Source organism: Carcharhinus amblyrhynchos, chromosome 32 (assembly GCF_965287045.1).
Source record: "Carcharhinus amblyrhynchos chromosome 32, sCarAmb.v2.hapA, whole genome shotgun sequence".
NCBI classification, from domain to species: Eukaryota; Metazoa; Chordata; class Chondrichthyes; order Carcharhiniformes; family Carcharhinidae; genus Carcharhinus; species Carcharhinus amblyrhynchos.
The window spans coordinates 20,230,805-20,292,211 of NC_137355.1; the positions used below are offsets into that span (position 1 = coordinate 20,230,805).

General features: G+C 45.5%; 2 protein-coding genes across 6 annotated transcripts in view; both read right to left on the minus strand.

Annotated features, from left to right (window-relative positions):
- The window catches only part of LOC145360792 (protein shisa-like-1a), an 11,486-nt gene extending 10,769 nt beyond the window's left edge, over nt 1-717 (minus strand). For 2 of the 3 annotated variants that reach the window (XM_080216238.1, XM_080216236.1), the window contains exon 1: nt 312-476. The gene's annotated coding sequence lies outside the window, so the exon portion shown is untranslated. Of the gene's footprint in view, nt 1-311; nt 477-696 lie in introns of those variants that run through there. The other variant, XM_080216239.1, reaches the window with a different exon arrangement.
- Nucleotides 718-13,466: 12,749 nt separating this feature from the next.
- man2a2 (mannosidase, alpha, class 2A, member 2) lies at nt 13,467-57,392 on the minus strand. Of its 3 annotated transcripts, none has more exons than XM_080216201.1 (23): nt 56,991-57,392; nt 50,576-50,830; nt 47,101-47,245; nt 46,182-46,353; nt 45,590-45,717; nt 44,284-44,457; nt 43,841-44,027; nt 41,209-41,386; nt 40,376-40,578; nt 39,470-39,652; nt 38,476-38,590; nt 37,677-37,744; nt 37,414-37,579; nt 35,881-36,117; nt 35,356-35,478; nt 31,012-31,126; nt 27,086-27,219; nt 24,354-24,495; nt 22,589-22,722; nt 20,818-20,898; nt 18,605-18,799; nt 17,478-17,588; nt 13,467-15,158 (listed from the first exon to the last, which is right to left on the minus strand). In XM_080216201.1, exons 1-23 carry the CDS (start codon nt 57,186-57,188, stop codon nt 15,009-15,011), a joined length of 3,594 nt encoding a protein of 1,197 aa, XP_080072327.1. In that variant the 5' UTR covers nt 57,189-57,392; the 3' UTR covers nt 13,467-15,008. The 3 variants fall into 3 exon arrangements, with proteins under 3 accessions (XP_080072327.1, XP_080072328.1, XP_080072329.1); XM_080216202.1 differs by lacking the exon at nt 56,991-57,392 and adding an exon at nt 54,958-55,174; XM_080216203.1 differs by lacking the exon at nt 20,818-20,898.
- Between the last annotated feature and the right edge of the window lie 4,015 nt (nt 57,393-61,407).

Here is a 61,407-nt window from a genome sequence, read left to right on the forward strand (position 1 = left end):
GCACACTCGATGGGCCGAATGGCCTCCTGCTGCACGGTAGGGATTCTAACCTTGAATGTTATATTAGTGTGGAGAGGAGGGAGGGGGGGGTGGGTTGCAGTTTTTGGGTTCAGACCCTGACAACGCATCGCAACCTGGAGATATTGTTAATAGACTGTGGTTGCAATGAAACTACTGACTCTCTGAATCTCCAGGTTAGACAGAAGGAAGTTGCTGCTGAGATGGGAACTTGGGCGGATTCGCGGTGTGAGGGGCTGCCGAGGGAATGGAGCAGATTGAGTGGCAGGTACCGGCTTGTTCCTCTGTCTTACCTGCTTCAGGTGCTGGCAGGCAGCTGGCTGCTGCTTCTGGTTTGGGCTGGAGTTTTAACACTGCCCGGAATCACCAGCTCTCCCTACCCTCCAGCTGCTGAACCCAGTGACATCCTCTACCCCCAGCCCCGGCTGCTTTCATCACTTCTCAGTCTGCTCCGGCTGTACACACATCGCTCTCTGGTCGAACCCAGTGCATTTTCCAACCCACACTCAGACTGAGGATTATTTTTATTACCAGGCTGATGTTCAGCGCCTTCCCTCCCGGGAAGGTGTGTTCTAATGATATTTCCATGTTCATTAAGTCAGTCCCTTGGCAGCTCTCACTCTCACCCAGCAACGGGGACCATGCCTGAGTTCCCACTTCTTTATTTAAGAGTTTTACCATTTTGCACTGACTCCAAATATTCTCCAGATTCCTCCCGTGTCCATTACTCACTGGACTGATGTTGAACAAACTAAACATTCAACCTTGGAATTAATAAGTCAACTTTCAACACAGCAGGAACCCTTGTCCTTTCTTTAAGTCTGTTTATCGTTGCTCACAAATAAGGCTTACATTAACACTGCAATGAAGTCACTGTGAAAATCCCCTCCTCACCACACTCGGGTGCCTGTTCGGGTACACTGAGGGAGAATTTAGCACGGCCAATCCACCTAACCTGCACATCTTTGCACTGTGGGAGGAAACTGGAGCACCCAGAGGAAACCCACACAGACACGGGGAGAACATGCAGACTCTGCACAGACAGTGAACCCGGGTCCCTGGTGCTGTGAAGCAGCAGTGCTAACCACTGTGTCACCGTGCTGCCCGCACAGGTCAATGCACCCTAACCCACACATCTTTGGACTGTGGGAGGAAATTGGAGCATACAGAGGAAACCCATGCAGACATGGGGAGAACATGCAGACTCCACACAGACTGTGAACCCGTGTCCCTGGTGCTCCGAAGCATTAGTGCTAACCACTCTGCTACTGTGCTGCCCATTTCTGAAGGGTAGGTGTTATTTGACTGCAGGGGCATCACAGCCCACCCATGTGAATAAGGACTGGCCCCATTCCTGACCTTGGTGCTTGATGCAATTTCTAAAGTTACAGGTATTTAGTTATACTGTTGGTATCTTAAGGTGGCACAGTGGTGGCACAGTGGTTGGCACTGCTGTCTCTCAGTTCCAGGGACTTGGGTTCAACTCCCAGTTTGGGCCACTGTCTGTGTGGAGTTTGCACGTTATCCCCGTGTCTGTGTGGGTTTCCTCCGGGTGCTCCAATTTCCTCCCACAGTCTAAAGGTGTGCGGGTTAGGTGGATTGGCCATGATAAATTGCCCCTTAGTGTCCTCGGATGCATAGGTTAGAGGGATTAGCAGGGTTAAAATGTGGGGTTACAGGGATAGGGTTTGGGTGGGATTGTTGTTGGTGCAGAAACAATGGGCCGAATGGCCTCCTTCTGCACGGTAACGATTCTATTCTATGATTCTTGTCATAGAGAGGTGATTGCAGAGCCTCTGGCTCTGATCTTCAGGTCATCGTTGGTCTCTGGTATAGTACCGGAAGATTGGAGGACAGCGAATGTTGTCCCATTGTTTAAGAAGGGGAACAGAGACTTCCCCGGGAATTATAGACCGGTGAGTCTTACTTCTGTTGTGGGCAAGGTTTTAGAAAGAATTATTAGGGATAGGATTTATAGTTATTTGGAGAGTAATGAATTGATTAGAGACAGTCAGCATGGTTTTGTAGCAGGTAGGTCGTACCTTACTAACCTTATTGAGTTCTTTGAGAAAGTGACCAAAGAGGTGGATAGGGGTAAGGCAGTTGACGTGGTATATATGGATTTTAGTAAGGCGTTTGATAAGGTTCACCATGGTGGGCTTCTGCAGAAAATGCAGATGTATGGGATTGAGGGTAATCTAGGTACTTGGATCAGGAATTGGCTAGCAGATAGGAGACAGAGGGTGGTGGTTGATGGTGAATATTCGTCATGGAGTTCGGTTACGAGTGGTGTGCCTCAGGGATCTGTTTTGGGGCCACTGCTGTTTGTAATTTTTATTAATGATCTGGATGAGGGTATAGTTGGGTGGATTAGTAAGTTTGCTGATGACACCAAAGTCGGTGGTGTGGTAGATTGTGAGGAAGGGTGTCATAGTTTGCAGGGAGACTTAGACAGGTTGCAGAGCTGGGCCGAGAGGTGGCGGATGGAGTTTAATGCGGAGAAGTGTGAGGTAATTCATTTCGGTAGGAGTAACAGATGTGTTCAGTATAGGGCTAACGGGAGGACTTTGAATAGTGTGGAGGAGCAGAGGGATCTAGGTGTATGTGTACATAAATCCCTGAAAGTTGGGAATCAAGTAGATAAGGTTGTTAAGAAGGCATACGGTGTCTTGGCGTTTATTGGTAGGGGGATTGAATTTAGGAGTCACAGCGTCATGTTGCAACTGTACACAACTCTGGTGCGGCCGCACTTGGAGTACTGTGTGCAGTTCTGGTCCCCACATTACAGGAAGGATGTGGAGGCTTTGGAGAGGGTGCAGAGGAGGTTTACCAGGATGTTGCCTGGTATGGAGGGGAGGTCACATGAGGAGAGACTGAGGGATTTGGGGTTGTTTTCGCTGGAAAGAAGGAGGCTAAGAGGGGATCTTATTGAAACATATAAGATGATTAGAGGTTTAGATAGGGTGGATAGTGATAGCCTTTTTCCTCGGATGGAGAATGCTAGCACGAGGGGGCATGGCTTTAAATTAAGGGGTGGTAGTTATAGGACGGATGTCAGGGGTAGGTTCTTTACCCAGAGGGTGGTGAGGGATTGGAATGCCCTGCCTGCTGCAGTTGTAAATGCGCCTAGTTTGGGGGCGTTTAAGAGACCTGTGGATAGGTTTATGGACGAAAAGGGATTGGTTTAGATTAGTGGGTCAGTGTTTTTTTTAAAAAAACTGGTCGGCGCAACATCGTGGGCCGAAGGGCCTGTTCTGCGCTGTAATGTTCTATGATCTATGATCTATGATCTTGTGTACAATTAACACCCTCCCACTTTTCTGGGTTCATTGTGTTCATAAAATGAAACTACTTCAGGATCCGAAGCCACGCTGTCAAGGTTTCGATACAAGCTCACTGTCCCTTACTGTTTGTTCTGTGCCAGTAATTGTTACATTATGAGCACCAAAGAGACATAACAACTGGCATTGCAATGGAAATATTGAGCTATCTCTGAATTAAACCTTTTTTTCTAACTGCCTTTAGAGATAAACCATCTCTCATTCCACCCTCCCGATCTGTTTAACTCCCCAGTTCCAAGGACATCAGTCACCCACCCACCTCAGGTGATCTCTGTCTGGGGCAGCACGGTGGCACAGTGGTCAGCACAGCGCCAGAGACCCGGGTTCAATTCCGGCCTCGGGTAACTGTCTGTGCGGAGTTTGCACATTCTTCAGACTGTGAGAGGAAACCAGAGCACCCGGAGGAAACCCACACAAACATGGGGAGAACATGTAGACTCTACACAGATAGTGACCCCAGCTGGGAATTGAACCTGAGTCCCTGGCGCTGTGAGGCCACTGCGCCACCCACACATTGTTGAGTGGTGTGGCATGAAAAGAAATTCCAAAGTCTTTGTTGGTGACCATTGTGTATTTCTCCCGGTGTCTGTGCAGGTCTCCCCCGGGTGCTCCTGTTTCCTCCCACAGTCCAAAAAACGCATGGGTTAGGTTGATTGTCCGTACTGAATTGCCCCTTAGTGTCAGGGGGAATTAGCAGGGGTAAATAAGTAGGGTTGTGAGGATGGGGCCTGGGTGGGATTGTGGTCAGTGCAGGCTCGATACCGTACTGTACGGATTCAACATCCTCTTCAGTTTGTGGCTATTGAACCATGTGAACCGTCAGCTGATTCTCACTGACCGACAGTTTCCACTCCAGAGGTCGCTGGACAGCAGTCAGGTGTGTGGGGAGGCCCCGGTGCGATACTCCCCATCCCTGGTCCAAAGGTTCCTGGTGGCTAATTTGTTCTGCCTTATCCCTGGCCCAGGTGTTTGTTGGAGCCTGGAGTGTCCCCGTGCACTCAACAACACATACTGGAAAACAAAACACTGATACACGTGAGGCATTTCAGAATGCTAATCTATTGTTTAAATGAAGTATATTTTTAGAATATATAGACTGAGCAGAAATTGTGAGCAGAAATTGGTCAGGAGTGGCTGAGTTTCATCCTGGCCTGACTGCATAGCTTGTGTGCAACACAGGAGGTAAATCTATTAAATGCTTTCGGATTTCAATTTTTCAAAAAAATCTTTACTTATAGAATCCTACAGTGCAGAAAGAAGCCCTTCAAGTCTGCACCAAACACAATCCCACCCAGGCCCTACCCCCATATTATACCCACTAGTCCCTCTAACCTCCACATCCCTGGACACTAAGGGGCAATTTCTTACCATGGCCAATCAACCTAACCCGCACATCTTTGGACTGTGGGAGGAAGCCGGAGCACCCGGAGGAAACCCACGCAGACATGAGGAAAATGTGCAAACTCCACACAGACAGTGACCCAAGCCAGGAATCAAACCCAGGACCCTGGAGCTGTGAAGCAACAGGGCTAACCACTGTGCTACCGTACCGCCTGCTTTTATCTACTTTTTAAAACAAGTTTTTGTAATTTTTACTTCCCAGCTTTTTAAAACAAGATTATTTCCAAATAAGTTACAGGAAACTGCTTGAAACCACCTCTCATCGTGCTATTCACCCCCAGACTTGATCCCAATACAATACCAGAGAACTGATGGTCTGTATCCTATGTGGTAAACACAGAGGTAAAGGTACAGCAGGTGGAGAACGGGCTAACAATGGGACTTTAAAGAGATGTTATTGTCCATAGAATCCCTACACTGCAGAAGGAGGTTATTCAGCCCATCGAGCTATGTTATGAGAAGGACCTCATTCTGTGGGATATTAATAACTTGTACATGAACGCTTGCTGTGAAATTGCTCCACGTACCATTTTTACCAGTTGTCAATGCATTATTGTAACTCTCCCCTTTCCCAAAGACAGAAAACACTGGAAGATCTCAGCAGGTCTGGCAGCATCTGTAAAGAGAGAAAAGAGCTGACGTTTCAAGTCCAGGTGACCCTTTGTCAAAGCTTTTGTGACAGAGAGGTTGGAGTTGAGAGAAAGGGATGGAGCCCTTGCAGGATGTAGGAGAGCTGTAGTCCAGATGGCTGTGGGAATCAGTGGGTTTGTAGTGGATATTGGTAGATAGTCTATTATTGGAAATGGAGACAGAAAGGTCAATGATGGGAAGGAAAGTATCTGAGATGGACCTGGTGATGGAGGGGTAGAAGCTGGAAGTGAAGTTCATTAATTTTTTGAGGTCTGGACGAGAGCGTGAAGCAGCACCAAAATAGTCATCAATGTACATTTCCTTCTCTATGAACGGTATGCTTTGTAAAGCGGTCAAGAAACAATACTTATCACTGTATACTAATACACGTGACAATAATAAATCAGTCAAAATATTAGCCTGTCTTTTCTGTTACAGGGGCCAGACAAACAATTTTTCAATTCTCACACTCTGATGAACTGGGTCTCTGAGCTCGAACTCACTGGTAATTGATGTAGAGTCATGTCGAGGGTGTTGTGATGGAGAACTCTCCACTTGCCTGGATGAATGCAGCTCCAACAACATTCGAGTGAACTTACAGAGGTCTTCAAAATTGTGGAGGATTCAATTGAGCAAATGTGGGGATATTTCCACTGACGGGTGAGCCCAGGACAAGGTGAGTAGGAATACACAATAGTCACCAACAAAGACTTTAAGGAGGAATTTCTTTTCATGTCACACCACTCAACATTGTGTGGGTGGTGTAGTGGCACAGTGGTTAGCACTGCTGCCTCACAGCGCCAGGACCCGGGTTCGATTCCCAGCTTGGGTCACTGTCTATGTGGAGCTTGCACTTTCTCCCCATGTCTGCGTGGGTTTCCTCCAGATGCTCCTGTTTTCTCCCACAATCTGAAAGATGTGCGGTTAGGGTGCATTGAACCAAACAGGTACCGGAGTGTGGCAGCTAGGAGAATTTCACAGTAACTTCCTTTTAGTGTTAACATAGAACATAGAACATTACAGCGCAGAACAGGCCCTTCGGCCCACGATGTTGCGCCGACCAGTAAAAAGCAATGACCCTCTAACCTAAACCAATCCCTTTCCATCCATAAACCTATCCACGGATCTCTTAAACGCCCCCAAACTAGGCGCATTTACAACTGCAGCAGGCAGGGCATTCCAATCCCTCACCACCCTCTGGGTAAAGAACCTACCCCTGACATCTGTCCTATAACTACCCCCCCTTAATTTAAAGCTATGCCCCCTCGTGCTAGCTTTCTCCATCCGAGGAAAAAGGCTATCACTGTCCACCCTATCTAAACCTTTAATCATCTTATATGTTTCAATAAGGTCTCCTCTTAGCCGCCTTCTTTCTAACGAAAACAACCTCAAATCCCTCAGTCTCTCCTCATAGGACCTCCCCTCCATACCAGGCAACATCCTGGTAAACCTACTCTGCACCCTCTCCAAAGCCTCCACATCCTTCCTGTAATGTGGGGACCATAACTGCACACAGTACTCCAAGTGCGGCCGCACCAGAGTTTTGTACAGTTGCAACATGACGCTGCGGCTCCTAAATTCAATCCCCCTACCAATAAACGCCAAGACACCGTACGCCTTCCTAACAACCTTATCTACTTGATTCCCAACTTTCAGGGATCAATGTACACATACACCTAGATCCCTCTGTTCATCCACGCTATTCAGAGTCCTACTGTTAGCCCCATACTCTACACATCTGTTATTCCTGCCAAAGTGAGTTACCTCACACTTTTCCGCATTAAACTCCATCCGCCACCTCTCGGCCCAGCTCTGCAACCTGTCCAAGTCTCTCTGTAAACTATGACACCCTTCCTCACTATCTACCACACCTCTGACTTTGGTGTCATCAGCAAATTTACTAATCCACCCAACTATACCCTCATCCAGATCATTAATAAAAATTACAAACAGCAGTGGCCCCAAAACAGATCCCTGAGGCACACCACTTGTAACTGAACTCCATGACGAATACTTACCATCAACCACCACCCTCTGTCTCCTATCCGCCAGCCAATTCCTGATCCAATTCCCTAGATCACCCCCAATCCCATACATCTGCATTTTCCACAGAAGCCTTCCATGGTGAACCTTATCAAACGTAAGCCTTACTTGTGGCTAATAAGTAAATAAACTTTACTTTGGAATGGTTAAAGCAGGTAATATTTAAAGAAATGCAGGGGACAGTATAACGAGGGACAGTTAGGATACGCAATGAAATGCGGTTGGGGACTGATGATGATGAACACTAGCAAAGATCAATTGGACCAAACCACAAGAAGACAAGAGATAGAAGCAGGATTAGGCCACTCGGCCCTTCAGGCCTGCCCTGCCCCTCAATACGATCATGGTTGATCTATGCCAGCCTGTCCCTTTTCTGTGCCATTTCCTCATGATCCTCTATTCCTCAATCTATCAAATATTTCCCCACCACTACTTTGAATATTCTAACAATCCAGCCTCCTCCACCCTTTGGGGCAGAGAGTTCCAGAGACTCAACCCCTCTGTGCTAAGAAATTTCTCAACCATCAGTTTCTGTACCTAGATTGTATGTAATATCCTCAAGTACTCTTTAGAGGCAATAGCTTTAATCTTTCTTCCAGCTCTCTGTTTCATTTCATGATTAAATATCTAATCCATTGCACTGATCTCATTTACACGCAAAAGAAGTTCAGGGTGATTGATACTGTACTGATTTGAACAAGATTTAAGTTATGCATTTCATTTCCTTTGAGCTAACTGAAGGTTCAAACAAAGTAACACAGGTAATGACCAGTGTGTCTGACATCACACGCTCAGATATTCACAGCAAATAGGTTGCACTATTTGATTTGATTTGATTTATTATTGTCACATGTATTAACATACAATGAAAAGTATTGTTTCTTGCGCACTATACAGAAAAAACATACCGCTCATAGAGAAGGAAAGGAGAGGGTGCAGAATGCAGTGTTACAGTCACAGCAAGGGTGTAGAGAAAGATCAACTTAATGCAAGGTAGGTCCATTCAAAAGTCTAACAGCAGCAGGGAAGAAGCTGTCCTTGAGTTGGTTGGTACATGACCTCAGACTTCTGTATCTTTTTTCTGAAGGAAGAAGGTGGAAGAGAGAATGTCCGGGGTGTGTAGGGTCCTTAAGTTGGCTGCCTTGCCGAGGCAGCAGGAAGCATAGACAGAGGCAATGGATGGGAGGCTGGTTTGTGTGATGGATTGGGCTACATTCACAACCTTTTGTAGTTCCTTGCGGTCTTGGGCAGAACAGGGGCCCAGACCAAGCTGTGATACAACCAGAAAGAATGCTTTCTATGATGCATCTGTAAAAGTTGGTGAGCGTTGTAGCTGACATGCCAAATTTCCTTAGTCTTCTGAGAGATGCATTGCATTTGCTAAAGTCTGATGTTTTTGAAGCAATTTTGTTGCAAGATCTTTATAATTGTACATCACTTTCCCTCACCCGTAACAGTATTCTTCCTCTCCTGTAGCTGCTGACTCTCGTTGGATAGATTTTCCAGGCATTCATTAAAACACAAGACAAAACAGTGTGTGTCAGGAGTTATTCCACCATAGCAACAAAAGCCAATTATACTGCAGAAGTTTATAATGATACAGCACAGGAGACCACTCAGCCCATTGCTCCTGCACCGACTGGTTACAAGAGCTATCCAATTAGTCTCACTTCCGTGCATTTTCCCCTTTCAAGTATTTATCCAAATTCACTTTCAAAAATTTAGAATGTACGGAATAGGAGCAGTCAGCTCTAAGCTGTAACTCAACAACTATGGCTGACTTTCCATATCCATACTTTCCTGCCCTACCTCCATTTCTGATTTACTTGGTGCACAAGAGTCTATTGATTTTGGTTTGAAAATAATGATTGGTAGTGGCACAGCTGTTAGCATTGCTGCCTCACAGAGCCAGGGTTCAATTCCAGCCTCCGATGAAAGTGTGGAGTTTGCACATTCTCCTCGTGCCTGCATGGGTTTCCTCCCACTGTCCAAAATTGGGCAGATTAATGGATTGGTTGAATTGCCTCTTAGCATCCCAAGATATGTAGGTTAGGGGAATCAGCAGGATAAATGCATGGGGTTACAGGGATAACGTGGTGGGTAAACCTGCGCAGATGATCTGTCAGAGGGTTAGTGCAGATGGGCCAAATGGCCTCCTTCTGTATCTTCTATCCTGAAGGGAAGTCCTAAACAGCTGATCCCTTAGTCTGAGAATTTGTTTTATTGTTCACGGGATGTTGGTGGATTTATTGACCATCCCTAATGCTTTTGCTTAGAGGGCATTTAAGAATAATTACAGTGTGCCTGTTGTCACATACAGAGCAGATAATAGTAATGCCAGATTTTTATTGAATTCAAATCTCATTATCTGCCATAGTGGGTGGGATTTGAACCTGGGTCCCCAAGATCATTACCTTGGGTCTCTGGATTACTAGTCAGAGTGTTAGATACCAGAGTGGTATTGTTAGTGGGATTACTAGCCCACTAACAATACCACTGCCTCCCTATTGCATTCAAAACTCTCCAGTGTGCATCGCTGGCATCTGCTGAGTTAGCTGATGTTAGGGAACTGCAGATGGTTAGGGAGAGGAACAAAGCAGCCAGTTCCCAATCTGGATTCCTATCAGAATTCACAGTGCAGGAGGCCGCTATTCAGCAGTCAAATCTGCACCAACTCTCCAAAAGAGCATTCTACTTCAGCCCACTCTCCCGCCCAACTCGAAAAGTTGGCACTATTCTCTCTCTATAGACCAGCATTTTCTGTGTTTTTCAGATTCCAGCATCCACAATAATTCACGTAGATGGCTCACTATTATCTTGGCAAGAACACCTTTTGGCCAAGGTCTATCATCAGTTCAAGTCTAATGTCAGATGGAACACTTGTTCTTGTCCATTTGGATCTGATAGGTCTCTAGTGGAGACCATGAATTGGATTCAATTTGAATTGGTTGTTGGAGCAAGCAAGGAGATGGATTAAGGGTCCATCTGCATATTGTAACTTTAATGGAGGAAACTAAACAAAAAAACAAGGGCAATAGATGCCAACCTGTTAATTAATATTAAAAAAACCTTCAGTGAAGATCAACTCAAATTCCTGTTTCCCATTCAGAAACAAAGCACAGAGGTCATACGACAATTGAAAGAGTTCATCGCGATAAACAGAACAAGAGGGGGGAAGTTCAGGTTTGAAAGCTTTTGCAGTGAGCAGCCTAACATAGTGGCAACAAAGTGCAAGTGTCTCTGCTCTTTTTCTTTAAAAAGGGCTGGATAAATACCCTGGAGCAAATGTTAGTAAGCACAAACACAGACAGGAAACCTGTGGGTGGAAGTTGCAGATGGGGGTGCAGTAAAATTACCCCACAGGTGAGGTAAATATGATTGAATATGGGAGGAATATGCAAGGAGCCACCCAGGAGTGATAAAGCAGAAAGTGCTGGAGGAAACAGTCAGGCTCCAAATGGAGAAAGGAGTCAACATTTTGAGTGGAGGTTCCTCTGGGAATATTTCCAGGTTGGATTGCAAAGCTTAAATTCCACTCCAGTGAAAACAAATTAGCATTCGATCACTTGTGGCAAAACAGCGACAGCTGGATGGCTTTACTGTTTACAGGCAAAACTCTAGATGTGTCACCATAAACTGCCACACACAATAAGCAGCCCAATCCCAGTTCAGGAAGCAGTTTTCAATGCAGTAAGCACTCCACTGGAACCACATATCAGGGTTAGGGTTGCTGCCGCTTATTGTTGTGCAGAGAACAGAGGCAAGCTTGTGTGAGACGGCTGGAAATTTTAGCCAATACAGTGCTGTCAGATAAATTACAAATCGACACAATGCTGATGTTTTGTTTTTAATTTTGTGTGGGATTTGTGTTCTGGCATGGAGTTGATTAAACTACTGTCTATATTGTCCAATAAATCACTGCAGGGCATTATTAAAAACAAGAATCTGACAATCAGCTCAATGCTGAGAAATATTTCAAGCAGGAACCATGAATATTAATCTGGTACCACACTAGCTGTTGGTTTATTTACTGCAAATTGCTAAAAATGGATATTCATGAACAGTTGGCAGGAAAGATCAGTTTATGCCTTTTGAATATTTACCAATAAATACAATATTACTAAACTAGGCCCATCAAATTTTCCACTACTGTCTGTTCATTGTAGGCTGTGACTATCAGGCATAAAACACTGCCCTTGTCCAACACCCAATTAGGCACCACATTATCAACACATTGAAGCTTACAGGATACTGCAAGACCTGGATAGAGCGGACACTGAGAGGATGTTTTCACTAGAAAGAAAAACTAGAAACAGAGGGCACAACCTCAGGCTAAAGGGGCAACCCTTTAAAACAGAGATGAGAAGGAATTTCTTCAGCCAGAGAGTGGTGAATCTATGGAACTCTTTGGCACAGACAGTGGAGGCCAGGTCATTGAGTGTCTTTGAGACAAAGATAGCTGCTTTATTGATAAGGGGATCAGGGGTTATGGGGAAAAGGCAGGAAAATAGAGATGAGAAAAATATCAGCCATGATTGATGGGCCAAATGGCCTAATTCTGCTCCTATGCCCTTATGGTCTTGCATTACAGTAGGTCACTGGGTGGTCGGCACAAGTAGGAACCATGGCTGATTTTTACCTCCTTCTCAATTATGAGGGTAATCGTGATCAAACCTTGGGCTCCACTTGGTTTGAGCTCATGTAGCAGATATTGAGGATGGAGCCCTTCATTTTGTGTGTGGCAAAACACGGAGGGAAAAATACAACAGGTATGAACAACTGTGCAGGGAGTTACTGTGGCTGCAACAAAACAAAATGCTGCAAATACCAAAAGGGTCAGGCTGCAACTATGGAAAAGGCATTAATGTTTCAGGCTGGTATTTATTTATTTATTAGTGTAAGAAGTAAGCTTACAGTACAATGAAGTTACTGTGAAAAGCCCCTCGTTACCACACTCCAGCGTCTGTTCTGAGGGAGAATTTAGCATGGTCAATGTACCTAACCAGCACATCTTTGGAGTGTGGGAGGAAACTGCAGCACTCAGGGAATCCATGTACACACTGGGAGAATGTGCAAACTCCAGTGTCCCAAGCCGGGAATTGAACCCTAGTCCCTGGCACTGTGACGCAGCAGTACTAAACACTGTGCCACAAAGTAACTTTTCATCAAAACTTGGGTCATCAACTATTTTACTCTCCTGCCGAACCTGCTGAGCATTCCCTGCATTTTCTGATTCTGCGAGAGATTTCCGGCATTTATGGTAATTCACTTTTGCTACTCAAGGTGCTGCTTCTCCCAAACCCACGTACACACAGAACAGAAGCTTATCAGCTCACATCACAGGTTGGTTTCTGTAATGTTTTATTTGATGACTTGTTGGGTTTAGAATTTACAGTAGCTGTGTTTTTCCTCCCCCACCTCCAGAACTGATGTTCTGATTTCTGACAACTGATAATTCTTCAAATTCAGGCAACGTTGCAAGTTGTAGACACATATTCAGGTCTGACTGAGTCAGGATCAGTGAGCTGTTACAGATAGAGAGCAGCTGAAGCTGGTGGGTGGGAGGTGAGGATCATATACTATTGAATCTAGTTAAATGCAGTCTTGGATTTCTATAAAATATCCCCCAAAAACTTAAGGATGTCACAATAGGAACAGCTGACAATAGCAAGGTGTCTGCAGTTGTTTATACATTGAGTTCTTGGCACGATGGTAACATACAAGTATGCTACTTTTAATTCACGCTTACACACTGCACTCATCACTAATATCAGCCTTGTAGCCCCTTTGCTCTCCCCCAATCCCACCCTGGTGCTGTACAGCTCAAATGTTTTCCCCAAACATGGTTCGGTTTGGAAGGACAGAGTCTACGGCTGTCTCATTGGTATTTCCCACGTAGTTTAAGTAGGCACATGAAAATTGTACACACCCACTGTTAAACTCAACTGAAATCCTAGCTGAAAGAATAGTTACTGGTACACTCACATGGGTCCTGTTTCACATTATTGAATTAAATTCAACTATACACACAGGTTCGCTTTGACACTGACATTTTACTCAAGAATATGATAAATTTACAATTTAAACTCTGTTACAGAAGTTTCAATTTCAGGCCCAATTATTCAAGGATTTCCCCCCAAAACTTTCACATGGGATTTTACTAACTTTATCCCAGGAATTTCCAAGTTAACCAAAAGTTCCACTGTTGCTGTTGACACTTTTAAAAGATAAACCAAGTGATTAGCTCTAATGTAATTTAACTTCCTTTTATTTCAACAAAAGTTAAACCTTCAGTAAAGCCGCATGATTATGGTTTGTGTCGATTTCAAAATGACCACAGAGGACACATCATGAATCTGATCATGGTACGTTGGAAGAGCAACTCTGAACGGTCGGATGGGACATGGAAATGTTGAAAATGCATAGTGGCTTCTTCAGCAGCACGGAGGAACGTGTCAGATGGAGAACTTTAGATAGTGGTGAGGGCACAAACTCCCGGAACGTGGTCCTGTGTTTCTTCAATCCGACCCACTCTGCATTGACTCCAATCAGATTCCTGCAGATCTCAGCCTTGCGATGTAAATATTGTGGCAGCCCCGCGTCAGAGTGACTTGTCCCATCATTAGGTTTGGAACACGCAGGAAAACTAGATTATTGCACAAATACCCTAAGAGATGTGGATGGACGAAGCTAGGGTTGTTCAAATGTCCTGGTGCAGGTGCGGTTTCAGTCACGGTTAGTGAGACAAGTCCTGAAAGAATTTCAAAACTAAACATCAGCTGCCCACCTGCATTGGCTTCAAGAAATTTACACAAAATGCACCAGTCCCTGGCTAATATCAAGTTTAGATTCAGTCACTGTTACACCCACCTTCAACAGAAAAAAAAATACTTTGACAAGACTACCCCTCCCTAACTTCAAGTGTTTAAAGATTTTTCATTGAGATATCATTGCCAGCCTTGCTGCAATGTTTTAGGAACACACTAACCACATATCAGTCAGATCAGAATACTGTTTCCTTTGCCCACTCAGCTTGGTTTGCAGACTAGGCTGCTGAATGAGTGTGCAGACTGCGTCAATGTCTGTGCACATTTAAGTTACATTCGCACTCGTCTCCATTCTTGCACGCTTGGTTTTCACATCATGTACAAAGCCCACGCCTTCTGTATCCCAAGGAGTCCATGTCCTTGAGCTTTTAAGCTTATGAATTGACAAATGAAATCAGGGCTGCTTAGAAAAAGTGATAAGTTCACATACATTGTAGTGGTATATGCACAAACTTGTACCTGGAGCATCATTTTCCTTTAAAGGTGCGTTGCTTAGGGTGGCACTGCCATGCTTTCACTGTACACACAATCTTAAGTCCATGAATTACAAACTCAGACTTTAGTAGCCTTGTCGTCAGTTCCACATTTTGCAGCGTCAACAGTGTCTGCCCCACCGCCCTGTCCCCACAACCTCCCCCACCCCAACCCCTTGGGGTTTATGGATTGACGAGCCAACGGTTCCTGTTATTAACTGGTTGCTTTCTCACAGCTCCTAGCTCCAAGGTAGGAACGGCTGTCAGGAATTTCCTCAAACCAGCCGGATGCGGAATGTGGAGATCTCCATCGGTCTCATGGAGACGAGGGTGCTGTTGAAGGGTTCGGTGGGATACAGGAGGGACAGAGACATCGGCTGCACACTCCGGATATCCAGACCCTGGAACAGACCCTCCAACGATAACTGGAACAGAAAGAGAAGGGTCACATTAGGTTGCAATCAACATTTTCTTCAAGTCAAGCATCCAGATAGGATTATCGCAATTTACAAACACTTTGCTGAGCTTTGGCAAATTGCAGGTCAGGTTTTGTTAATAGAATAGAACAGAATCCCTAAAGGAGGCCATTCGGCCCATCGAATCTGCATCAACAACAATCCCAGTCAAGTCCTATTCCAGTAACCCCACATATATTGTCCTGCGGAACCCCCTGAAAAAAAAAATCTCACTTTTCTTGTATAGTTCCACGACCATCATCTCTCTCTCCACCCTTATGTACAAGCTTACATGAGTGCTTGGGCAGTGTAGTCCAATCCTGAGGGGCGGGGGGGGGGGGGTGCCGCCCTGACAGAGTTATGACGGTGAAGACATTTTTCCCCTTAGTTCAGCGATCAATAACCTTGGGACGGGAGATTCAGAGGAGAGTTGAGGAAAAACTGTTTCAGCCAGAGGGTGGTGGGAATCTGACTCTCTCTGCTTCAGAAGGGTGATAGATGCAGGAACCCTCACAACATTTAAGAAGCATTTAGATGAGCACTAGCTACAAGGTTACAGATCAAGTGCTAGAAATTGGATAGGTGCTTGATGGCTGACACAGATACAATGGACCGAAGGGCCTCCCTCACTAGGGAAAGCGTTAGAGTTAGACACAACTCTCATTCCTACACAGAGAAGGTAGAAGGTATTACCATTTACGAGAATTCAAAACTAGGAACCATAAATATGAGGCAGACACAAGCAAACCCAATGTGGAACTCAGAGAAACCTCTATAGCCATAGAGTGATCAGACAGGGGAATTCATGGACACTGGGGGTAGTTGAGATGAATAGCATGGATGTGATTATCTCACCCCCCCCTTAAACATGAAGGGGAAAGGAACTGAGCGATGGGTTGATAGGATGAAATTAAGTAGAACAGGAGGGGGCTCATGCGGAATATAAACATTGACTGGAGTCTGCATGTTCTCCCTGTGTCTGTGTGGGTTTCCTCTGGGTGCTCAAGTTTCCTCCCACAGTCTGAAAGATGCGCTGGTTAGGGTGCACTGGCCGTGCTAAATTCTCCCTCAGTGTACTCGAACAGGCGCCAGAGTGTGGTGACTAGGGGAATTTCACAGGAACTTCATTGCAGTGTTAATGTAAGCCTACTTGTGACACTAATAAATAAACTTTAAAGGATGATGGGAACAATTAAGCTAGGGATTCTCCTGGCCTGAGGCTGAGCCACAAGAGGCCAAGTGTCTCGGAGTTAGTTACTGGGAGAATCCCAGTCTCCTGGTGAAGCAAATACAAAAAAAGTTACATAATCTCTGTTCCTTGAGTGGAGGTAGCATGCTCAGACGAACAGGGACTTGCATAATACTGCTTCTTTAAGATCTATTTAGACAACACGAGACATGATGGTATATGGACTAGGAACACGGATAATAAAAGATTTTAGATAAGGTAAAGGGGATGTGAGGAATGTCTTTTCCCTTTAAACGCAGCGTGATGATGATGACCTGGAATTCTCTCAGGAGAGTGGTGGAAGCGATGATCATTGATGATTTCAAAAGAGAATTGGATGGGCACTCGAGGGAAACAAACATGCAGGACAGTGGGTTGAACAAGCGACTGACTGCATTGTTCTACAGAGAGCCAGCACAGACTTGATGGTTTGAATAGCCTCCTGTGCCTTAGGTAACTACGTACGGTCCTTATTCATCTTGACAAGGGGAAGTGGTGGCACAGTGGTATTGTCATTAGACCCAAAATAAGGCACTGGGAACCCGGGTTCGAATCCCACCACCGCAGACAGTGAAATCTGAATATGGAAAAATCTAAGAGTGACCATTGTCGACTGTGGTATAAACTGAGATGAGGAGAAAGTACTTCACGCAGAGGACTTTGAATCTGCGGAACTCACTGTCCCAGGATTCAGTGAAGGCAGAATCAATCAACAGATTCAAGAAAGAAAGGTATGTTTCTGATGAGAAGTGATAAAGTGCGATGGGGAGCAGGCAGGAAAGTGGAGCTGAGACCATGATAAGATCAGCTATGGTCATGTTAAAGGTAGAATGGACTCAAAGGGCTGAGCTGCCTCCTCCTGCTCCTATGGTCCTTTAGGGAAGGAAATCTGCCTCACTGACCCTGTCTGGCCAACATGTGACTCCAGGCCCACAACAATCTGGTTGACATTTAATTGTCTCCAAATAGTTGAGTGAGACACCCAAGGACACCCAGATCCCATGAGCACATTTTTTAAAAAACCCTATCTAGTTTGTTCCAGCTCCCCCTCTGATTCATACCTTTCCTTGGGTTGTAGTGCAGTTGAAGCCCAGTGTCTTGGCTTCTAGCCCGCAGTCAAATCCTTTCCGGTGAAGAATTAAAGCCACCTCTAGCCCAGGGGATGAGACCACCTGTAGTGCAGAATGAGAGGGGGGATCATTTCAATATAGAGCAGTCAGAGATCTGTGCCACAATGAAGACTAGTGAAGGAAACCATTACTACTGAAAGGACTTCTGCGGAGCGGGGTGTGAAAACACACACCCAGATAGCCAGGGTTTGGTACTTAACACAACTATACTGTAGGAGGGTAATATGCTACAGCTAAAGCTCCACACATGCAATTCATAGAACCAACTGGTGTGTGTCAGGGTTGATTTGCAATGGTTCAGAGAATGGTGGCAGGGCGCATGTTCACATTTTACAGTGAACAGTGCTACTTGCCCTGAATATGGATCAATCAGGGAACAGTAGGGATTTGCCTATGCTACTGGACAAGTAATCCAGAGAGCTGGAATCAAATCCCACCATAGCAGTTGGCAATTTCAATTCAATTTGAATAAATCTGGAATAAAATTTAACCATTCAACTACTGCATGGTTACAAAAACCCACCTGTTTCTTGAATGCATTCTGAGAACAGAAATCTGTTGTCTTTACCCGGTCTGGCCTCTATGACTCCAAACTCAACTCTCATATTGTTGGCTTTTAATTACCATCTGAAATCGCCACAACTTAGGGCAATTAGGAATGGGCAATAAATACTTCCCTTCCCAGAGACGCGCAGATCCTCTGAACTATTCTCTAAAGACTGACCTGTCAAGTTGTCTAATGATAAATGACTTAGTTTTCCTGAGGAGGTTTGATAAGGTGCTGTGGGTTTGAGGCAGCTTCCAGGGGACAAAGAACGCTTCAAGGAGCGGGCAATCTTTTGGTGGCAGACTCAGCACTGAACTGTTTTCCTCCTTGAGGGCACCTGTGCCCAGGCTGGGACCACCACAAGGCAGGTGGAACTCTTCCTACTTGGCTCCAGGTAACCCTGCAAACCAATGCCCTGATGGGTAGGAAGGGTGCAAAGACTGTGTGTCATGGTGTAACAGTGAAATCAGCCAAGCACTGGTGGCATCACTCCCCTGCTGTATCCTCTCACCTCAGACTGCAGAGTTCTCATGTTCAGTATGTGGAAGTCACAGGGTATCGGAGTCGAAAGTGGATGCCAGCTTCTGATGGACGGAGCATTCTGTGGCCACACTGTAACTGGCATTGCCAGGACTTCATGGTTTACATGCATTGAGGTCATGTGACTGAGCAGAGAGGGGAAACTCACTGGCCGACTGTCCTGTACCTGCAGGGATAGAAATTAAAACTCAGTCTGCGGCAGGTCACACGGTTCACCTGGTTAGGCGAGAGGGATGCTGTAGAGAAGAACACAGGCAAGTTAACAGTCCACCAAATCCTCCCCCACCCGCTTTGTCTCCTGTGAACCCCACACTGATGAACTACCCGTCCCAGGGTTCATTAATCTACCTGTGCCCTGGTTTCCCCCGGGGACACCGTACACAAACCCAGGGCAACCCTGAGACACCAAAGGTTAAATCCCTGTTCCAATCAATTCCCAGATATGCAAATTCCAGATACTCTGTGATTAAAAGTTTTTATTAGCGTCACAAGTAAGCTGACATTAACACCACAGTGAAGTTATTGTGAAAGTCCCCCAGTTGCCACACAATGGTGCCTGTTCGGGTCAATGCACCCAACCAGCACCTCTTTCCAACTGTGGAAGGAAACAGGAGCACCTGAAGGAAACACACGCAAACACAGGGAGAACGTGCAAACTCCACACAGTCAGTGACCCAAGCCAGGAATGGAACCTGGGTCACTAGCGCTGCGAGGCAGCACTGCTAACCACTGTACCACCGTGTTGCCCTTAATTCTATCTCTTAATAAGAGAACAGCACCAAAAATATTGACTTGCAAATTCCTGGACCCACCATCTACAAACAGGACAAAACAAAGAGAGACAGAAAGAGAGAGACAGAAAGGCAGGGAGAAATAGTCTAGACTTTAACGGCTGGATTTGCACAACTCATGGGCCACAATATGACTTACTGGGTATAGTTTTGGACACGCAAAGTCTTCACAGTTAAGTGCTGAAAGATTATTAGATGTGGCCATCATAGTCAGGTCTGAGCTTGCCTTAATTTTTCTCCCTTTTCTCAGGTGAACAAAAACCATCCCAAGTGGGCCAAACACCATATGAACGGAGATTAGCTCACACAGCAGTACAGCATCATTCTGGTCTTAGTTCCCAGAGCTACACTGGTCATTGGTAGTTGTAGTTACTGACTGAACCATCAGGGGGAGCTAATGTATCAACTTTTCAACAAAATCCCCACAGCTGGCAGCAGCCAGCTCCAACCACAGAGAGTGGACTCGGCTGGAAGTTTCCTGCGAGCAGAGCATACTCAGACAGAAGCCAGATGACGTGGTATGGATTCTGAATAACCAGACTGCCCAGTTTCTAGAAACCCACTCAGCGTACAATAGGAGCAGATGTGTCATCACTGGGCATCATGGAAAGTGACTTTCCTGAGACTGCCGGCTGCACTCCCTTACAAATGGCTCACTAATGACCTTACAGTATCACAGACCTGCCCACAACCAACTCTCTGAAGAAGGCCTTTCACTGCTGAGTCACAAGAAGGCCAAGAGACACATGGGCAACAGTTCTATGGAGCGTCAGGGATGGGCAAGAAGCAGGTTGCACTAGAGCAACACACAAAGTTTGAGAGTTACAAATATTATACTGCAAGGAGCTTGTCAGCGTCCTCCCTGTTGAATATATTATGACTGGGATACAGTTGCAGGGTCAGTAGCAGTCCTCTGGTCAAATGGACAGTCTTGAGGTAGGAATATTGATCTGGACCCAAAGATGTGCAGGTTAGGTTGATTGGCCGTGTGAAATTGACCCTTAGTCTCGGGGGAGTAGCAGCAGGATAAATATGCAGGAATAGAGCCTGCGTGAGATTGTGGTTGGTGCAGACTCGCTGGCCAAATGGCTTCCTTCTGCACTGTAGGGATTCTATTACTTTATGGATCACAGACAACCCTACTGCTGTCCTTACCAATCTTTTGCATGTACGCACACTGGACAGCAATCAGGGACTGGAACTCTGGCTGATTTCCTTCCTGTGCCCAGGTGAACAACTGGTGGGTGGGTGAAACAGTACAGATTACAGAGCTTTCAGACACAGACAGACAGCTACTGGCTACATCTCACTGCAGCTATGACTCATAGCACAGAGGTGGTCAAAGTTAATTTAAAAATTACACTTTGACTCAGCCCCCTCTCTACAAGGTTACCTTGTGTGTGCTGGTCCTGGAAAAGATGGAGGCTGAGAGTGCCTGTAACATGGAGTGCAGCCTTGACAGAAAGCCAATGTGCTGAAGGAGCAAGGGGAGTGAAGAAAATGATGAACATGAAGGAATGCAGTAGCAAATGGGAAAGTACAGCCATTCATATCCCACAGATATGGAATTCACTATGTATGCACACACATATACACACACACCCATCACATCACAGATGATAGACACGATGGAATGGTTGGAATTTGTGTCTGTAATTCCAGAGTTCCCAATTCCCAAAAAGTAGTTCCCACAAACCACAGTACTAAATTCAACAATGCTAGTTATGTTGTCCCCAGCCATAAATTTGTTCCAGTGTTCCAAAAACCATGGAATTTCTGAACTCCCTTAAGGTTTCAGCTGGGCATTACCTAGAACCATTCCTTCCTGATTTCAGTTCTATCCCACACTCAGGGAAAGGTCTCAGTGACAGGGCAATAAAAATGGAAAGTGCGTTGCTTTATCTTGTACACGATTTCAATGGACACATCTACAAATGTACACACAAGCCCAGGCATGCGCGCACACACTGATATACCCGTGTGCACACTTTTCTGGATTATAACAGTGACTATACTTCAAATGCATTTCTGTAGTTGCACAGGGCATGCTGAGGTCACAAATGGCGCTATTTAAAGTTAATTTATTAGTTACAAGTAAGGTTTATATTAACACAGCAATGAAGCTACAGTGAAATTCCCCTAATTGCGCCTGTTCGGTTCAATGCACCTAACCAGCACGTCTTTCAGACTGTGGGAAGAAACCGGAGCACCTGGAGGGAACCCACAAAGACACGGGAGAATGTGCAAACTCCACACAGTGACCTGAGCTGGGAATTGAACCCAGGTCCCTAGCGCTGTGAGGAAGCAGTGCTAACCACTGTGCCACCATACTGCCCCAAAAAACCATGGCATTAAATGCAAGTATTTCCTCCTATGATGTGATGTGCAGCCAGCCGCACATGCCCCCTATTAGAGCATAGAACATTACAGCGCAGAACAGGCCCTTCGGCCCACGATGTTGCGCCGACCAGTTAAAAAAAACAATGACCCTCTAACCTAAACCAATCCCTTTTCATCCATAAACCTATCCACGGATCTCTTAAATGCCCCCAAACTAGGCGCATTTACAACTGCAGCAGGCAGGGCATTCCAATCCCTCACCACCCTCTGGGTAAAGAACCTACCCCTGACATCCATCCTATAACTACCTCCTCTTAATTTAAAGCCATGCCCCCTCGTGCTAGCTTTCTCCATCCGAGGAAAAAGGCTATCACTATCCACCCTATCTAAACCTCTAATCATCTTATATGTTTCAATAAGATCCCCTCTTAGCCGCCTTCTTTCTAGTGAAAACAACCCCAAAGGAGCTGTTGGTCCTTACTGGGGTACAATTCAACGAGCTACTTCAGCCTATTGGAATCACTCAGGTATCACAGCCATTCCCCATCCTGTCCTCACCTGTAATACACACTCCAGTGGGAATCACTGCCACAGCGAGGATGGACAGCTGATATCCAGCCTGGCGGGACAGCGAGGCCCCAGGGTGAGGCAGCTCATTCAGCCCAGACAGGGGTCGGCCTGAGATCTCTGGCTGTAAGGATTACGCAGCACCTCTGAGAACCACAGAGAGAAACCACCAAAATTTCTAACTCTATGCTTCCTAGCACGTGGAAGAGAGAGATCAGGTCATATACAAAGAAGTGGATTTCAAAGCAATTAAATACTTTGTTTGATGTTGGCCTCTTTTCCAGCAGGATTCGGAATCTGTTGCAGGTCACTTTATTGTCCTTCAGCCCCTGTCCCAAGCCCCGGTTATCATCCTGCATTAAACGGCGATCCAGAATAATCTCCAACTGACCTGGCAACGGAAAGAAAAAAATTCAGTCTTCAACAGAAATCAAATAACTGATTTGTGAGGCTTGTGTGGCTTATCTTCTTGCAAGCTTCTGAGGTTGCCAGGATTTCATTCCAACACATGTATGTTTTAAGTTAAAGTTTGTCAGTGTCGCAAGTACGGCTTACATTAACACTGCAATGAAGTTACTGTGAAAATCCCCTAGTTGCCACAATCCGGTGCCTGTTCGGGTACACTGAGAATTTAACCTAACCAGCACGTCTTTGGAGTGTGGGAGAAAATCGGAGCGTTCAGAGGAAGCCCACACAGACACAGACAGAGCATGCAAACTCCACACAGACAGTGACCCAAGCCAGCATCGAACCCAGGTCCCTGGCACCGTGAGGCAGCAGTGCTAATCACTGTGCCACCCCTGTCAATGATTGAACTTCCACAGCACTCTGGGTAGGGAATTTTAAAAATCCACCATCCTCGGAGTGAAAAAAATTTCTCAACTCTGTCTTAAATTACCTGCTGTTTATTCTGAGATTATGTTCCCTGCTTTTAGACTCACCAGCCAAAGGAAACATCCTATCTACATCCAGTTTTGTAAATATTCCATAAGTTTCAATGAGGACATGCCTCATCCTTCAAAACTCTCGGGAATAGAAGCCCAGTTTCTTCAATCTCTCCTCATAGGAGGATCCTGCCATCCTTGGGATTAGTCTGGTGAGCCTATGTTGCACACGCTCTACGGCAAGTACTTCTTTCCTTAGATAAGGAGACTGAAGCTCTACGTAAGAGATGTAATGTCTCACCTGGGTTCTACACAGCTGCAGCAAGACATCTTCACTTCTGTACTCAAATCCACTCGTGCTGAAGCCAACACACCATTTGCCTTCCTAATTGCTTGCTGCATCTGCATGCCAGCTTTTCGTGACTCACAAACAAGGACACCAGGTCCCTGTGGACACCAACACTTCCAACCTCTCTCCACTGAATAAACACTCTGCCTTTCTGTTTTGGCTATCAAGTGAATAACTTCACACTTACACTTTATTCCATTTGCCGTGTTCTAGCCTATTCACTGAGCCTTTCTCAAGCACCCCCCCCCCACCCCACCCCCACTAAAACCTCTTCACAACTCACATTCCCACCTAGTTTTGTGCCATAAGCAAACTGGGAAATATTATGTTTGGTCCCCAAATCCAAATCATGTATGCATATATATGCATATATGTGACACTAGCACTGATCCCTGCAGCACCCCACTAGTAACAGCCTGGGATCCTGTGAATGATCTGTTTATTCCTACTCTCTGCTTTCTGTCTATTAACCAGTTCTCAGTCTATACCAGTATATTATCACCCAATCCCATGTGCTATAATTTAACTTGCTAATCTCCTTATCAAAAGCCTTCTGAAAATCTAAATACACAACATCCACTGGTTCTCTTTCATGAATGCTGCAAGCAATTGGCTCCCAACAAGTTTGTCGAACATGATTTCCCTTTCATAAATCCGCACTGACTTGGCTCAGTGGAAACCACTCTTCTCCAAATGTCACATCCTTTATAACTGTTTCTAAATTTCCCCCAATGCTGACAGGTATGCAGTTCTCCATCCCTTAAGTCAGGGCCCAGCGAGGTTGCTTACCGCTGCGAGTGCTCGACACACCTAGAGACTGGGCAGTGTGTAGTGTCAGACGGGAACGATCGTCCTGAATGTAGGCCATGGCTGACATCGGGTAGAAGTTGGCCTGAAGCGGCAGCTTCTGAAAATATTTTCTAGGTTGAATCTATGGAAGAGTCAAATAGGTACAAAACGCTTGAAGAATGATCCAAACTGCTGCATGAACCTTGCCTCATTTAAAAAATACAGCCCCTTTCCCAAGATCAAATACCCTCCATTCTTATATAAAGGCAAAACACTGCCAACGTGGAATTTAAAACAAACAGAAAATGCTGGACAATCTCAGCAGGTCTGACAGCCTCTGTGGAGAGAGAATTGAGCCAAAGTTTTGAATCTGGATGACCCTTCATCTGTGGACTGACCTCATCGCTGATGTTTTTTTGATCCTAATTCCACCTCGCAAAAATTGAAGTGGTTTCCTTCCCCAGTGTACAGCCAGGGATAATCCATCAGTTCATCCATCAGGTTAGCAGCATGGTCAGTGTCTGGGGTCCATAGGACAGATTCAACATGCATCCATACTCTATTGGATATAAAAATCTTGTATCTGTATGACCGTTCCATTATAAATAACACTGATCATATTCAGAACTGCGGTGTGAACTTTACATTAAATCTGCTCTCTGTCTATAATCAGTGCACTGCAATGCCACCAACCATCAGGAATGTGTAATATACAGAGCAAGGTTACATCACCAAAACCAAACAAACTTAATAAAGGACTAAAAACAGAAAATGTTGGATAAGCTCAGCAGTCTGGCAACACCTGTAGAAAGAGGAACTGATTACATCTGTAGACTCCCTAACAGTTATCTCCCATCCTCAAAGCTTTATTTTCATAGAATCCCTACAGTGCAGAAAGAAGCCATTCAGCCCATCGAGTCTGCACCAACAACAATCCCACTCAGACTGTATCACCATAACCCCACATATTTATCCCGCTAATCCCGACATTAAGGTCAATTTAGCACAGCCAATCAACTTAATGTGCACATCTTTGGACTGTGGGAGGAAACCAGAGCAAGCAAACACACGGACATGGGGAAAATGTGCAAACGCCACACAGACAGGGACCCGAGGCTGGAATTGAAGCCAGGTCCCTGGCGCTGTGAGGCAACAATGCTAACCACTATGCCACCATCCTGTCCTGTCACAAGTAGGCTTACATTAACATTACAATGAAGTGTTACTGTGAAAATAACCCTAATTGCCACACTCCGGCGCCTGTTCGAGTACACTGAGGGAGAATTTAGCATGGCCAATGCACCCAACCAGCACGTCTTTCAAACCGTGGGAGGAAACCGGAGTACCTGGAGGAAACCCATGCAGACATGGGGAGAAAATGCAGACTCTGCACATAGTGACCCAATCTGGGAAAACAAACCCAGGTCCCCGATGCTGTGAGGCAGCCGTGCTAACCACAGTGCCACCACGAACACCAAACTTCATATCTAAGGAAGGATATATTTTCCTTGGAGGCAGTACAGCCAAGGTTCATTAAATTGGTTCCTGAGGTGAGAGGGTTGTCTCACGAGAGGCTAAGTTAGGTCTATCTCTCAAGTTTAAAACAATGGAAGGCAATCGCATTGAATATACAAGGTAACGAAGGGGTTGACAGGGCAGATGGAGAAATTGTTTCCACTGCCTGAGGAATCTAGTCATGATGTGGAGATGCCAGCGTTGGACTGGGGTAAACACAGTAAGAAGTCTAACAATACCAGGTTAAAGTCCAACAGGTTCAGAGCATTGCTCCAAAAGCTGGTGGCTTTTGCTATCAAATAAACCTGCTGGACTTTAACCTGGCGTTGTTAGATTTCTTACTGAGGAATCAAGAACATGGCTGTGCAGCCTCAGGATATGGGGCGAACTACTTAGGACCAAGATGAGGAGAAATTTGTTCATTTATGATTGTGAATCTTAGTAATTGTCCACCCAGAGGAATGCGAATACTCCCATCATTGACTATGTTCAACATCAGGTTAAAGTCCAACAGGTTTATTTGGAATCAGGGGCTTTCGGAGCGCTGCTCCTTCATCAAGTGGAGGTTAGCTCACTTCCAATCACCTGACGAAGGGGCAGCTCTCCGAAAGCTCCTGATTCCAAATAAAGCTGTCAGACTTCAAACTGGTGCTGAAAGACTTCTTACTGTGCCCGCCCCAGTCCAACACTGGCAACTCCACATCACTACGTTCAAGACCGAGATAGACAAATGTTTGAATTCTTAGGAAATCAAAGGAGATGGGGAATGGGCAGGAAAGGGGTTGAAGCAGAAGACCAATCACGATTATTTTAATGGCAGAGCAGACTCAAGGGAGTACACGATATATCCGTTCCTATTTCTTATGCTCCTGATAATACCACATAGCAATGTCCTAGTGAATGAGTGAAGTGCTATGTAAATAAACAGTGACCCCAAACAGCAGCAAGATCAGTGAATAGTTAATCACTTTTTAGTATGACTGGTTAATTACTGGTGAGGGCAGCAGGAGGCCATGTAACAGGAACATTATCAGAAACAAGCCTGTTGGATCTCAGGTTAAAGCACCCTCTGAAAGTCTCTACACTGGAACGTCAGCCTCCTGAAGTCACTTCCAAGGCTGGAAGCTTTTTGTTCCCTCCCACCCACCACACTGAGCATCTCAAGGGAGTGGAGGGAACCCTATGTTCCTCTGGGAAGTGATTGTAGATCACGTTACCTGAAACCCGTTCAAATCACTGAAGAAGGTGTCTCCACTTTCGATATCGGTGGACAGCCGCATCGCCAACTCCCGGTTGATCTGGTCATGAATGTCAACAACAATGGAAACTTCCAACGAAAGTCCCTCGACTCCTGTCAGCACGAGAGCGCACAGGCAGATTATCACCAAGTCATGTTAAACAGAGCACATTAGGAGCTATTCACTGGAATCCTTCTCTTACCTTTGGGTCAACTGCAGCACCAATTAACTCAGCACAGAACCATGGCAGTACCTGCTGGTCTGAATGACTCGACACCCGATCAGGTATGTCTCTAACCAGCCAGGGGAGAGGGATGAAGATTAGTGAGATTACTTTCAAAGCACAGTAAGTAGTCTCACAATACCACATTAAAGTCCAACAGGTTTATTTGGTAGCACAAACTTTTGGAGCACTGCCCCTTCATTAGGTGTGTGTAGGATTTGTTTCACAAGGAGGCCGTATATAAATATAAATTCAATTAGAAGATAACGGAGGGAATACCTTTAATTACCTTGATTAAAGGTAATCAAGTCTTTACAGGTACAGACAATGCGAGTGGAAAGAGGTTTAAACACAGGTTAAGGGGTGTGAATTGTCTCCAGCCAGGACAGTTAAAAGGATTTTGCGAGCCCAGGCAAGTTGTGGGAGTTACAGGAAGTGTGACATGAACCCAAGATCCCGGTTGAGCCTGTGCTCGTGTGTGCAGAACTTGGAACTTTAACCTGGCGTTGTGAGACTTCTTACTGTGCCCACCCCAGTCTAACGCTGGCATCTCCACATCATGATTTTCAAAGCAACAATGCCTTTTCCTTAAAGCAGGCTGCTTGACTCAGTTCTCTGCCAAAGGTCATATTCAGTGGTCAGCATGTCAAAAGAATCAAAACCGCATTACTCACAAAACCACAAATCAAGTGTCCTGTTCTGGGATACAGTGGAAGTGTTTACCTACTGCACTGCACTAAGTGGATTTTCACAGTAGATTGCCATGACAGCCTTACACCCCAAAAAGTAAAGTTAAAAGTTTATTTATTAGTCACAAATAAGGCTTACATTAACACTGCAATAAAGTTACTATGAAATTCCCCTAGTCGCCACACTGCAATGCCTACTCAGGAGAATTTAGGCCAATGCATCAAACCAGCACATCTTTCAGACTGTGGGGGGAAATCGGAGCACCCGGAGGACACCCACACAGACACAGGGAGAATATGCAAACTCCAGACAGACAATGCCCCAAGCCGGGAATCGAACCCAGGTCCCTGCTGTGAGGCAGCAGCGCTAACCATTGTGTTACCATACCACCCAGCCTTCATCTGTATTCTACAATGTTCACTTTTCACAATTCCCAACTCCTGGTGGCAACAAAGGCACTAAAACTGTCTCTCCCTGCTGCACTTTGTCGCTATTCAGTGACACTTGCAGGAAGGGTTGCAGATGGATGTCAAAGTGAGACAGATCAAGTGAAGCCGTGATGGGAATGCAGGTGTGGAAGTTCTGGTGCTGCTCTGACAAATCAGAACTGTGAAACTAAATGTAAGGGATCTGAAATGACCATGAATGATGCCAGGATTAATTTAAAACCCATCAAGCTCATTTTGGTCTTTAAGGAAAGAAATTTTTTGCCCTCAGTGGGAGAGTCTGTACAGGATTTCAGATGCTTCCTCTGTTGTGTCAGACTGCAACTAAGTTGTCAACCTGAAAAAGGATAGACAATAAATGCTAGATTGCTAGCATAATACACATGTTGTGCATACATACGGCATCTTCAAGAAAAAAAGGGGTTGAATTATAGTAGGAAGCAAGAAGGAGAAAAATGAAAGAGATACAATATAAGAATATAACTAGGAGCAGGAGTAGGCCATCTGGCCCCTCGAGCCTTCTCCACTATTCAATAAGATCATGACTGATCTTTTCAGCTCCACTTACCCGCCCACTCACCATAATCCTTAATTCCTTTACTGTTCAAAAATATATCTATCCTTGCCTTAAATACATTCAATGAGGTAGCCTCAACTGCTTCACTGAGCAGGGAATTCCAGATTCACAACAGTTTGTGTGGAGAAGTTCCTCCTCAACTCAGTCCTAAATCTGCTCCTCCTTATTTTGAGGCCATGCCCCCTAGTTCTAGTTTCACTCGCTAGTGGAAACAACTTCCCTGCCTCTATCTAATCTATTCCCTTCATAATCTTAGATATTTCTATAAGATCTCTCCTCATTCTTCTGAATTCCAATGAGTATAGCCCCAGTCTACTCAATCTCTCCTCATAAGCCAACCCTCTCAACTCTGGAATCAACCTAGTGAATCCCCTCTGCACCTCCTCCAGTGGCAGTATATCCTTTCTCAATTAAAGGGACCAAAACTGTACACAGTACTCCAGGTGTGGCCTCACCAGTGCCTTATACAGCTGCAACATATCTTCACTGTTTTTAAACTCCATCCCTCTAGCAATGAAGGACAAAATTCCATTTGCCTTCTTAATTACCTGCTGCACCTGCAAACCAACTCCTTGTGATTCCAGCACAAGGACACCCAGGTCCCTCTGCACAGCAGCATGCTGCAATTTTTTACTATTTAAATAATTGCCCATTTTGCTGTTATTCCTACCAAAAATGAATGACCTCACACTTACCAATATTGCACTCCACACAGACAGTGACCCAAGCCAAGAATTGAACCCGGGACCCTGGTACTGAGTGCTAACCACTTTGCCGCTCCAACTGCTGTCCACGAACACATCTGCTTCAAATAAGGTTTTCAAAACTTGCAGAGGGTTTTGGACCAACTAGAAAAGTGGCCTGAAAAATGGCAAATGGAATTTAACACAGACAAGTGTGAGGTATTGCACTTTGGAAGGACAAACCAAAATAGAACGTACAGGGTAAATGGTAGGACTCTGAAAAGTGAAGTTGAACAGAGGGATCTGGGAATACAGGTACAGAATTCCCTAATAGTGACGTCACAGGTGGACAGGGTCGTAAAGAGTGCTTTTGGTACATCGGCCTTTATAAATCAGAATATCGAGTATAAAAGTTGGAGTGTTATGGTAAGGTTGTATAAGGCATTGGTGAGGCTGTATTTGGAGTATTGTGTACAGTTTTGACTTAGTTACAGGAAGGATGTAAATAAGGTTGAAAGAGTGCAGAGAAGGTGCACAAGGATGTTGCCAGGACTTCAGAAGCTGAGTTACAGAGAGAGATTGAATAGGTTAGGACTTTATTCCCTGGAGTGTAGATGAATGTGGGGAGATTTGATAGAGATGTATAAGATTTTGATGGGTATAGATACAGTGAACGCAAGCAGGCTTTTTCCAATGAGTCTAGGGGAGAAGAAAACCAGAGGGCATGGGTTAAGGGTGAAAGGAGAAAAGTTTAAAGGGAATATTAGGGGGGGGCTTCTTCACACAGTAGTGGGAGTGTGGAATGAGCTGCCGGATAAAGTGGTAAATGCGGGGTCACTTTTAAGAAAAACTTGGATGGGTTGATGGATGAGAGGGGTGTGGAGGGATATGGTCCAAGTGCAGGTCAGCAGGACTAGGCAAAAAAATGGTTCGGCACAGACAAGAAGGGCCAAAAGGCCCGTTTCTGAGCTGTAATTTTCTATGGTTCTAAATCCTGAATCTCAAATTTTTCCACTGTCCACAACCCATCTTTGCACACAGCCACTGTTGCTCCAAGTATAACTTGAGAGTCTCCCCTCTTTGCTCACCTGAGGTTAGATACCAACCCCCGCCGACCCTATGCTTTATAAATTCCCTTCCTGAACCATCTTGTCTCAGTGGGTACTATTCTTTTCTCCAGAGCCTCATGGACAGTGCAGTCAGTCATCTCCTACTTGGTGTCTACTGTTCCCCCTCCAAACTCACCTCAGAAAATTCCTGCCATGGGTAAAGAAAGCTACCGTTACCTGGTAAGTTGTAGAGACGAACAATCTGCTGGAAGTGTTGATAGAAGGTAATAACTTCAGAGAACAATGGTCCTTTGGTAACGCGAGTGATGGCTGCCTGTTTGGCAATGTAGGCCTGAAAACAAATCAACACATGCAGCCACTTAGTGAAACAAATTAAGATGTGAAACACATGATAGTATCTTCTGCATTCTTCTCCATCTTGACAAAAAGAGAGGGGCTATTCAACTGAGGGGGATTTTAGCTATTGCACACTCTTCCTTGGTGCACTTGGCAGCAATAAGATTGCCAGATGTGGCATTGTTTTATTTAGGGATAGTATTATGGTGGCAGAAAGGACATTTGATGAGGACTCTACGGTAGTAGTATGGGCTGAGAGTAGAAACATGAAAGGAGAGGTCACCCTGTTGGGAGTTTTCTACAGGTCTCTGTAAAGTTCAAGAGATGTAGGGGAAAGGATTGCAAAGATGGTTCTGGATAGGAACAAAAGCAACACAGTAGTTATAGGGGATTTTAACTTTACAAATATTGACTGGAAAAACTGTAGTTCGAGTACTTTAGATGGGTCAGTTTTTGTCTATTGTGTGCCGGAGAGTTTCCTGATACAGTATGCAGACAGGCCAACAAGAGACACAGCCACATTGGATTTGGTACTGGGTAATGAACCAGGCCAGGTGTTACGTTTGGAGGTAGGTGAACACTTCGGTGATAGCAACCACAATTTGATTACATTTACATTAGCGATGAAAAGGGATATGTATATACCACTGGGCAAAAGTTATAGCCGGGAGAAAGGAAATTATGATGCTATTAGGTGAGATTTAGGATGCATAAGATGTGGAAGGAAACTGCAGGGGTTGAGCACAATTGAAATGTGGAGCTTGTTTAAGGAACAACTACTGCATGTCCTTGATAAGTACGTAACTGTCAGGCAGAGAGGAAGTGGTCAAGCGAGGGAACTAAAGAAGTTGAATCGCTTTGTGAAGACGAAGAAGGAGACTTACATCAAGATAAAACGTGAAGGCTCATTTGGGTGCTTGAGAGTTACAAGTTAGCCAGGAAGGACCTAAGAGGAGCCAGGAGACATGGGAAGTTTTTGGCAGGCCGGATCAAGGAAAACCCTAAAGTTTTCTATAGGTATGTATGAGCTATGAGGAGAGGCTGAATAAACTGGGCTTGTACTCGTTAGAGTTTAGAAGAATGAGAGGAGATCTCATTGAGACGTATAAGATGATGAATGGGATGGATAGGATAGAGGTGGAAAGGCTCTTCCCGCTCAAAAAAGACAATAGGACTAGGGGGCACAGCCTCAAGATAAAAGGGGGGCGGTTTAGAACGGAGTTGAGGAGGAACTTCTTCACTCAAAGGGTGGTGAATCTCTGGAATTCTCTGCCCGTTGAAGTGGTGGAGGCTGCCTCGCTAAATATTTTTAAGACGCGGGTTGATGGGTTTTTGATAGGAGAGGGGATTAAGGGTTATGGGGAGAGGGCAGGAAAGTGGAACTGAGCAGCGACAGATCAGCCATGATCTTATTGAATGGCGGGGCAGGCTCGAAGGGCTGGATGGCCTACTCCTGCTCCTATTTCTTATGAATAAAAGAATGACTAGGGTAAGATTAGGGCCGTCAAGGACAGTAGTTGGAAGTTGTTCGTGGAGTCCGAAGAAATAGGAGGTGCTAAATGAATATTTTGCATCAGTATTCACACAGAAAAGAGACAATGTTGTCAAGGAGAATACTGAGATACAGGCTATTATACTAGATGGGATTGAAGTTCATAAGGAGGAGGTGTTAGCAATTCTGGAAAGTATGAAAATAGATAAGTCCCCAGGGCCGGATGGGATTTATCCTAGGATTCTCTGGGAGGTAGTGAGGAGATTGCAGAGGCTTTGGCTTTGATCTTTATGTTGTCATTATCTACAGGTATAGTGCCAGAAGACTGGTGGATAGCAAATGTCCCCTCGTTCAAGAAAGGGAGTAGAGACAACCCTGGTAATTATAGACTAGTGAGCCTTACTTCTGTTGTGGGCAAAGCTTTGGAAAAGATTATAAAAGGTAGGATTTATAATCATCTAGAAAGGAATAATTTGATTAGGGATAGTCAGCACGGTTTTGTGAAGGGTAGATCATGCCTCACAAAACTTAGAGTTCTTTGAGAAGGTGACCAAAGAGATGGATGAGGGTAAAGCAATTGATGTGGTGTACATGGATTTCAGCAAAGCGCTTGATAAAGTTCCCCACGATCAGCTATTGCAGAAGATATGGAGGCATGGGATTGAGGGTGATTTCGTGGTTTGGATCAGAAATTGGCTAGCTGCAAAAGACAGAGTGTGGTGGTTGATGGGAAATGTTCATCCTGGAGTTCAGTTACTAGCAGTGTACTGCAAGGATCTGTTTTGGAGCCACTGCTGTTTGTCATTTTTATAAATGGCCTGAATGAGGGTGTAGCAGGATGGGTTAGTTAATTTGTGGATGACACTAAAGTCAGTGGAGTTGTGGACAGTGCGGAAGAATGTTGCAGGTTACAAAGGAACATAGATAAGCTGCAGAGCTGGGCTGAGAGGTGGCAAATGGAGTTTAATGTGGAAAAGTGTGCAGTGATTCACTTTGGAAGGAGTAACAGGAATACAGAGTACTGGACTTATGGTAAGTTACTTGGTAGTGTGGTTGAGCAGAGAGATCTCAGCGTTCATGTGCATAGATCCCTGAAAGTTGGTGCCCAGGTTGATAGGGCTGTTAAGAAGGCATACAGTGTGTTAGCTTTTATTGGTATATGGATTGAGTTTAGGAACCATGAGGTCATGTTGCAGCTGTACAAAACTCTGATTGGAGTATTGTATACAGTTCTGGTCACCACATTATAGGAGGGATGTGGAAGCATTGGAAAGGGTGCAGAGGAGATTTACCAGAGTGTTCCCTGGTATGGTGGAAAGGTCTTATGACGAAAGGCTGAGGGCTTGAGGCTGTTTGCGTTGGAGAGAAGGAGGTTAAGAGGTGACTTAATAAAGGCATATAAGATGATCAGAGGATTAGATAGCGTGGACAGTGTGAACCTTTTTTCTTGGATGGAGATGGCTAGCATGACATAGCTTTAAATTGAGGGGTGATAGATATAGGACAGATGTCAGAGGTAGGTTCTTTACTCAGTAGTAAGAGCGTGGAATGCAACAGTAGTGGGTTCGCCAACATTAAGGGCATTTAAATGGTCATTGGATAAACATATGGATGATATTGGAATTGACGAGCTTTAGATTGTTGCACCGACCTGTGAAACCATCGAGGGCTGAAGGGCCTGTACTGCGCCATAATGTTCTATGTCTATGTTCTAATTCAGGCTGCTGGTGAGACATAGTTTAGATGCCTCACTAGGGTTGGTCTATAAATACTGGCCAACCAGCAACACTCATGTCCCATAAAGAAAACCCACAAAATGCTGCTTCAGAATTACAAAACCACAAGTGATTCAGTACCACACTTACACTTCATGCTTCCATTTTCTCATTTTTTAAAGATGTGAGTAAAGGAACACGAGTTTTATTTTCCACGATTCAAGAACCGCCCTGGGATCCATTAAGTCACCAATTTTCAATTCAACAAACAGAACATTTCTGCAACTGTTCTGTTACCAACACTTTGCTGATAAATGCCTCTTGCAATGATGGAACGTTGTGTTTTGGGCAGTGTTGTCGAAACTTTGGGATAGGGGATCCCCTGGGGTGTGCCAGCATGCGCGAGGTATTTCAACGAGTGCATGAAGCCTTAACATCCCTGACCCCACCAACTTTTACAGATGCACCATAGAAAGCACTTTTTGGCTGTATCACAGCTTGGTATGGGTTCCTGCTCTGCCCAAGACTGCAAGGAACTAAAAAGGTTGTGAATGTAGCCCAATCCACCACACAGACCAGCCTCCCATCCATTGCCTCTGTCTACACTTCCCACTGCCTCAGCAAAGCTGCCAGCATAATTAACGACTCCACACTCCCTGGACATTCTCTCTTCCACCTTCTTCTGTGGGAAAAAAAGTACAAAAGTCTGAGGTCACGTACCAACCGACTCAAGAACAGCTTCTTCCCTGCTGCCATCAGACTTTTGAATGGACCTATCTTGCATTAAGCTAATCTTTCTCTACAGCCTAGCTATGACTGTAACACTACATTCTGCACCCTCTCGTTTCCTTCTCTATGAACAGCATGCTTTGTCTGTATAGCGCACAAGAAACAATACTTTTCACTGTATGCTAATACATGTGACAATAATAAATCAAATCAAATCACCAAATACATAAGGCCTTATGTCACCTCCCCCACCCACCCACAGAACGCCTCTGTTATAAAAGTCCGTACTTTGGCTTCACCGTCAGGTAGGAAGAGGTACGCCCCACTCTTATCCTTAAATGGCCGTGTCCCGTACCACACAAACTCCATCTGCACCTTCTGCTTCTGCTGGTCGTCTTTCCGCTTGATGCTCTGAAAAGTAAACTGTGTTACTGAGCAAAATAAAGCAGCAAATAAACCACTGTGGTTACATTCCACCTAAACGTGCACAAGAGTTGTGAACAATAAATTGCAAATAATATAAAGGCTCTAACCTACTTCCACTCCAATCTGTCCAAAATTTGTTATTGTGTAAACTTTTTAATTCTTACTTTTCAGCCAGGTTTTATAACAGGAGCTCTTCCACACAAAACAAATAACTTTTGGATGCAGGAAATAATAATAAAGCTTGCAGCACAGGCTGCCGGAGTTTTGTAATCCAGGTAAAAGTGATCAAATTTAAAGAGAGTGTAGTAACTCCCTATGGATGTGTATGTATAACCAAATGGACAGTTCCTGGGCAAGTATTGTCACGGTGACATCCAGCATTCCTACCTCCATTAATCCAGTCACTCCATTAAACCACACTTGCATGTGCTGGTTTTCAACGAAGAAATCATCAGTCAAGGATTCCAGGATCTTTACGCTAAACGGCTCCTTCTTACTCACAGTCACATCTCGATTTCGCAGGTAGATGACTGTGTTGGATTTCACCGATGTACGGTAATTAAATGATTCAGTCAGCTGGAACACAGCAAGTCCCAGAGCGGAGAGTCGAGCGACAAAGGAGATCTGTGGTGAAAGACAGAACGGATACCATAGCAGCGAATGGAGGAAAGGAAATCACGTTATATTGAACAAAAGGGGTATATTCATCAACCTTGTGTGAACTGAGATTACACCAGAGTGCAAATAGCCAGTGGTGTCATTAAATTATTTAACGTATTGATACTGTTAGGTCATGTTCAATGAGTAGGAAGAGAAAAAAAAATACACTGGCTTCAGAACAAACATCACCATTGACAGGCTGAATGAGTGAGCCTGCATCTTTATAATGTATTATGTCCTGCATACATCACAAAACACTCCACCAGTCAAGTAATTGATTCTGCAACATAACACTGGCATTAAACACCTGCAATTAACACACTCCACAAACACTAGAAATAACTGGAGAGATAATCTGTTTACAGTGCTGCTGGCTAAAGGATTAATATTGGATCAGGGCTCCAAGAGAACTCCTTCCTCTTCTGCATGTACAGCCCCAGATTTTTTAACATTGATCCAAATAGACACAGTACATCCCAATTGAAGGCTTCCTTGATAATATAACGTGTCAATCTAAAACTTACATACTCAAACTTGAGTGAGATTGGAACCCTCAACTTTAACTTTACTTATTCGTCACACAAATGGGCTTACATTAACACTGCAATGACGTTACTATGAAAATTCCCTAGTCACCACACTCTGGTGTTTGTTTGGGTACATTGAGGGAGAATTTAGCATTGCCAATGCACCTAACCAGCACGTTTTTTGGACTGTGGGAGGAAACCGGAGTACCTGGAGGAAATCCACAAGATTAGGGGAGAATGTGCCAATTCCGGTCAATGTTTATATTCCACATGCACCTCCTCCCATTCTACTCAATTTCATCCTATTAACCCATCGCTCAATTCTTTTCTCCTTCATGTTTAAGACGGAGCGAGGTAATCTCATCCATGCTATCACCTCAACTACCCCCAGTGTCCGTCAATTCCCTTGTCTGAGCACTGTCAGAATGGGGAGAATGTGTAGAGTCTGCACAATCACCCAAACTGGGAATCGAACCTGGCTCACTAGCGCTGTGAGGCAGCAATGCTAATGACTGTGCCACCCTAAATGGGACCAGGCACACCATAACCTCAACCCTCGTGTCAAAGCTATACCGCTCAAACCCAAGTTTGGAGGGGCAGAATCAACATTTGAACTTATGTCCAAACGACACAGTATAAATGTTTAACACACCGACCAGTACGCATGACTGAACCTACTGCGTCGACACAGAACTGTAATTAAATTTGCACAGCCCGACGTTCTCTGCAGTACCTGGTATACATCGGCCACCATATCTGTCGCTGATTTCCACACAGCGCTGATCTGAGTTGGCAGATGGCTTCCATCGGCTAATGTAACCCTGACCTGGGGTGAAGTAGTGAGAACAGAAATCACGCAGGGGCGTTCTTGCTCAATGGGGTTGAACACAACCAGGTATCTGCAAAAACAACACGCAAGGGGTATCAAAAATGGAAGTTTTGCATACAAATACAAGTTCACGCTGGTTTAACTGTTGTAAAAAAAAATTGTTCTACCTGGGAAGAGACTCCAGTTTTATCACCACTTTCTCTGGTAGTGCATCATGATTTTGCCGTTTGTCATCCTAAAATTAAAATCGAGACATTATAATAATTCATAAAGAGTATGGCTAACACAATCACTAATTATAACTTCAAATGCTATTGTACTTGGTATAATGTGGCAGATTCCAGATGGAATCTCAGGAACTTGTGCCCCTCCCTACAGCCTGCGCACTACTGCAGGCCGGGGACAGTAGCTGCTAAATGAAGCCTATTTTATTTAGTCGTGTCCAAGCAAGAGGGCTGGACTATTTTAACAAGTAAAGCATTGATAAGTTTCAGACTCACTTGGACCAATTTACGTTTCTGAATCCAGCACTGATTTCTGGGACACTGCACTCAGCCTGGGAATACTAAAGGGTGGCACAGTGGACCCAGCGTCGGGGACCTGGGTTCGATTCTCAGCTTGGGTCACTGCAGAGTTTGCACGTCTCTGTGGGTTTTCTCCGGGTGCTCTGATTTCCTCCCAGTCCAAAAGACGTGCTGGTTAGGGTGAAATGGCCATGCTAAATTCTCCCTCGGTGTACCCCAACAGGTGCTGGAGTGTGGTGACCATGGGATTTTCACAGTAACTTCATTGCAGGGTTAATGTAAGCCTACTTGTGACACTAATAAATAAGCAAACATAAAACATAGATAATGGTTGAAGGATAGATCCCCCCACCCCTCACTTTCGTCTTTAGAAATAAGTGCTCGTCTTAGCTTTGGTTTTAATGGGGATAATATATTTAATAAATATCAGAAGTTTACTTACCATCTGCAGGAAAAGTGATGACTGGTCATATCTGTAGTTGCTCTTGTCCCGGAGTACTAAAAAGTGAGCTGCATTAATTATCACTCGTTTTAAGTTCATAAGAGAATGGAAGAGTCTGAAAGGAAAAGAAAAGTCTCATGCTTCAACAGTACCCAACACAGCCCTAGAAATCCCCGTGTTTATGCAATGTCCTATCACCTCCCCTGCCACTGAAAGCTGTGTGTTTCTACAGCTTCTCATTGCACCTCTGCAAGGGCCTCAATGTTTAGCACGAGGAGCGTGAATTTTTTATAACACCCTCTGGGCTTATTTGGCAGCTTTGTAAAGCAACAAGGTTTCAGCAGTCTCCATAAACCAGACCAACTATCACACAGAAGAATTTATATGAAAATAAACACCAAAAGCAAAGCAGCAGAGTTTGGTCCTGAGGTAAGGAAAGGGTGTGAGACTCCATTCATCTCAAACTCTGCTCTCCATTCATTTTACACATAGGAGTCCCTAAGCTTCAGCTTTTGCGAACCTGTCCCTGTTCACACTTCGAATCCTACAGTGGAGAAGGCCATTCAGCCCATGAGACTACACCAACCACAATCCCACCCAGATCCTATCCCCATATCCTCTTCCATTTACCCGAGCTAATCCCCTTGACACTAAGAGTTAACTTAGCATGGCCAATGCACCTAACCAGCACGTCTTTCAGACTGTGACAGGAAACCAGAGCACCCAGAGGAAACCCACGCAGACACAGAGAACGTGCAGACTCCACACAGACAGTGACCCAAGCTGGGAATCAAAGCTGAGTCCCTGGCACTGTGAAGCAGCAGTGCTAACCCACAGTGCTGCCCTCGATGCCAGGCCAAGCAGCACCTTGATCTGTATGGATTTTAGTTAGGTTTGAAGTATGGTGGCAATACCTTAATCCAAGTAAAAATATTTATGTGACATTGTTACTAATTGGCATTTGATTTTGGTTCAGAGACTCAGTGACACATACCGGATTCCATAGTCAACGACAACCACTTCTTTTGAAGTGCCGGTGATGGCATCATGGTGCTGGAACAAACCTATATTCCGGCGGGCTTCTGTGAGTGAGCTATAATCAGAAATGGGATATTTGCTGTCTGCACTGGAGTGTCGAGCATGATTCAGTGCCAAGCTGTAGAGGATCTCAGCTGCTCTGCAATAAAATGACAGGGTTTTTACACAATCCCAGCAACAGTCATTCAATAAAAATGACACTGTACACTAGCTGATCTTAGAATTTTACAGAAGGAAGTCAGTTTACTTGTGCCAGGGAGCCCAATCCCAATATCCTGTCCCTGTATTACCCCCTCATATCCATCTTTGTGAAGTATTAATCCACTTGCTGCTTTCACCATTTTAACAGTGTGCTGTCTAAAAAAAGTTTAACTCATTGCATTCTTTTGGTGATCTTCTATTACTGACTGGCCAACCAAAGGAATCAGTTTTTCTTGATTTAATTAATTGAAACTCCTCAAGTTTGAACATCTCTATCAAATCCTTTCTTACCCATTTCTGCTCTTCTGAAAGAAGCCCAAATTTCTTCAGCCTCTTCTCGTAAATAAATCCTTCTCCCCTGGTGCATCTCTCATGCACTCTATGGGCTTGGCATTATTCCTAAATGAGAGCTAAATTCCCATGTCATGGGTCATTTAACAAAAAAATCTAACTCTCCTGTCAGTATCTTTCTGTAATTCACTACCAGCTCTGTCTTCTCGTTCCCTATTCTGCCTTTTATTGATCCCAAGACTCACTTATACTTTTACTGTAATATTCTTCAAGACCCTCTTATTCTTTTCCACTAAGGCAGAACGTGAAGACTTCAAATACAACTGCTTATAAACGCAACAGCTGCTTAAATGAACTGGAGGTTCCTTACCTGAGGTGCGATTCCAGCACTCTGTCCAGATTCTTATAGAAGGGCCGCGAGGTGAAAAATCCACTCCAATAATGGTCTTCACGGTCAGCATAGGTGAAGAAGTCCCCACTGAGGACCGGGTAGGATGGAGGCTTGCTGCCAGGGCTGACACCATACTTCTTATAGATAGCATCAAAGTACTCAGATAGTGTCCCAAATTGCACCTGAAAAGCAAACAGACATTTCGAACAGGTCTAGGGGAGAAATTTAGAAACCGAATGCCAAGTTTCCTTCATTTTCAATATTTTTCTCCCACTGCCCAAGACGTTCCTACTCAGGTTCCCTCTAACACCTTTCCCAGCAACCACTATTCGCCTGGGAGTCACGACAGAATATTTAAAAGTGAGAAAAATCACAGGCGAGCCTCATTGGCCTGTGGACTTCCAGGTTTTTCCCCAAAAAAGCTGTTGAGAGAAAACCCCAACATTTTCCCTCAGCTAGGCCAGGAAGGTCACTGACGTCAAGTGTTTCTTCATCTATTGCCCAGGCCAGCTAGCTCAGAACAGACTGCAGATCGAAGTAGAGAGCCTCAGTTCATTGAACAGTGTGATGTCAGACCTTCTCCATGTCATCCCAGTTGGTGACAATACCGTGCTCAATGGTGTAATTCAGGGTCAGGATACCTCTTTTGCTCTGGGCTTCATCACCAATGTAGCTGCCTTTCTGCCCCTTACCAACCTTTACACCCTGGTGTCTTAGGTAACCAACAATAGAAGGGAAGACAGCTCAGAGACATTGCTACTAGACCACTGGAATCTAGACAACTGGATTTTACCTCGACACAGAGCACTTACCTGCACGTGAAGCTCTGGATGGGAGTTCATGTAGTCAAAAAGCTTTGCATAATTTTGGAACTGCTGGTCCCACTCCAGAGCATTGTCATAACGAAAATCATCTCCGACAGGAATTAGAACCACTTTACTCTTGTACAGCTTGGACTTCTTCCTGTATTGATCCAAGAGTAAATTTGCCCTGAGAAGGAAGAAAGAAGAATCTGTAGTGAGGGAGAACCAAACAGACATAGACGACAGACATGAGCAAACTTAGCATCTCACCAGCATCAAATAAGTTAAACTGCAGCAATCAAAAAAGATTTTCTTACAGGAAAAGGAAACTTGCTACAGTATCAGGCCATTCAGCCCTTTACCCTTCAGTGGGACTACAGTACCAATCACATTTACTCACTGTTCCTATATCCTGACAACCCAACACAATGCCTCTACTTTCTCAGTAGGCTAAGGAAATTTGCCATATCTGCTACGACTCTCATCAACTTTTACAGGTGCACCACAGAAAGCATTGGGATGGCTCCTGTTCAGACCAAGACCACAAGAAGCTACAAAGAGTCTTGAACAAAGCCCAGTCCATCATGCAAACCAGTCTCCCATCCATTTAATCCGTCTCCACTTCCCATTGCCTCCGGAAAGCAGCCAGAATCCCATGCACTCCAGACACACTCTCTTCCACCTCTTTCCTTCCGGAGAAAGATACAAAAGTCTGAGGACATGTACCAACCAAGTCAAGAACAGCTTCTTCCCTGCTGCTCAGACTTTTGAATGACCTACCTTATATTAAGTTGATCTTTTTCTCGCTATGACTGTAACAATATGTTCTGCACTCTCTCTTTTCCTTCTCAATGTCCTGTCTGCTTTGTCCTTATAGTGCATTCATTGTAGACTAATACGTGTGACAATAATAAATCTTTTGTCCATCTAATCAGTATAATCTTTAGCATGGGCCATTTTTCCCTCAATCACTAATTCTAGGTCAATTTCACAGCATCACAACTGAAGAAGCTTCTCTTGCTTATGTTCCCTGTCCTTCAACCTACCAGCCACACTTTGACAACACTGCCATTACACTGTCCCACAATCTGCATTATTCTAAAGCCATCAGTTTTCAATACTTCCATTTTTTATTTCCTCACACCAGATTATATCACGATGGATCAGAGCTGGAATCTCTCTGGCACAGTGGTTAGCACTACTACCTCAAAGCGCCAGGGACCCGGGTTCAACTCCTGATAGCACAGTGATTAGCACTGTTCCCTCACAGTGGCAGGGATCCAGGTTTGATTCCTGGCTTGGGTCACTGTCTGTGTGGAGTTTGCACATTCTCCCTGTGTCTGCAGGGGTTTCCTCCCACATTCTGAAAGACTCTCTGGTTAGGTGCATTGACCCAAACAGGAGCCGGACTGTGGCGACTGGGGTAATTTCACAGTAACTTCATTGCAGTGTTAATGTAAGCCTTATTTGTGACTAATAAATAAAATTTAACTTTAAAGCCTCAACTTCCTCAAGCGTGCAGCCCAGCGCAACATACTTGACACTTGAACTCGACTCGCTACACAAAGCCTCGGAACTTTTATGTCTAGATTATTACCAGCAAAACAAAAGTAGAAAAATACAAAAACACAGATCCCAGTGAGCCAATGGAATGTGGAACAGAGATATCTCAGAATCGACTGATCTGTGTATTGTTAGCTGCTCTGACATGGCTAGCAAAATTTAGCCACCATAACTCTGGGTGGAGTGAAAGGGAGAAAAATAATCAAGCAGAGATTCTACTTCAAGTCATTGGCAAGTGCGAAGACTGACCAAGGCCGCACAAGAAAGATACAAAGCAGGCTATTCTATCCAACGAAGATGATCCACCAATAGTTTACAATCAATCACAACACACAACTTGCTCTTCAAATATCAGAGGGACCTTTACCTCTAATGCCACCCCTTCCTGCACCCAAGATTTCTGTTCCACAAGTTGATCACATGTATTGGTGGCACAGTGGTTAGCACTGCTGTATCATAGTGCTAGGGACCCAGGTTTGATTCCTGGCTTGGGTCACTGTCTGTACGGAGGTTGCACGTTCTCTTATGTCAGCGTGGGTTTCCTCCGGGTGCTCCAATTTCCATCCACAGTCCAAAAGATGTGCTCGTTAGGTGGATCGGCCGTGCTAAATTCTCCCTCAGTGCACCCGAACAGGCACCTGAGTGTGGCGACTAAGGGATTTTCACAGTAACTTTGTTGCAGTGCTCATGTAAGCCTTACACGTGACACTAAAAGTTTTTAACTTTTTGAAGAATGTCTGAACACAGGATGATTTTTACCAACATCTTAGGAGATCCAGCACCAGAAAAGGTGGACAATTTCAAACATATTCATAAAGGTGAAGATTGCACAACACTAGGAAAATATTCCATTCATCTCAGCTCATCTAACCATAAGCCAAGTTAAAATTGACAGATTAATGCTCAAGACACGGACAACAAGCAGGTTTAGCAGGAGTAAGGACAAGAAACACAAATACTAATAAAAGACTGACTGCTGAGGATCAATGGTAAGCATAGGCCTCAAACAAAGTTAAAGTCTGATCTGATGAGTGGAGAGAGAAAAATCAGGACAGAAGTTGATGTGACCAGCACCTACCTCTCTGCTACGTTAGCATTGTTTATTGGCTTAGGTGGGACTTTCCATGGACAGCTGATGCGACCCCCAGGGAGGCGTCTGAAGTCGAACTGGCAGCAGATTTTAGGGTCAGGTCCACAGGAATGAGGGACATCGTAACTGTAGAACGGCATTAGATGACAGAAGATATCTGTGCTTGAATCAGTATCTAGAGCAAGGTGCAGGGAGCAAAGCAAAATTCTTACTTTAGTCAGAAATCAGTATGGATTTGTGAAGGAATTAGATTAACAATTAATTGGATTGCTCTCACTGCCGCTAATTGTGCAACTGTACAGAGACAAGGAAAGGGAGAAAATTGCAAATGGTTAGATCAGCTCATGTGGCAGCTAGGAGAGAGGGAGATAGCTTCTTTTACAGCAACTATGTACTAAACATGTTTGCAGCTTCAGACTGCTCTCACCTACCCCAGGTCTGTCTCCACATGAATTCCAGATTTTTGGTGGCTGCAAAGTGTTTTTTGATGGAATAATGCACTCGCTGGATCAGCATACTGGTCAGGTTGGCTCGTTTGAGCAGGTAGGACATGGTTGAGCTGTGCCCAAAGGGATCAATTGCCCAACCCGATTTTGGAATCACTCCTGCGAATGTGAGAAACAGGAACATGCAACAGGATAAACATCACATCAAATGAAACAAAGTAGAAAGCAACAATGACACTACACTGCATGTACCCAGAAGTGGGCAAAATATATTCAAAATTTAAAAATACAAAACCAAATTCATTCTACAGCAATGGAAATTTGGGATTTCAAAAGCACTTTAGAAATTAATGATCTGCTTCTCTCCACCCTGCCACCAAACATGCTCTTCTCTTCTGCTGTAGATGCTGAATGTGGTTCCTCTTGTACCCTCCAGTATCCTTTATACAGGAATGCGAGTAGACAAATTTGGCTGTGCAGCTTTAGGAGCACTTCACAAGAAACCTGTGGGGATTTATAAATCTTTAATCCTTCGGAATTGTTTCCACTCCAGCCGGATCTGCAAAGTTCTCACATGAATGGACTGCAACACTCATTTGTTGTTTCAAGTCAGATTGCCAATTCAAGTGCATCTCTGTGAAAAGGTAGAAGCACAGTCTTTGTGAAAGGTACCCCTGAATTGGCAATTAGAAACACTAAAAGACAATTGGTGTAGTAAATGGCAAAAAAAATTATAAAATTTGTGCTGATACTGCGTGAACTTCAGTCACTATCTGACTCTGTGCTGTACCTGTCCTGGGAGTGTTTGATGGGGACAATGTAGAGGGAGCTTCACTCTGTATCTAACCCCATGCTGTACCTGTCCTGGGAGTGTTTGATGGGGACAATGTAGAGGGAGCTTTACTCTGTATCTACCCCCATGTTGTACCTGTCCTGGGACTGTTTGATTGGGAACAGTGTACAGGGAGCTTTACTCTGTATCTACCCCCATACTGTACCTGTCCTGGGAGTGTTTGATGGTGGACAGTGTAGAGAGGGCTTTACTCTGTAGCTAACACCATGCTGTAGCTTTCCTGCGACGGTTTGATGGGACAAAGTAGGACAGTATAGAGAGTTTTACTGTCTGTATATGAATACCTTGCCAAATAAATTTTAATGTCGACAACGGATAAACATTTCAATTTCAGAATTAATATCCCATGAGTAAAACTGACAGCAAAAAAACCCCAAATCTTCCAATATTTAAAGCATCGCTACGTCAACTTCATAACTCTTCAACGTGGACTCTTACCAATATTTTTCTCCATCCACTGATGTCCTTCGATTAGCTGGTCAATCATTGCAAAATAATGAGAGTTGGCTTCATCTGTCATTACCCAGCCTCCTGTCACAAACTCCAACTGACCATTAGCTGCCAGCCTGTTTTAAAGAAAGCAAAGCATATTCAGCTAAATGCTGGTCCACCAGACACTGGACAGTTAAACTCAAGCCATAACTGAAGAACTGCCCAATACAACTGAATCAAATGGAAGCTACAGTGAAGCTAGTCACCAAGATACAACACCATCAACATTCTCATTTTGCTTTAGCATGGTTCTAAAGCTGATAACGCTTTGTGATTCCGATGACAAATGGTCCCAATGTCCAAAGCAGGGGAGATGGACTAAAATTAAAAATAAGTTAGACCAAGCACCAGCAACCTCTGTTGGAAGTGGCACCCAGGCCAGGAGACTGACCTGTGGTGCTTCCAGCCTGTTAGCACTCAGATTTGGCCTGATGATTGTCTACTTGGCTACAGTACGAGAAGGGGAACCTGGGCCTGTAGAATGCTTCCTGGCAAGAGTCAGTAGCTTATTTAAACAAAGTATCTCGTCCTAGCTTACCTGCGGACAGCAGACCTTTTCTGATTGTCAATATTGTCCCACCACTTGGAGAAGAAGGAGATCTCTGCCCAGATAAAGCGCCGCTTGGGATCCTCTTGCAGTTTCACTAACATGTTATTCAGAATATGCTGCGTCTGGTCTTGGTAATATTTGTCAAATGTCTTTACCCAGCCTAGGCAAAAACAAGAGTTAAAGCCATCAGGATCTTAATGACATTTCACATCTCTGAAAAAACCCAAGTATTTTACGTGCAAGGAGTTTCCAAAAGTGCAGTCAACGTTGCTATAATAGACAGAGCAAGATTTCACAAAATACAACGAAATGAATGGTCAGTTAATCTTGTGTTGTTTGTGAGAACAAGGATGACCCACACCTGGCTGCTTAATCCCCCTCGTAAATAATGTCATAAGATACCTGACATCCAACGGAACCAACAGAAGAGGATCTCAGTGCAGCACTTCCTGCTTTGTCTACAGAGATTGAACTAAGATTCTGCCTGGGGACTCAAACTCATGAACTGTCACTCAAGAGGGAGTTAAAAGAAAACAGGTCTCCCCAACAATTAACCGCTGTGTATGAGGCTAGGCTACCAGCTTGACAAGACCCATGAAACACTTGACCTAAAACCAATATTAAAAGCAGCCTTGGCTACAGTCTGGCTGACTGCAAAATTTACAATGCCCTCATTTAACATGGTCACCAGCAAAGGCTGCAGGGATCACAACTTGAAATGAGAAAATTAACTGGTTATTTTGATATGTTTTTGTAAAGCCACCAGATGTTACGCATGTATAAAAATGCATAAAAAACAAAGCCGCAGTGAAATCTTAATAAATCCAACACTAATGGACTCCAGAAACCCATCTTTCCTCCCTTAGTATACGTTCCTAAATAGCATCAACTCCCAGTTTCCTCTCACCTGGATCATTGTGGGAGTGGGGGACCACATACACCTGTAATGGCTCATTGTCCCATTCGTGCTCATCATAGGTGATCTCAAAGCCTTGCTTCCACGCGCCACCGTCCAAGTTATCAAACTTTAAGAGCGAGTAAACATCCAGCATCTATCAGAACAAACATCAGGAATTTAGCAAGGTGGGTGGGCAAGCTTGGGTTGTCTGACACTGACCAGTCTGCTACAGAACTCATCAGTTATTCTAGCCTCCAGCCACACATTCCAGCAGGATCCGGTTACTGAGTGGGTACATTAATCCCAATTATCAACACTGATTACATGTCCTAGAACACTGCAAGATTAGTTTGTTTATTCTAAATACATATTTGAAGCTTGCACTGCGAGATAATAATTCCAAATAAAAGCAGCATCCCGAAGGCTAATTACAATTTAACTTCAAAATGTCAAGCAGTTTTGAAGGTTTTGCTTCCCAAAAGGACAGGTTCACGGTACACTGGCTTATTAGTCTTAACTCAAACTTGTCCTTAATAAATAAGTCACACATTGAAGAAAATGCTGAAAATTAAAACAGTTGATCATCAAAAGCAGAAGACAGATGAAGAACCTTGCCAGAATTGGTTAGATGTCAAAGGACATCTTGCAAACTTGCTCATTGATTGCTTTTATTTCAGATGGTCTGCATTTATTGATTCTACTGATTTTAAACCTCTGCTGCCACAAATAAGGCACAAAACACTTGGTTCAGTAAATATGGATAAGCTGCAAAATGCAGATGCCCAGGCTTCACAAAACCAGCATTCAGATGAAGTGCAGAATTGATCCTAAGATCCAGCAGCAGAGGGATTACATCACTTGAATCAGGTGATCTGGTTACAAACGAGTAACAAAGTCAGTTTCCCTTTGAAGTGCTTGGCTATCAAGGTCACTTCCTTCTGCATCAGTGTTTGTTTAGCCAAGTACCTGAGCAATGGAGAAAGTTATTTATACGACTCTCTGTAAATGGTGATGCAGAGATAATGTGTCCACACCATCACAAATTGGATATGGAGCAGGAAAACCTTGCTCGTCCAGACAGAAAAAAAAACTAACCGCACTTTCAACACAAATACATAGAAACATACATAGAAGATAGGAGCAGGTGGTGGCCATTTGGCCCTTCCAGCCTGCTCCGCTATTCATTACAATCACGACTAATCATCCAAACTCAGTAGCCTAATCCTGCTTTCTCCCCATAACCTTTGATCCATTGACTCCAAGTGCTATATCTAGTCACCCCTTCAGTGTTTTGGCATCAATTATTCCTGCGGTAATAAATTCAAGAGGCTTACCACTCAATGGTTGAAGAAATGTCTCATTTCCATCCTAAATACTCTATCCTGAATCCTCAAGTGGTGACCCCTGGTTCTTGACTCTCCCACCATTGGGAATATCCTCTCTGCATCCACCCTGTCTAGTCCTGTTAGAATTTTATAAGTCTCTACGAGTTCCCCCCTCATTCGTCTGAACTCCATCAAAAACAATCCTAACCTAGTCAATCTTTCCTCATATATCAGTTCTGCCGTCCCGGAATCAGCCTCGTAAACCTTTGCTGTGCTCCCTCGAGAGCAAGAACATCCTTCCTCAGAAAAGGAGGCCAAAACCGCACTCAATATTTTAGGTGTGGTCTCACCAAAACCCTCTACAATTGTAGCAACACATCCCTGCTCCTGCAGTCGAAACCTCTCATAATGAAGGCTAACATGCCATTTGCCTTCTTTACCGCCTGCGGACTGTTGTGTTTCCTTTTGTAAACAGATCTGTTGTTAGGGTCATTTTTATTGCAAGTGAGGTAGTAGGACTTCTGCAGTCCTTGTGGTCATGATGCTGCCACATTGGTAACATAGGACAAATCTGCGGATACTGATGCAGTGATGATAATTGAATGGAGACGCACAAATCAGTGTGGTGCAGGACTCAGAAGGGAGGTTAGAAGTGATATTCCCATGACAATGCTGCTCTCAGTGGCGAAGCTCAGAAGGGAAACAGCTGCTTTACCGATCCCATGCTATGCAGATCCACTCCATGTGTTCATCATTCCTGAGAGGAGCAGTCGTGCTAAATTTGTCTTTTGCTGATTAAATCTGTGCCCCATTAATTTGTACTTGCATTCGGAATTCATTTCTCCTGAACAGTTTTCTTTATATCCGTACAGTCACCAATGCTGTCTCAAAGCAGTGCAGTGCATCAATGCAGAGTGTAGTACTGTGCAGAGTACAAACAGCTCACTTGCAACCAACGGTTCCCTTTAAGATATAATCATGCATAGCCGCACAGTAATGTAAAGGGCTTGAGCAGTACAACAAACACTTGCAGCAGAGAGGAATTAGAGGAAACATTGCCAGTCACCTCTCATTTGACCTCTTCCAAGACAGAAAATCCCATTTTGGCATTAGGAATTAGTCTTGCTCCCTGTTGCAATTCAGGACACTGTCTGAGTGGCCAGAACTGGGATATGAAAGATGGAATTTGTTTATCTTGACAAATAGCACACTGTCGTACAGCGAACATTTTTACCTGGGGCACCAGACACGAAGAATTGTCCAAACTATAAAAGCCGAAAGGCTGAAAATTCAGTCTAGCTTTTGACGCAACTGGCCATTTTCCATGCTGGTTTTAGAGCTTTTTCATAGCTGTCCACAAAAGAGCAAGCATTTATACACAATTTCTCACATTCTCAATGTGCTTTGCAATCAATAGACTATTTCTGAGCTGCAGTCATTTATATAGATAAACATGACAGTCAAAGAGCACTCAGTAGGGACCCATACATAAAACAGCATTAATATCAGTTTGGCAGCATTGGTCAAAGAATAAATGTTGACCAGAACATTGGCTTTTGAAATAGAAAGTAGGACCTTTTACGTACAATTGAAGAGGTATGTAGGACCTCAGTTTAGTAGTCTCATTCAAAAGACAGAAGTCTCCGTCAGTGCAGCACTTCCTCAATACTGCACCGAAATGTCAGCCTGGGTTGTCAACGGGAGCTTGAACCCATGACCTTCATTACATCTGCACCAAGCTGGTGTCTAAGATTCCCACCCTAAACATTTTCCGCTGCCTTGGCACATTTACAAAGTTCACATTCACCATTTCATCTGCAGCACAACGGAAGAATGGCTGGTTGCCAGGGGCATGGGGGCAACTGAACCAGTTAACTGCACTGCAGCATTAGTCAGGCCCTTCAGGAGAAGTTCAAAGGGGAATGGGGGTGGGAAGGTGGTGGAGTGGAAGCAATTAGAAGATTATGGAACCTGGATAAAATATTGCAGTCACATTGTAGGCTGTCAGTTTTAAATTAAGGCGATTATCTTCCTCTTCACAAACAAAATCTTATCTTGTCAAAAAGGCTTTAGATAAAATATGGTGTCATCGATCCATGCAGATTAGCAGAGACAATTCAGCGGAAATGTTGGATCACTGCTTCATCAGGTTTCCCTACCTGCAGGTCTGTTTTTTGCCCTTTATTCCCAAGGGCAAACTGGCAATCCTGAGGTGACACAGAGAGAAACGTCGGGTGATTGTCTGTGGGAAAAGCCCAAGAGCCATTTCCCTGGTAAGCGAGTAGGCCCGGGAGACCGCCTGCATTCTCCGTCAGCTCCAGCACAGAGTCCTTGATATGGCTGATTATCTGGTGATTTTCTTCCAAAAGCTGCTCCAACTGCTCAATGCGATTCTGCAGCACGGAGATTTGACTCTGCGTTGGAAAAACAAAAAAGGGGGAGAAAGGAAGTGTTACATTGCTCAGGGATTTGACACCAATTTCACACTCCTAATTTGCAGCCATTCCGCATAGCTAAAAACTAAAATCTATTGGACAACTGTTCTAAATGGCTCCAACAAAAATAAATTATAAACTCTTTAAGGGCTCATGCATCAATCTGATTGTTGTAACTGGGAAAAACAATCCAAAATATACTGCTTATGGCACATCATTCTCTGGGTGGAAACGCAGAACTACATGCAAGCATTAGATTCAATGCTTCATTTAAAACAAAGACAAGATAGTCAGTTTGCTAGCACTGTACTCTCATGCCAGCTTTATCTAATGTGGGTTACTTCAACCTGGCAGCTGAAATTTACCAGCATTTTTCAGTTTACCTCACCGAGGCAGCAATTACACTCTGACTGAGCCAAGACTGTTAACTTATCAATTAGACTCTTGCAGCCTTTAAGGTCCACTTCGACAGAATACATCATTGTACAACACTGCTAAGCTTCAGCGCCATCTAACTCTCCTACCTAACTCACCAAAATACAAAGATCTGACCAACGGTCACCTAAACTCAAAACACTGGCTCTATTCTCTCTCCACAGATGCTGTCAGATTCCAGCATGTGCAATATTCTGCCCTTATCTTAGACACAATGCAGAATTGGTTTCATCTTCATAAACTCACCAAGGCCTGCCAATCCTGATTTACTTATTCCCCCAATCAGGCTCTCTTTCCTTTTCTTCCAGCTACAACCTTATCACCTTCTCAGACAGCTCGTCATTCTAATGATAGAAAATGCACCTGAAGAAAAGCACACCTTTTTTAACCTGCAGAAACGTCTATGGCCAGGAAGTCTTTGCAACAAATCATCCATCTTAAATGGAATTTTACCCAACGTAACGACATGCAATTTACTTTGAAAGATCTGACAGTTAATTGATTTGCTGTTAACAAGTCAGCCTGTCAGCAGAATACAGTTTAATCACTCAAGTATACAAGAAATAGGAGTGGGCCACTCAGCCCATCGAACCTCTGCCGCAGTTCAATGCGCTCAAGGACTTCAACTCCACTTTCCCAGCTGTCCCCCATATTACTTGGTTCCCCAGCGTGTCTGTCCAGCCGTAAATGGATGAAGCATCCACAACCCTCTGGGGGGAAGAGAATGCCAACGGTTCACCATTTGAGTAATTTCCCATCTGAGTTCTAACTAATTGGCCCTCTATTCAGAGACTGTGCCTCTCGTGTTTTAGATTCCCTGACCAGCAGAAACAAACAAACACCTTTATACCCCATCAAATCCCTTTAGAATTTTCAATGAGATCACCTCTTACTCTTTTAAACTCCAGAGAAAATAAGCCCATTGCTCAGCCTCTCACAGAACAACCTCAAGCCAGGGCCAATTGCTTGAATCTTCACTGTACCAACTTTTACAGATGCATCATAGAAAGCACTCTTTCTGGTTGTATCACAGCTTGGTATGGCTCCTGCTCTGCCCAAGACCGCAAGGAACTACAAAAGGTCGTGAATGTAACCCAATCCATCACACAGGTATAGTTTTAATCAGGACCCCGCCACTAAGTAGCCCAGTGTCTTGACTGTGTGGATATGTTGCACCAGTGGGAACAGAAAATCTCTGATTTGTATGATAGAATGATAACGGACCTGCAATGACCCTCAGATATGGTAATGCACATGAGCAGCATCCTCAACCAATTTACCCCTCTCACACTGTGCTCCAAATATCCTAACATTTTTCCTTTACATTTGCTTTGTCCAATTATAGCACCCCCTCATTGCATAAATCTCATCCAATTTTCTTTGCTCTTAACTCTGACGAAGGGTCATCCAGACTCAAAACATTGGTGTGTTCTCTCTCCACACATGCTGTCAGACCTGCTGAGATTTTCCAGCATTTTCAGTTTCTGCTCCAGCATTTTTCATTGGTTCATACCTCAGAGTGAGTAAACCAATAACTTTCCTCATTTTCCTTACTCTTACCACCACACTCATCCATTCGGAACGTCACTTTTAATAACCCCCTATACTGCGGGCATTACCTCATCAGCACAGCTAATTGCAGAGTTCTTTCAGATCTGCACAATGGGCTTGCTTCCCTCCGCGCTGGATCTTTCTCATGATTCAATGTGGGCAGCACTTTGTAGAACACAATCAGTTAGCTACCAAAACTAACTAAAGGTCAGACAAGCTTCCCTGGGGAGGTCAACACAAATAAGTGTTCTGATAAGAGGAAGGACAATATAGCTCAAAGAATCCTGACAGTGCTTTAAATAGATGAACGCTGTATATCTGATACACAGATGCATTTCAGCTGACTGACGAGTCTCTCTCCATGACCAGTTTTGTTCCAAATAGCAGGCAAGGTGAGGGGCAGCCTTGTTAACCACATTTTTCCCATCCAGCCCATTATTACCCACCCCCCAGCTATTTATAAAAATCTGCACGGTGTGATTGCTCAAACTCGCACAAAGACATTTTAATTACAGAAAGCTGGTATGCAAAGCAACAGTAGAAGGTGAAGGCTTCACATGTATGAGGAGTGAATTTGTTAAATCAAGCACCAGGTAATCAAATACCGAGCCTGAAATATAATACAGGCCATCAGCATAAATAGCTAACTGTCTGATCAGTGAAGGCATGTCTGGCGCAAAACTAAACCACATGAAGCAGAATTCTCAGCTCCTGGTCTGTGATGCATCAATCTGGCACTACAACTAATCTCAGCACATTTGCAGGGAGCAGAGACCACCAACTAACTTGCCTGGGTCATTCAGCAGCTCCGGAGAGCTGCAATATCCCATCACTCAATCACTCTGCCGACACTTACTGTTGACTCACACACTTGAGTGGCCACTTAGACAAGGCACAGGAGGGTGGTGCCAAAATGACAGCATAGCAAGATTGCAGGAGGGAGCAGGGTAAACGTTACCAAGAAAAGGAGCGTTAAGGCTCATTGTGCTGTAATAGCACAATGAACAGCACTGGGGCTTAAGGATCAGTATCAGGCACAATGCAGGTAGCAAATAAGCAGTACACTATCAAAGAACGCCATCGTCTTTACATAAAGACTGAAGATTTATTTGTCTGCTAATGATTGTCATTACAACAGGAAAGGGCCAACTCTTTTGTCAATACAGAGCAGCTTTGCTACTGTACAACTCCCCTGTTTACAAAGCTCAGAGTCGAGTTTCAAGCATAAATGGTTAAAATAATGGAGCACTAAGTCACACAAAGATTCGATCATTCGGCTGCGTTGTTAGATGCCAGACACAAAGCAATACAATTGTTTATAGCACTCCTATTAGGTGCAGGGGTAAAAAAAAAGAGTCCAGTGTACTCGTGTGCATTCAACAAACGTCAGGGGGGAACCAAGACACAATACCTGCCCTGCTCAAATGCAGCCCATCTTTTCTCAGCTCACAGGAGAACAAGGGGCACGGTGGCACAATGCTTTGCACTGCTGCCTCAGATCCAAGGACACGAGTTTGATTCCAGCATCGGGTTACTGTATGGAGTCTGTACGTTCTCCCTGCGTCCATGTGGGTTTCCTCCGGGTGCTCCGGTTTCCTCCCACAGTCTGAAAGGTGTGCAGGTTGGGTGAACGGGCCATGATAAATTGACCGCTAGTCACAGCAGCATTATCAGGGTAAATATTTGGGGTTACAGGGATAGGGCCTGTGTGGGATTGTGGTGCAGACTCAACAGGCCGAATGGCCTCTCTCTGCTTTTTACTTGGGAGAGGTACAAGAATGCACATTATTCCATTCTTGTTTTCAGGGAAAGGAGGGGCAAAAAGGAAAATAAATTGGGGAAGAGGAAACCCTTTACACTATCTGAGGAATGCTGTATTATCAATGCTGCCTACGTTATCACACATTTAAGCTCCAATTCCATTGTCCTAGAATTTTAAACTTGATGTTGCGTTGCAGAATTTGCAATTTTGTGTTAATAGATAAAAAATTGCTACAAGTGATTCACATCGTACAGACACTCAGCGGATAACATACAGAATATTAAACTTCAGTTATATCGTAATGAAATAAGTATCTTATGGTATAAACATACACATATACACACATAACATATTGCACCTTATAAACATTGAACTCAGGAGACATTTCTTTTCCCATAGCTCTAACGTGTATTTTTCCAACTCCTCTTTGAAAGGTATTGATGCTGCATTCAGCCTGACCTATCAGACAGTACGTTGCAAACCACAACAGTGTGTCGCAAGATTTGTGACACATTTCAGCAACTGAATAATATTGAATTGAAAAGTTTTTATTTGAATATGTTTAACCAACGCATCTAAATCAATTCAGCGTTTTATACTGCACACTGCTGATGAAAACATCCTGATCCCAAATATATCCCAGGATCCTGAGGTCTGGGTTATTCTGTCCTCCACACTCAGTCTCCCTGTTCCCAACATAGCACATCCCACCCTACAGCCCAGGATCCAATAGCCGCTCCCACACACGCTCAGCCATTGGGTCTCCCCCTCACCCATTCTCTTACCCTCCCCACCCCCGACCCTGCTAACTCACACCCGTCCCCCATCCCACTCACCTACTCCCACCACCCTCACTTGTCCCTCTTACCCTCTCACTCCCTCTCCCCTACCCACCCCCTTAGCCTTGCTCCCTCCACCATCTCCTCTCCTCCCAACGCCCCTGACTCCCAACCCCACCCCGTACCATCCCTTCCCCCCACTGCCCCATCCTCCTATCCCTGCCCCCCAATGCCCACATCCCCTCACCCCACTGTCCTCCAAACCCTGCACCCCCCCTCCCCTGCCCCCGTCCCCCCCGCCGCCACCGTCGTCGTCCCCGTCCTCCCCCCGCCGCCGTCGTGCCCCCCATACCTCCCCCGCCGCCGTTGTCCCCCCCGCCGCCGTCGTCCCCGTCCCCCCGCCGCCGCCGTCGTCCCCGCCGCCCCCGTCGTCCCCGCCCCCCCCGTCGTCCCCGCCCCCCCCGCCGCCGCCGTCGTCCCCGCCCCCCCCGCCGCCGTCGTCCCCATCCCCCCCGTCCCCCCTGCCGCCGTCGTCGTCCCCATCCCCCCCGCCGCCGTCGTCGTCCCCGTCCCCCCCGCCGCCGCCGTCGTCCCCGTCCCCCCCGCCGTCGTCCCCGTCCCCCCCGCCGCCGCCGTCGTCCCCGTCCCCCCCGCCGTCGTCCCCGTCCCCCCCGCCGCCGCCGTCGTCCCCGTCCCCCCCGCCGTCGTCCCCGTCCCCCCCGCCGCCGCCGTCGTCCCCGTCCCCCCCGCCGCCGTCGTCCCCGTCCCCCCCGCCGCCGCCGTCGTCCCCGTCCCCCCCGCCGCCGCCGTCGTCCCCGTCCCCCCCCCGCCGCCGCCGTCGTCCCCGTCCCCCCCAGCCGCAGCCGTCCCCCCCAGCCGCAGCCGTCGTCCCCGTCCCCCCCAGCCGCAGCCGTCGTCCCCGTCCCCCCCCGCCGCAGCCGTCGTCCCCGTCCCCCCCAGCCGCAGCCGTCGTCCCCGTCCCCCCCCGCCGCAGCCGTCGTCCCCGTCCCCCCCCGCCGCAGCCGTCGTCCCCGTCCCCCCCCGCCGCAGCCGTCGTCCCCGTCCCCCCCCGCCGCAGCCGTCGTCCCCGTCCCCCCCCGCCGCAGCCGTCGTCCCCGTCCCCCCCAGCCGCCGCCGTCGTCCCCGTCCCCCCCCAGCCGCCGCCGTCGTCCCCGTCCCCCCCAGCCGCCGCCGTCGTCCCCGTCCCCCCCCGCCGCAGCCGTCGTCCCCGTCCCCCCCAGCCGCAGCCGTCGTCCCCGTCCCCCCCAGCCGCAGCCGCCGTCCCCGATCCCCCCAGCCGCAGCCGCCGTCCCCGTCCCCCCCAGCCGCAGCCGCCGTCCCCGACCCCCCCAGCCGCAGCCGCCGTCCCCGACCCCCCCAGCCGCAGCCGTCGTCCCCGTCCCCCCCAGCCACAGCCGTCGTCCCCGTTTCCCCCCCCCACCCCCGCCGTCCCCGTTCCCCCCCCACCCCCGCCGTCCCCGTTCCCCCCCCCACCCCCGCCGTCCCCGTTCCCCCCCCCACCCCCGCCGTCCCCTATCACCCCATACCTTCTCCTACCCCCCCCCACCGTCTCCTACCACCCCTCCTCACCCTTCCCCGCCCCCCCCCTTACCCGGGGGAAGCTGACTCCGCTCTGCCGCCGCTCCGGGTCGTGCTGCACCCGATCCAGCATCAGGTAAAGCGAGAACACGGCCACGCAGAAGATGGCGCCGCCGCAGACCGTCACCTGCTTCTTGAGCTTCATCCTGCGGGTGTCCCGAGGCCCCGCACTCCCGGCGCCGCTCCTGGGGCTCGGCCTCAGCGGCCGCATCCCGGCCCCAGGCGGCACACCGACATGGCCCCGAACTCCAACCCGCCCCCCGCTCGCAGCTCGAGACCGGGACCCCGGGCACCTCTCCTGTCACAGCGGCCCGGGCCGGCTCAGGTGGACGCGGTCTCTGGGACTGGAAGCCGGGCAGCTGGAGGCTCTCCTCAGCTCAGCAACCTTGCACCGCCTGGGCCCGGCACTGAGATTGCGTAGCGAAGGGGCCCGGCACTGAGTCTGCGTACGCAGCGGGGCCGGCACTGAGACTGCGCACACGGTAGGTCCGGCACTGAGACTGCGCGCTTGGCGAGTCAACCACTGACCATGCACACTCAGCGGACCCGGCACTGAGACTGCGCACTCAGCGAGTCGGCCACTGATCATGAGCACTGACCGGGCCCGGCACTGCGACTGCGTACACCGCGGGCTGGCTGCTGAAACTGTGCATCGAACGGGCCCGGCAGTGGGGCAACGCAGCGAACATGTCCACCACTGAGACTGCGCATACAGCGGGCTGGCTGCAGCGCCCCTAGAGTCTCGGAGGAGCAGACTGACTTCCCTCCCACAGCTGACTAAACTACATTCCTCTCGCGCCTGTCACCACCTCAGGGCGTCCCAAGGTGTTCTCTAACTAATAGAAGTATTTTTTTGAAGCGTAGTCACTGCAGGAGACGAAGCAGCCAATTTACACACATCAAATCTCAGAGTAACCATGTAAAAATAACCAGATAAAATTTTTAAAATGATGTGTGCTGAGATGAAGCCAGCCAGGAAACAAGAGGAACTCTCAAGCTCTTATTTGATGATAATGCCATGGACTATCTTATTTCTATTTGCAAAAGAGCCTTTATTTAAGTTAACTTTAATTTAGTGTCTCATCTGGTGGTACTGCTCAGATGGCACCTCTGACAGTCTGACACTCCCACAGTGTTGCACTGGAGGTATTAGTATAGATCTCTATTAGCATAGATTTACTCCTCAAATCTCTAAGATGTTGTGATGAAGAAGCAAGATTTCTACTCACTGAGCCAGGGCCCATTGTGGAAGATTGTGTGAAAGATCATCGTTCGTGCTGTCCTTTGATCCAAACTAGTCTGCCTTCATGTGACTGAACAGGCAATTCCCAATCCACAAATCTTTAGGTACACGGGACAGGACATCCCACAAGGAGAGCAGGATTTGCTTCCTTTTATTTCCTTCTCTGCCTCATCATTAAGAATTAGTGACTCAAGGCATGATGCAGTTTGGCGGACAAGTTGTCACCATTTTGAAAGATTGGTAGCAAGCTCCTCCCAGTCAGTAATGACAATGCTGCAGTGCTTCAAGAAGGGTTTCAAGAGTGTCTTTGAAATGTTTTCTTTGTCCTCCCCAGAGCACTGGCCATTTGAGAGGGAAATAACTGGAGCTGGCAGGGAAAATGCTTTTTGGACACCTGGATAGTGTCCAGTCTATCGAGATTGATTTTGCAGGAGTTTTGCATGGATGCTTATGGAACTGCCTTCCAAAAGGACACTAATGTTTCTTTGATGGTCGTCCCACTGAATCCAGTAGCATCGCTGATGGAATTCCTCAAGCACTCTTGTATGGCACTCTGGCACTCACTGGAGTGTGGTGGTGATTACTACAACCTACACCAGGACTCTTGTTGACTTGCAGAGATCTTTGCTGTCGTACACTCAATGCCATAATTTGCAGAAGGTTGAAAATTGGGTGAATCTACATATGTTAGTCAGTCTCCCAAACCCATGCACCCATGACCAAGTTTTGTCTTTCACTGAAGCAAGGATATTTGGACCAAGGTAAGTCCACCTAATTCAGTCACAATTTTAAACTCATTCAGTTCTATATTTCCTTTACAAAAGTTTATGATCGTTTTTCTGAGGATAACTGTGGGTATGTTTTATCATTTTAAAATTACACACTCCCACCTGTGGTCATTCTCCGTGGAAGGTTAAAGTTATAGCCGAGTATGACAGGTTTACCTGGGTGATTTCCATTATCTGTATAAGAATTTATGATGAGTAAGTGCAAAAGTATGTGCTCAGAGACTAGTGCTGGTATTTTACAACCTCACTCGGGCAAAGCTCTTAAAATCCCACCCAAGGCCAACGAAGAATTCCGTTCTGCGAGTCTCGCCTGCCCCGACTCTGGGGTGGACATGCCGGTAAAAGTCCAGCCTAGATGTTTTGATCTTTTGTAGATGTACAGAACCTCATCATGTCATTCAAGTCCCTCAAGACGCACTCAATATTTTGCTTATCATTGCTCATGCAGATGTAGTGTGAAAATAACCTGAAACTGGTGTCATGGCCAAAATTGATAAACAGAGTGAGAATCTTGGGGGAAACAGTTTTGCTCTGCATCACTTTGGAGTTCCTTCAGGTTTCGATTTCAATTTACACTCCAGTAGTATAGTCATGATGCAAGATCTTTGTTGCCACACTAGTATAAATGCACAATCTAATTTCAAAGCACTTCTGTCTCTTGCTTCAGGCACCACGCCCAAAGACCGCATTGGCGACCATGGACTTCTGCCTGACAAGCTACAGCAATGACCAAAAGACAAAGTGCTGGAAAATCTCAGCAGGTCTGGCAGCATCTGTGAGGAGAGAAAAGAGCTGACGTTTCGAGTCCCGATGATCAGATGCTTTGACAAAGGATCATCTGGATGCAAAATGTCAGCTCTTTTCTCTCCTCATAGATGCTGACATTTTCCAGCATTTTCCCTTTTGGTTTCAGATTCCAGCATCCACAGTAATTTGCGGTACAGCAGTGACTTGCAGTTATGGTTACCAACCCTCCAGGATTCTCCTGGTGTCTGCAGTTATTAATTATTAATCTCCACGAGAAAAGTAGTAAAAGAATTATCAAATCAATGCTTTGAGTTTTTCAAGGATTAATTAATTTATTTGTTTAAAAATATTGGAGCTGTGAGATCATGTGATGGAACCTTCTGGAATTTGTCCTTCTGCAGATTCTGGTCAGCCAGGAGACTCTCTCACTCTTAGTGCCTGCCATCGGCAGTGGAATGTATCAGAAGGATTTGCAAACTTATGAACACACCTTCTGTGGCCAATATAGGGCAGCACAGTGATGGAGTGGTTAGCACTGCTGCCTCTCAGCGCCAGAGACCCAGGTTCAATTCCCGGCTTGGGTCACTGTCTGTGTGGAGTTTGCATGTTCTCGCCATCTCTGCGTGGGTTTCCTCCGGGTGCTCCAATTTCCTTCCACAGTCCGAAAGACGTGCTGGTTAGATGCTAAATTCTCTCTGTGTACTCGAACACGCGCCTGAGTGTGGCGAGTAGGGGATTTCTACAATAACTTCATTGCAGTGTTAATGTAAGCCTACTTGTGATACTAGTAAGTAAAGTTAGAATCATAGAATCCCTACAGTGCAGAAGGAGGCCATTCAGCCTCCCAACCACAATCCTACCCAGGCACTACTCCCGCAACCCCACATATTTACATTGCTAATCCACTGACACAAGATCAATTTAGCATGGCCAATCAACCTAACTTGCACATCTTTGGACTGCCAACCACTGTCACCGTGCCACCCATATAAGTTTAATACTTAAATGTTTAGTGCTAAGTCCCAGCTCAGGACTTGAACCTAGAGCTTCTGGCTCAGAAGTCGGTACCCTACCTACCGCACCACAGGACCCCCAGAGAGCTTCACAGACAGTAAATTACTTTCTGAAATAGTTGTAGGCAAACAAAGCAGCTACTTTACACCCCTCAGGTTCTGACGGACAGTGATGAGATGGTTTAAATGGTGGACATTGAAAGCAGTATTAAGTGAACACTAGAAAATGTCCTAGTCCTTCTTGAACATGATGGGGAACTGTCGAACCTTTCTAATGGATGGGCTTAATGCCTTCCACAAGTTTATCTGTGTCCTATCTCTTCCCTTAATAAAAGGTGGACAGGATAAAATAGTTTCCCATGATGGAGAATTCTAGTATCAGGGACATAAATTCAAAATAAGTACCATTAGGTGTAGAGGGGACATGAGGAAGAACTTTTTTAACTTACGCAAAGCTGGTGGATGTTTGGAATTCACTGCTCAAGTTAATGGTGAAGGCAGACACCCTAAACTCTTTTTAAGAATACCTGGATCTTAAGTGCTGTAAGCTACAGGGTGGAAGAATCAATTACTAGGGAGCATAGCTTTAAGGTGTAAGGGGCAAGGTTTAACAAAGATGTACGAGGCAAATTATTTACA

Coding starts and splice junctions, on each gene's coding strand:
- man2a2 (XM_080216201.1), bottom strand. CDS start 57,188: ATGCGGCCGCTGAGGCCGAGCCCCAGGAGCGGCGCCGGGAGTGCGGGG. Junction 44,028..44,283: donor CATGTGGAGACAGACCTGGG/GTAGGTGAGAGC, acceptor ACCTTGCTCTAG/ATACTGATTCAAGCACAGAT. Junction 37,580..37,676: donor AAACTGGAGTCTCTTCCCAG/GTAGAACAATTT, acceptor TTGTTTTTGCAG/ATACCTGGTTGTGTTCAACC.